The sequence below is a fragment of the Periplaneta americana genome, chromosome 2 (assembly GCF_040183065.1).
Source record: "Periplaneta americana isolate PAMFEO1 chromosome 2, P.americana_PAMFEO1_priV1, whole genome shotgun sequence".
NCBI lineage: Eukaryota > Metazoa > Arthropoda > Insecta > Blattodea > Blattidae > Periplaneta > Periplaneta americana.
The window spans coordinates 22,103,406-22,175,494 of NC_091118.1; the positions used below are offsets into that span (position 1 = coordinate 22,103,406).

The 72,089-nt window shown below is 34.7% G+C and overlaps 3 protein-coding genes and 1 non-coding gene across 8 annotated transcripts in view; 1 reads left to right on the forward strand and 3 right to left on the reverse strand.

The window, feature by feature from the left end:
- Positions 1 to 2,078: 2,078 nt before the first annotated feature.
- LOC138715932 (zinc finger protein 665-like) lies at positions 2,079 to 20,800 on the reverse strand. Of its 2 annotated transcripts, XM_069848941.1 has the most exons (6): positions 20,255 to 20,794; positions 16,119 to 16,238; positions 10,327 to 10,463; positions 8,443 to 8,559; positions 5,242 to 5,318; positions 2,097 to 4,223 (listed from the first exon to the last, which is right to left on the reverse strand). In XM_069848941.1, the coding sequence occupies exons 1-6, from the start codon at positions 20,466 to 20,468 to the stop codon at positions 3,464 to 3,466; spliced, it is 1,425 nt and encodes a 474-aa protein (XP_069705042.1). In that variant the 5' UTR covers positions 20,469 to 20,794; the 3' UTR covers positions 2,097 to 3,463. The 2 variants fall into 2 exon arrangements, with proteins under 2 accessions (XP_069705043.1, XP_069705042.1); XM_069848942.1 differs by lacking the exon at positions 16,119 to 16,238 and having other exon boundaries at positions 2,079 to 4,223; positions 20,255 to 20,800.
- Positions 13,724 to 13,795, reverse strand: TRNAY-GUA (transfer RNA tyrosine (anticodon GUA)). The gene has a single exon. It is a non-coding gene; the product is annotated as a tRNA-Tyr (tRNA).
- Positions 20,801 to 27,222: 6,422 nt separating the features above from the next.
- LOC138715958 (zinc finger protein 45-like) lies at positions 27,223 to 46,958 on the reverse strand. 2 transcript variants are annotated; one of them, XM_069848944.1, is made up of 7 exons: positions 46,914 to 46,958; positions 43,745 to 43,891; positions 43,218 to 43,355; positions 38,853 to 38,999; positions 36,808 to 36,932; positions 31,146 to 31,225; positions 27,223 to 28,299 (listed from the first exon to the last, which is right to left on the reverse strand). In XM_069848944.1, exons 5-7 carry the CDS (start codon positions 36,925 to 36,927, stop codon positions 27,369 to 27,371), a joined length of 1,131 nt encoding a protein of 376 aa, XP_069705045.1. In that variant the 5' UTR covers positions 36,928 to 36,932; positions 38,853 to 38,999; positions 43,218 to 43,355; positions 43,745 to 43,891; positions 46,914 to 46,958; the 3' UTR covers positions 27,223 to 27,368. The 2 variants fall into 2 exon arrangements, with proteins under 2 accessions (XP_069705045.1, XP_069705044.1); XM_069848943.1 differs by having other exon boundaries at positions 46,903 to 46,939.
- Positions 46,959 to 54,677: 7,719 nt separating this feature from the next.
- The window catches only part of LOC138715984 (ankyrin repeat domain-containing protein 1-like), a 19,591-nt gene continuing 2,179 nt past the window's right edge, over positions 54,678 to 72,089 (forward strand). Inside the window, exons 1-3 of one of the 3 annotated variants that reach the window (XM_069848945.1) lie at positions 54,678 to 54,835; positions 61,458 to 62,096; positions 66,126 to 66,176. In XM_069848945.1, coding sequence (XP_069705046.1) covers positions 61,458 to 62,096; positions 66,126 to 66,176 — 690 coding nt within the window. In that variant the 5' untranslated portion in view covers positions 54,678 to 54,835. Of the gene's footprint in view, positions 54,855 to 61,457; positions 62,097 to 66,125; positions 66,177 to 72,089 lie in introns of all 3 variants that reach the window. The other 2 variants (XM_069848946.1, XM_069848947.1) reach the window with 2 other exon arrangements.

Consider the following 72,089-nt stretch of genomic DNA (forward strand, 5'->3'; position numbering starts at 1 on the left):
GTTCTATGATGAGGGATAGAAAGAAGTGCTTGATGTCGGTTTCGAAGAGTTGTAAGAAATTGAAAGCGCGATAAGAGATAATTCGGAGTAGAAGTATGCATGATTCTAAATAGAAGAGACAGTGAATGTATTGTTCTTCGTTCCTTCAGACGCACCCATGAAAGTAACTGGAGGGAAGGTGTTATATGGTCAAATTTACGAGTATTGCAGATGAATCGTACGCACACATTATGAACACGTTGTAGTCTCTCAGCTAAGAGTGAACTTACATTAGTTAGTAAGGAATCGCAATAATCAAAATGGGGCATTACAAGCGTCTGAATAAGATTCTTTTTTAGACTAAGTGGTAGAAATTCTTTCATATGAAACAAAGAGTGAAGTTGAGAAAATATTTTTTTGCAAGTGTGTGTTACTTGGGTGTTCCAATTTAGATCGCTATCCATAAAAATGCCAAGATTTTTAACTGTTTTACTGTATTTAACAATAATCCCATTCAATGTTATATGTGGTATAGTACCACTATCAAGAGTACTTCGTAGACGATTATGTCCCATTACGATTGCTTGCGATTTCTCTGGATTTAACCTTAATCCAAATTTGTGTGACCACAGTGAAATCGAATTTAAGTCTTCGTTTATTTTATTTACTGCGTCACTAGTCTCATCAGGGTGGAAATGCAAATAAATTTGCAAGTCGTCAGCATACATATGGTATTTGCAGTGTTTTATCATTTTAGTCACGTCATTAATATAAATCATGAAGAGTAAAGGTCCGAGAACTGATCCTTGTTGAATTCCAGATTTCACGACACACCATCTTGAAGAATAATCGCATGCAATGACACACTGTTGACGTTCGCGAAGGTAGGATTCAAACCAAGTAACAGAACTTTCAGAAAGATGCAGAAGTCTTAATTTACATAATAGAAGGTCCGTGTCAACTGTATCAAATGCCTTACTGAAGTCAAGTAATGTCAGTAATGTTAATTTACGTTCATCCGTGGCTTCACGTATATCCTCATTCACTTTTAGTAGTGCTGTAGTCGTACTATGTCCATTTCTGAACCCGGATTGGTATTCGTCCAGTAAGGCATGTTCGGTTAGATAGTCCATTAGTTGTTTGTGAACAATACGTTCCAGAGCTTTTGATAGGGCAGGTAGGATACTAATTGGACGGAAATCATTTGCACATAATGGGGTTTTAATTTTAGGGATCGGACGGATAAAGGCTTTCTTCCAGAGGTTCGGGTAGGTAGAAGTTATGAGTGAGGCGTTGAATATATGTGTTAATGTCGGCAGTATTATGTCCAATATTTTCTTCAATAATATTATACTAATATTATCCACACCTTCAGCTTTAGAAGTAATACGTTTTATTGCCGCTCTCACTTCAGTTTCTGTGACATAAGTGAAGAAAAATATTTCTCTATCCGGAATTGGAGTCATTTGTAATTCGTTAACTGTCTGCTGTTTGTCGACCGTATCCAAGGTTATTGACTGTACCGTTGCAAAATGGTCATTTAGTTCGTCAAGAGAAACTGGCACACTGTCTACCTGAGTCCTGGGATTTCCTAAGCCAATTGTCCGTAAGTTTCTCCACAGTTTGGAAGGGTCAGCTCCCCCCTTCAAGATGTTATGAAAATGTCTCAGTTTTGCGTTTCTAATGGCTTGAGTAGTTCTGTTACGTAAGAGTTTATAATAATTATAAGAGATTTCTGTCTTGTCATGTTTAAACGTTTTGTATGCAGTGTTTCTGTCCGTAATCATACTACGTATGTCAGCAGTCATCCATGGTGCTGGTGTTCTTTTTACGCGTTTAGATTTGATAGGAGCATGCTTGTCATATAAATTTATAATATACTCATTTAGTTTAACAAGTTTCTCGTCAACAGTATGTAAGGTCCATATTGAGTCCCAGGGAATCTTTATTGCGTCTTCAAGTAGTTGGGTTTCATCAATACGTTTCAAGTCACGATACTTTATGAGTTTAGGTGTGGGCTTGGGACACTTCAAAGAATATACTAGATAAATAATATCGTGGTACGAAATTCCCGAAGCCGCACATTGTCCATGTTTTTGTACTTTGTCTGCATTCTTCGTAATAATTAAGTCTAATAGGGATTCGGAAGATTGGGTATGGTGGGTTGGTTCAAGGGGAAGGACTGCTAGATCAAGAGCCTGGAACATGGTCAATAGATGTCTAGTGTAGTTCGAATCAGAGGCTAACAAATTTGTGTTAAGATCACCCATTATTAAGACGTGTTCATAATCTGTGATGAATTCCAATAACGATCTCTCGATCTCTGCAATATCGTTAATCTTCGGGGGTTGGTAAATTACACAAATAAGGCATTTCTGAAAGCTTGTCAATACTTCTACAAATAGCATTTCAGGTTTTCCGGCATACTCGCCAGGAGATGTGTGTATTATTCTGGGATTGAGATCTGATCTGACATATGCAGCAACGCCGCCTCCTTGTTTATTTAAACGATCATTTCTTAATAGCGTATAACCATCTATGTGTAATGTCGCTGAGGATAATGTAGGTTTGAGCCAAGATTCAGAGATGAGAAGAGCATGCAAATTCTGATTCGAGAATATGGATTGAATTTCGTCAAAGTGTGCAACCAAACTCTGAGCGTTAATATGGGCTACGTGAAGGGATGAAGAGTTCTTGGAAAATGCTGTTGTTAAAATGTTGAATGCTTCAGGGTGAGAGAGAGGGTTCTGGTCAGCAGGTATAGGGGAATGGTGTGAGTGAAGGTCATTGTACAATGTTCTGTCAGAGACAACCGGATTATTGCTGTCAAAAATCAGGGTATCCAACTTAAAAGAAAAAAAAAAGTTATATAAAAATATGAAGTTGCTACAAGTAAAGATTTCCTATTAATTAATAACTTAGCTAACTTAGCTAAATATAAACCCAGTTGAAAAGCTAGTAGATCTAACCTAGACTAAGAATTAAAAAGTATAATTAAATAATAATAATAATAATAATAATAATAATAATAATAATAATAATAATATAGTCTTGGGAAACTAACACTAAAGAAAATTAAAAAGTAGGAAGAATAAAAGTAACATTGCACAACAGCTCACAGTTCAGAAGTTCAAATCTGCAGCACAAGTTATCCGGTGCTTTACATTACCTACCTACTATAGTAATGAAGAAAAAAAAAATGTTGAATATTTCTAAAAAATTTACTGCTGTTAGCTGTACCTAACCCCTTAAAAGAATTCAAATTTATGTCACCTACAACTTGAATAACTGAAAGAAATTTTGCACAAATATTTCTCACAGACCAAATATTTTTTTTTTTGGAAAAATAGAAAAATAATAAAAACTGAAATGTTCTACCACAATTCAGTAGCAAGAGTTAACAAAAGTAACGATACTTTAACAATGTCAGCCTCCTGTACACACAACGTTATTCCTTAAAATATCTCTATGTACTTCAAAACCTTTATCGTAAACATAATGGCCTTTTGTTTTTATGTGAACGACTATGCATTTTGAGCAGACGATTTTCTGTAAAGCTTTTGTTATGTACATCAGATTTAAAAGGTTTATCCCTAGTGTGAGTGTGGCAATGACCTATAAGAGTACTTCTAAACCTGAAACCCTTGCCACAAACACCACACTGGAAGGGTTTTTGGCCAGTATGCGTAAATATATGAGCAGTTAGATGACTTTTACTTCTGAAGCCTCTACAACACACCTTGCAAGTGAAAGGTTTTTCTGCAGTGTGTGTTCGAAGGTGAAAAGAATAATTACGACTTTGAGTAGAATTTTTTCCACAAATATTGCATTTGTAAGGTTTTAAGCCATTATGTTTGCGATAATGAACTGTAAGATCGTTATTATGTTTCAATATTTCACTACAGACATTACATTTGAGAGAGTTATCCCCATTATCCACACAACTATGAGACACTAGAAAACGCTGTTGAGTAAATTCCTCACCACAATCATCACATTTAAAAGGTTTTCTTCTGGTATGAGTACGAATATGAAGTACAAGATAACATTTTTTGGCAAAGAGTTTACCACATATATCACAAAGAAATCGTTTTTTCGTTGTATGTGAACGACGATGTACTGCTAGTCTATTATTTTGTATAAAGCCTCTTCCACAAATATCACACTTGTATAATTTCTTGCCAAAATCAAGACAATTGCTTTTGGTGTCACTGTTCGGAATGATTCCATCTGGTGAGGGGGATCTGCAACAATGAGAAGATATGGATATGAGTTACAGAGAAAAGTGTGAGAGGAAAACAAGATGAGACAATTTGCTAGTTTCACCAAATTCCATCAGGCTTTGTTTTATGAAATTCAACTTCACAGGCTAACCATCATTTGGTAATAATGAAGAAAAATTGGCTTTTGAATTCATTAAATAAAAATGATATTATTTCCTTTGCATTAATATTTTTGTTATTAAATAAAGAAGATATTATGTCCTATGTGTTGATACTTTTGTTTTTACATGAATTCAAAAGTAAATTTTTCTCCATTATTACCAAATGATCATTAGCCCCTTTTTGTAAGCACCCATTCAATTGTCAATTTTGTAACGAGTTGTTAAAATAATAATGGTTTGAACAAATAAATGATGACATCTGTAAAATAGGTCGTCTACATATTAAACACAATTGGAGATCATTCTTGACATCCTGGGAATGAACATGTTCTAAAGTAATGAAACACAATACAGTCTGATTCGTATGAGAAGATATAAAATAAAATGACTATAAAATCTATGATGAGGGTGCTGTAGAGGCCGAGACGTACATGGGAGGATAATATTAAGATGGATTTGAGGGAGGTGGGATATGATGCTAGGGACTGGATTAATTTTACTCAGGATAGGAACCAATGGCGGGCTTACGTGAGGGTGGCAATGAACCTCTGGGTTCTCTAAAAGCCATAAGTAAATAATAATAATAATAATAATAATAATAATAATAATAATAATAATAATAATTATTATTATTATTATTATTCCAGAAATGCATATAGAGTGTTAGTTGGGAGGCCAAAGGAAAAAAGACCTTTGGGGAGGCCGAGACGTAGATGGGAAGATAATATTAAAATGGATTTGAGGGAGGTGGGATAAGATGATAGAGACTGGATTAATCTTGCTCAGGATAGGGACCGATGGTGGGCTTATGTGAGGGCGCCAATGAACCTCCAGGTTCCTTAAAAGCCAGTAAGTATTATTATAATATGAAAACTCACCTTTCTGGAAATATCTCGTGATCTTCGATTGTTATTTCATCCTCTACTTCTATCTTTACAAAACCGACAGTCTCATCCTGTATGAAACAAGTACCAACTGTTTAATACTTTTTCAGTAAAAGTCTACTGTCCGTCCAAGTGATTATATTGCAGGGTCGTCGAAACAGAGGAAGTCACGTGACAGTTACTTAACGAGGTCATTTTCTTTAAATTATTTTAAATAGTTGTATAATATTACGTAGACTTCCAATTCCATACAGCAAATATTTTCATGAAAGAATCTAACCGCCCAGCCACTAGCCTTTATATAGGGACCAGCAGAAACAGGTAGGGGAAACCGGGATGCGACATAACCACTGGGATGGACAGTACTAATGTATTACTGCTGAGGAGAAAGACACTAATACCTAATTCCACTATTAATATATAATTAATACACACAGTTCAGTAACAATCGAATTATTTATGAGGAGTCAGTTAGCCATGAGGGAATCAAAATATTACTTTTTAGATTTTATATAAAAAAAAATTCTGTGAAATTTCTTTAACAAGACTATATTTTTATAAATATTGAGTAATTTTAAAATATGGGAAAAATATATTTAATACATTCCTGTTACCTGGTTTCACGAAACTCGCGAACATTTATATTATCAAAGATAATTATTTGACATTGTTTCTTCCCTATTTCGTAGCTGAAACTTAATTTCATAATGAATTTAAATACTATTATAGTCACAATCATGCCATGGTATGAAAGAAAAATTTCACAACCTCGAGCGGGAATCGAAGTCGGGTCAGGCGCTCTACCACTGAGCTATCGAGTTCGTCTCACGCCAAAGGCTTTGGAATTATCCTTTCATACTGGCGACTCTGTTATGTCCATAGCGTCTGATCTAGTCAGCACTGCTTATGGGTTGAAAGAAACTACTTTCATACCATGGCATGATTGTGACTATAATAGTATTTAAATTCATTAATATGTCACATCAACGGACGTGTATACGTCACCAAACATCGTAAGATGAAGATTAATTTCCTAAGTTGGCTACATTTTCGTAACAGCAACATGATCTTCAAAATGCAGCTCGTCCCTTTAAGAATGATTACAATAGGAAATTATAAGTTTTATATAACACAATCTTTAAAACCAATGTGTTATATAAGCTTAACTTTAACATCAGCAGTTAGCTAGTGTAATCACAGAAGCTTGCTAAACACGCAACTGCTTCCCGCCAGCGGCCAAGCAAAAATAGAGAATCTCATACACATTACAAATGCAAAGTATAAGACTAGGTTTCATCACAAGAATGAAATATGTCAGAGACTGCGAGTTAGTGAAGATACTATACTCAGATTTTTAATTGTAAAGAATAAATAAATTAAACATCTTCTTGTTGTATGACTTGAGGCTTTCCCGGCGTTTGAAGTAGAATAACTCTTCTCGGGTTCTCAGCCAGGTGAGTTGGAGATTAGCTTCCAAGCTTTCGACAGCTAGCTCTGCCATCTTCTTCAGGGACGAAGTGATGTGGGACCACGTCTAGCCGGTATATATGCAAAAGTAGGGCTTCCCGATGCGGGCCAATCAGGAGCTAGTTCCCAGTCCCGACCGCCAGGCGCATTCTGGTTGGTGGACACGTCAGCCAATCAGGAGCTACTTGCTGGTCCCGACTGCCTGCCGTGTGCTGGTGGTCTAAGCGTATTGATGGCGGGTTTCCATGCTGTACTCAGCTGTAGACCCCCGTCTCTGTTGAAATTATTGCCATCTAGCTGGATTTCGATGGCTTCCTTGATAACTAAGTCCCAGTAACCTGATGTCTTGTCCAAGATGGTGGTGGCGCTGAAATCTATCTTGTGGCCAGTTTCTAGGCTGTTTTGGGCTACTGCAGACTTATCAGGATAATATAGTCTTATGCTGCGTTGGTGTTCCTTGCAGCGTTCCATAATAGATCGTCCCGTCTGCCCGATGTAGCATTTCCCACACTCACAAGGTATTCTGTAGACACCAGGTGTCCTGAGACCAAGGTCGTCCTTAACTGGTCTCAGCAACTTCTACCCTTTTCCATGAAAAAAATGTTAGTGCAAACACTCGTGATGCCCCACTTCGATTACTGTGATATTCTGTTTACTGACCTAAGCGTTACTTCGGCGCAGAGACTACAACGTGTTCATAATATGTGCGTCCATTTCGTCTGCAATATTCGCCGGGCTGATTATGTAACACCATCCCTCGAAATGTTGTCCTGGCTCCGTCTAGAAGATCGTAGGAAAATCCACTGTCTTTCCCTTCTCTTTCACATATTGCATTTCTCCACTCCTGTCTATCTTGCGTCTCGTTTTCAAAATTTATCCACCCATCATAACCTAGACACACGATCACAACACTCCTCAATATTATCTATTCCCTCCCACCGAACATCCTCATATTCATCTTCTTTCACTGTGGCTGTTCCTCGGCTTTGGAATTCCCTACCAAGTAATATCAGGGACTGTCAGACATCAAACCAATTTAAGAATAGGCTAACGAGATATTTTTCTAACAATTATTGTTAACAATAATAGCTGTTTCAGGTTTCTCAATGTTTAATTGTTATATATATCACAGATAAATATCTAAATTATCTCATTATTATTATTATTATTATTATTATTATTATTATTATTACTATTATTATTACTATTACTATTATTATTATTATTACTATTATTATTATTATTATTATTATTATTATTATTATTATTATTATTATTATTATTATAACTATTTCTTACCAATGTTTATTATTGTCACACTAACATTAGTTATTCAATTTTCATTACTTACTTTCATGTTGTTTTATGATCTAGATATTAATGTAATAACTATGTAAGCAAATGTATTTAATTAGAATTAGAGTCTGGCTGGGCGGAAGAGAAGGCCTACTGGCCTTAGCTCTGCCAGATTAAATAAATAAATTATTATTATTATTCTCCTTATGTAGGGGGTCATTTTCGCGAAAGGAGGTTTACCTTGGGTCAATTTCTAATGAAGTTAGGCCAGTCCAAATTTGATTTTCAAGTTTCAATTATATCAATTGCTTAGGTTACACCCAATAATCATGTCACCAAAGTCTGAAAGACATGAAGAGAAAAATGTGAATTTTTGTCCTAAGAGTCTATGAATACCTTAAACAAAGAAATCACACCATAAACTTAACTTACCTCACTAGCATTTATGAACATAAAATCACTTTCATGCTTAACTTCAGTAAACGTTGCTTCGTTATACGTCATGTAAGACTCGTCAGTAGCAGGTTCCTCCTTCACCTTGACTGTGTGCTGCAGCAAAAAAAATGTCACTGTCATTAAGAATCTCTGTCACTTCATACTTTTGAGTCTTACAATAGAAACTAATTACACAGGGAAGCATTTGATGCATGCAGCAGGCACAGGGTTTGCGGCAGACAAAGCGAGTATAGTAGAACCATCTCTGAATTAGCTGATCATCAGATTATCTGATGGTCTTCCGTTTTTCCTACCTAATTAATCACGAAAACTCAGCTAAAATTCGATCTGCACACTTGAACGTAAAGGGTCTAGCAAGATACTCTGTGCGAGGCTACTATGTAACGGTTAGAATGGGATTATCCATGTGTGGGACTTCAAAATCGAAGCGTGTATATAACCTTCCTTTAGCACTCTGTTGCCATTCGCAGCAATTCACACACACCACTTACCATTGACATTCCAATACAAGGGCAATAACTTTGACACAGGAATTTGCAGACGATTTCAAAGGGTCTGCCCAAGAGCAGGTCATTCACTGCAAACCCAGCATTCTAAGTGAATGATATTTCAGAAATATAGAAAAAAAAGAGACAGAGAGAAATAGAGAAGGGGAGGGGGAGAGAGAAAGTGGGTGAGAGGGAGAGAGGGGAGAGGTGAGAGAAAGCAAGAGCAAGAGAGTGGGATGGAAGGGGAGAGGGAGAGTTTTGTGTGTGTGTGTGTGTGTGTGTGTGTGTGTGTGTGTGTGTGTGTGTGTGTGTGTGTGTGTGTGTGTGTGTGCGCGTGCGCGCGTCTAATGCCTACCCACTTCACTTGCGTGATTCGGCAATTCCGTGAAATTTAAGTGTGGGTAAATATAAAACTCAGAAGACATGGCTTTTATAGGACACCTTTTACTCAGTGGCGTAGCATCAATGTAAGCTAAAAAGCTCAGCTTCCTCAGTTAATAATAATTTCATAACAAACCTGCAGTTTATGAACAAAATTATTTATTAATTTTAATACAATTTATATTTGCGCGTTAAATATTGTGATGCGGCAGCTCAGGATGATTTGTGATGCAGCAGTAAACATGAAGCCTGCACACACCAGCTTCCAATCCCCTCATTCTTTTGTATACCCTCCCCGCAGATTTTCCATCTCTTTCTAACTAAACTACTCTGGTCGCAAGGCTTGCAAGAAGCTAGCTTTTACATTGAAAAGAATTTAGTTTCCGAGTTATCCCTTTCGTGAGTTGTGTTTAGTTGAAGTGTTAGTGTGCATTGTGGCTGATATAATAAATAATGAGTGAAATAACTGTTGCTGACACTAATTTACTTGAATTTTTAGGACAATTCCATTATCAAGACTGACTTATGAACAAAAGTGTGATGTAAAAAACAAACGACCGACTCCCTTGCTATCAATGAAGGACACAACCAAGACAGACGCATACTTACGTAATTACGAATACTGTATTTATTGACCGTTAATATTGTGATTTCTCTAAATATGACAGAGAGTGAGCTACTGTGTCTATTTGTCAGAGATATGTGTAAACCATGAAATCATATTTTACTACATACTATTTGAGAAGATGCCTTATTGGTTTTACTTACGAGGTTCCAACCAATCTTCGGACTGCTGACTTGACATTGACTACTATTTACTTTAAGACTATATTTTTCCAATACGTTATCCCATATGTACATGGAAGAGTTAGCTTCCCCTGCTCAAAATTTCATGCTATGCCACTGCTTTTACTTAACTTTGAAATATCTTAAGCAATTTTTTTTTTTACACATTACGATATATAGTTTAAAGGATAACCAGATTACTCACCATTATTTCTTCCTTCAAAAAAGGAATTTGTATTACTTCACTAATAATACTGACAGCTTCCTTGGCACCATGATTGGGGAAACGTTCAGAAGGATCATTATCTGAATCATGTATTACTTTGGTTGAATTTTTGTTTCCTGAAAGAATTAATTATTGCACATTATAATCACAGACAACACACTAACAGACAAAGGAAGGTATACAATGTATAAATTTGTTGTAGCTAGTAACATATTTTTTAACTTAAATAATTTCTGTGTGCTGATATAATAATTAAAGCTGAGTGATATGCATATTACTTTTAGTTTTCTTTAAGCGTAGTGGGCTTTTGAGATTGTTACATCTCACATTGACTACAAACACAGCAACAGTAAATGAAAGCTAAGATATATTGTGGAATAACTCTGCATTCTCTAATGTAAAATGAAAACAACTTCATTTGAATAGAGCTTCCTTTTTTCGTTATAAAGTAACATCACAGTCTAGTATATACAGTCACGAAGCTTGAGTTGTGAGGGTGCTAGGAACTATAGACTGTGCCGATACTATTTCATATTGTCTGTAATGAGGCAATATTAGCAATCCTAGTGGTTAGCAACTATCTATGGATGCATATTTACTACGTATTGAGCTTCGTGACTGTATATACTAGATTGTGGTAACCAGTGGCGGTTCCTCGGGGGAGGGAAGGGAGGAACGTCCTCCTCACGTTTTTCTTCTTTTGAAAGTAAGTACCAAATGAAAGATATGCCTTGAAATTCGAGGAAGATTCGATAATTTTTAAGTTCACAACTATAAGAAAACCTCGGTTGATCGAGTTTTAAACGACACGCACTCATGTGCTGCTAGAAAACTGTGAGAAAGGTGCGAGATTGTTTGTGTGGAGGAAAGTCAATCCATTCCTCCTTTACTGCAGTTAATACACATAGACAACAGCGCACTAGTGGCCAGAGAAAGAAGCAGAGTTTTAAAGCAAGTAAATGAACGGATAGGGAGGTGATCCTCCTCTAAATCAGCGCATGGACAGGAATAGAAACCGCCTGGTAGTGCAGCAAAGCTCGCTACTGCTGCCATCTAACAATGCTGTATTCAACCAGACTATAACACATCTAGGAGGAGGCACAATAAAAACAGTTTTAATGCAAAGCTATGAAAGACACCATATAAACTTTTTTTAAATTATAAATCAAAATATATTATTCATTGCACTTTATATAAGCTACTATTCATGGTTTGAAACTTTCGAGGATATCTGAAAGTTGAAGTTGGATTTATATAGAACAAAGAGGAAGTAGTTCTATGTTACTATCACAGAGCTTTTTGGGCCCTGAAATTCACTTCCATTCATTGTCTACTAGACAGAACAACAGCCAAGTTGTCAGTTTTGTACAAATATATTTGAAATTGAAAGTACTCCAAACTACATTATTTTTAACGTAAGAAAAATTATTCGGCCACCGGCAGCTTTGAACAATAATGGTAGTATGACTTTACAAGAACTGACATTCTTCAAAAGCATGCGATACGGAACTTGTAAAATGTACATGTGGCAACACAGACCACGTGGGTGGGTGTAGTGTTCTCGTTTTCCTAACAGATTATTTCTCATTCCCATTTCAGTCAAACGGTTCCGGTTACATGTTAGTAGCTGGTCTCTAACACGTGTGATGCTGTAGTGTGCGCGAAAAATGCTGTGAGGTTGTGAATTTCCTTGTAATTGTTAATTTGTGTAATTATTCAACAATGAATGGAAGTGAAAACACATTATATTTTGGACAATTTAGGAAATTCAGTTTACAAAAACAGATTATTGCTATAGGCCAACCCTAACACTACCTGGTCTTACATGTATGCATGTAAGCTAATTTTTAGAATGTTTCTCTCAAGAAGGTGTCATTCTGCACTGTTAACTTCTTTCCTCCTTTTAAGAAATATGCAGGAGCCGCCACTGGTGGTAACATACTTTTCAAAATAAGGTAAGTATACCATAGTAGGTTGGTATACACTAAACCCTCGATGAAATGATGATGGAGAATATTTGGAATGCAACAAGGGAACAGGAGCTCCCAGAGAAAAACCCCCCTGTGTTACCTGGACCACAGGCTTCCCAAACACAAGTATAAATCAGGGGTATGCCAAGGATGGAACCTGAGTCCATAGGATTAGAAGTCTAGTGCTCTAGCCAGTGATGATTTTTTTGTTAATGTTCCATCCCATTAGAGAAATAAATATACTGAAGAACAATATACCTAAAAATCTCACTGAAATTATCAAAGATATTTTATACACGAAATGGTACAAACTATCAGAAATGAAAAAGATATAACTGAAGAAATAGCAATCCAACAAGGAATAAGACAAAACGAATCCAAGCTGTTCATATTAATATTACAGAAAATAAATTAAAATCACAGGAAGGGCATTAGTTTAATTCTATTAAATGCAATAAACGTAATTTTCAATTACTTTATTTATCCTATCACGATAATCTTTCTTTTTTTCAGGCACTTTATTTTGTTACTTACGAAAATTTTATCTGTGTTGATTTAAAAATTTAATTTGCTAATATATTTTTATTATTTTATCAGTAATCCAATTTCTATTTAATATAAGAACTAAAACAGATAACGTTGTGCACTATTACAGAGAAATACTCATCATCAGAATGGCTGCTCATCTACAAAAATGGCTCATTAATATATAGAGGAACAAATGCTGGAGCTGGAGTACACATATCTCTTTTTTCACACTATATAGCTATAGGTGAAAACAAATCAAATTTTGATGCAGAAATTGAAGCAATACTTTTTGCCCTAGAACAATTAACTTAATATATTTTTTTTTTTCGTTGTTGGTAACTCTGTAGCATCTATTAGATGCTTTACGGTTGTGCTAACAGATAGAGTTACTTGTCAACAATGTGATGCTGAAACGTGTGTTCAGGTTACTGCCCAGCGACAGTCCTGATGTATTTTTATATTTGTGATGATTGGTTAATTAATATTAACCCGGCACACTCACAATCACACTCACATTCATACAAATTTCCAGACTCTAGACACCCAGGGAATTCCTCTTCTTCAAGAAAACAATTAATATGTAGACTGAAAATGTTTCACAATGCTATCTTAATAGTCGACTCAAAAGCTACAATACAAGCTATAGCATCAAACAAATTGCCCCTTACAAATAAAATTAATGAAATCCGAAAACTAATAAAAATACTAGAAAATTTACAGAAGAAAATACACTTCCAATGGATAGCATCACAAGTTGGCATAAGTGGGAATGAAATTGCTGATGAATTATTTCAATGTACCGAAGTACATATGATATTTCCATGCAGATATTCTGCGTCATCTTACGATGAAAGAGTAATGGAACGGAGAAAAACTCTCTCCGGTGCCGGGACTCGAACCCGGGCTTTCAGCTCTACATGCTGATGCTTTATCCACTAAGCCACACCGGATACAACCCTGGCGCCGAACAGAATTGTCTCTGATTGAGTTCCAACTCTTGGGTTCCCTCTAGTGGCAGCCCTCTGCACTACGTCATAGATGTCTATGAACATAGGACCGAAGTCAACACATGTTCGGCGCCGGGGTTGTATCCGGTGTGGCTTAGTGGATAAAGCATCAGCACGTAGAGCTGAAAGCCCAGGTTCGAGTCCCGGCGCCGGAGAGAGTTTTTCTCCGTTCCATTACTCTTTCATCGCTGATGAATTAGCGCAAAAAAAAAAAAAAGGCACAAAACTGCATAGACAAAACAAAGTTTTGGGTACACACACATTAGGCATCAAAATTAAAACCAAATCAGAAACAGAAATACTCCATAAAAATGATCAACAATCACAAGGGAAAAAATGGGCAAAAAACAATTGGAGATTATCACTTATCACGACACACTCGTTATTGCAAAAACAGAAGATGACATACAACTTCAACATCAGAGGATCATCTTGGTTAACACTGTATTTACTTTAGTACTTTCCTGTAATCTTGTTGTAGCTCATCAAATGTCTGTCATCGCTAAAAACTACTCTAAATAATTTGCATTTTCACTTTTATTATTTAGTATAGACCCAGAAACAAAATTTGAGCTACATGAATTTCCGAAGTTCCAGTTATAACATACTGCACACACGCGGTGCTTATACTGAAAATTCTGTAACTGGGTCTGTATGTGCTCTTTATATAAAAATACTAGTCTGAACACCCATTACACCACAAAAAAATCTGCACTCATTTCTAGGACAACAAGTATAGGTATGCAGTAACATTCAGCATTTTGAATAGTTGACGGATCAAGGTTAGGTCTGTATTAAGAATATTTATGTCCCACATTTCTATTGGTATTAATATTAATTCTGATTTAGAATCCGTGATTACTGTATGTACCAAAAATTCACTGAAGTGTGTGCCAGCAAGTAAGAAATGAGTGCTTTAAGAAACAATGAACCTTTAACAGCTTAAAATTACTTCACTGTGTATATTACGATGTACCAAAGTACATATGATATTACCATGCAGAGGGAACCTAAGAGGTGGAACTGAGAGGATTCTGTCCAGCATCGGAATGGGAATCCGGTGTGGCTTACAAGGAGAGGACACGCTCTGTATATCTCCGAATTAAATAAGATTGTGTGAGATGAAAGTACAAGAAGTACTGTTTAAAGTCATACCTGGTATGGGTGGCCAATGACCCCTCGTTTTGAAAATATTGGCTATTGTTTGTGACTTACTTCCGTTAGGTGCTCAATAGGGAAGCATTAGACTGTGTAACAGCGTAGCCCATATGGTTGGATGCTGAGTTGTTATCCCGGCAACCTGAGTTCGAATCTTAACTGGTCCTATATTTTTTTCTTTTAATAATAATTAATATTGTGATCACAGTTATCTATTTACATACTTATATTATATTTCTCAATGTATTGAATGCTTCATCATGTTTTAAACAAATTACTAATTAACTAACATTGTATTGTAAAGGATAAACAATGAAATACTGCTCACGTAGGAAGGTAAGATGTGTCACTGGTGTTTGTTCTATTTGTGTAGCAGCTATTCCATTTCATTTTGTACCCGATTCATTATGATGTTATAAAAACACACAAAACATACATATTTCCTGCACCATGCACAGCAAATGAAAGAAGGTTGTCCACAGTCACACACATTTTTCCACACTTCTGCTGTGAAACAGATATCCTTCACATTCACAAACACTTCTCGCTCGTTTATCAATTTTTATGCATACCACGCATATTTCAACATGGCTTTGAATATAGGAACTGACAACTGAAAGTGAATTAAAATAATAATAATAATAATAATAATAATAATAATAATAATAATAATAATAATAATAATAATAATAATATCAAGCTTTAAAATATGGGAAGGCATTAGGTTTCGAACTCGAGTTGTCTGGATGACAACTCAGCATCCAACCACATGAGCTACGCCGTTACAAAGTCTAATGCTTCCCTATTAGGCACCTAACGGAAGTATGTCATTAACAATAGCCAATATTTCCAAAACGAGGGGTCATTGGCCACCCATACCAGGTATGACTTTAAACAGTGTGTCTTGTACTTTCATGTCACAAAATCTGATTTAATTCGGTGATATACAAAGCATATCCTCTCCTTGTTAGTGGATAGAGCGTCAGCACATAGAGCTGAAAACCTGGGTTCAAACCCCGGTGCCGGAGAGAATTTTTCTCTGTTCCACTCTTTCTTCTTCACTGTGTATGCTATTTCTGAACCTATTTCACATACTTCTTATTCTCACCTCTTGTATTATCCTTCTTTTTATGTCCCTTAGGGCAAGGGGCTGGCAAGGCAGGAAATACTGAAGGAACTGCATCATCTCGTAGTTTGAGCTTCTTACGGGGCAATACTAACGTAGTACCTAAAAATTCAGTTCGATTATTTTATGCATAGGTATATATTACCTAAAAAGAGAGGGATTGGGAATTGAATGGGTTACAGCAGGTGTTTGTTTATGCAGATAACGTGAATATCTTAGAAGAAAATCCACAAACTACTAGGGAAAACACGGGAATTTTACTTAAAGCAAGTAAGGAGAAAGGTTTGGAAGTAAATCCCGAAAATACAAAGTATATGATTATGTCTCGTGGCCAGAATATTGTACGAAATGGAAACATAAAAATTGGAAATTTATCCTTTCAATACCTTGGAGCAACAGTAACAAATATAAATGACACTCAAGAGGAAATTAAACGCAGAATATGGGAAATTCCTGTTATTATTCGGTTGAGAAGCTTTTGTCATCCAGTCTGCTCTCAAAAAAGCTGAAAGTTAGAATTTATAACAAAAAAAAGGCCTATATTACTGGTTGTTCTGTATGACTGTGAAAATTAGACTCTCACTTTGAGAGAGGAACAGAGGTTAAAGATGTTCGATAATAAGATGATTATAAAAATATTTTGAGTTAGGAGGGATGAAGTTACAGGAGAATGGAGAAAGTTACATAACGCAGAACTGCATGCATTATATTCTTCATCTAGTCCGCCAAGGTAGTTCTTTGGTAGTGTGTCTGCCTCCAGACTAGCAGGCCCAAGTTCGATTCCCGGCAGGGTAAGAAATTTTCATTTAAAATTTCTACCTCAGGACTAGGAGAGATGGCGGTGCACAACTTCTAATCACTAGATTGTGCACCAATATGCCTGGATTAAATCCCAAATCTCTCCACAGTGCATATGGAGGGAAGGCATATGTCACTGTTGATAGTGATTTATCTGTTGGATGGGGACGTTAAGCCTGGTGGCCTCCTTGGTGCTATTCGACATGAGTAGGCTACATGTCGGCACCAGGTTTCCCCTTCTCCCTTCAACTTCATCTTTATCATCACTCATTCCAGACACTATACTTACATGAACACTTACACACACCTCACCCTAGTACACGACATAACTTCCACAGATATACATCATGTACAGTGTGACCAGCCGAAGTGGTGTACAACTACAAAATGGTTCACAGTTCTGCCATCTATCCGCAGTATGCGGAATCCGAATCACGCAAGCGAAGTGAGTGGGCATTGGATACACACACAGATATTCATCTAATATAATTAGGAACATTAATTCCAGAAATTTGAGATGGTTATATGAACTTTAGGCCTACACACTATATTTTATAACAATTGTTGTTTAGTAAACTGTCCAAAGACAGGTCTGAACCGCACAAGTGATACCAAGAAGGCACCACTTATCAGTCAATTAGACCAGGAGATAATGGGATACGATGGCTAGTTCCTTTCCCCCTTACAGAAGAGTACAGGGGAAAAATGGGGGATGTTCACTTTCAGGCAAAATTCAGATTTCCATTCTCTTATATACTTCATATGAAGTGAATTCATTCTACACTTAGAACAGGGGAAGAAAGTTCTTAGTCACAGAATAACTGCTGGTTAAATTCTCAGTATTATATTCGGAATGATAGAGTTTCACATTTTAAAATTGGTTTCCTGAGAATTGTTTAAAAGTGGACATCCCCCCTTTTTCCCCTGTACTTTTCTTATGGAACACATATTTTCAAGAATCAGTCCCCTAACTGCCCATTGTGCAACTCAAACCGAGAAATGGATTCAGAACACCTCAAAATCTGTGCTTCAGTGGCTGGCCATGACAATATCTTTGAAAAATATTGGAGTGCAAGAGGTCAAATGACTTTACTGTCAAACGCCTGGCATTAGAAAACAACAACAACATATTTTCAAGAATGTTTGACCTACAGAGAGAGAGAGAGAGATACACACACACACACACACAAATCTACCTAACATTTTTGTTCGTGTCACAGTCATGGTGTTACGTGTGTCACGTGTTTTTCTTGTAGAATTTGTACATAAATCAAAATGTTGTTCATATAAGAAGTTGGATATTATGTGATGTGTCTCACTTTTCCATTTATGAAACATTAAAAAATGAAATTGTTTTGAAGAAATATAAAAAAATGTCCATTTGAGCGTAACACATGAACTCTCAACCTTTCTTTGTAATAATTGTAATCAAGCATGAAATAATCATTGTATTACGGTTTCTATGCATTGTAATTATTAACAAAGGTCAACACTTCATTATTAAATTGAATTTAACAAACAGAAATAAAGATTTATTTGCCGTAAATAGAAACCAAGAGTCAGGAAGTGATAGGGAAGAAATTAGTGAAAAGATTAAGGGTGCGAGTGTAAGTGGAAATCTAGAAAGTGAAAGCGTGGGGGGGGGGGAATAAAAGCGGAATAGAAGAAGAATAAAGAAATAGAAAGAAAGACAGAGATAGAAATAAAGCAGAGACGAACAGTAAAGAAAGGCCAGAACCTGCGACAGCTGAGGATATAGCAAAGGTATTAGATATGATTAAAAAATGTGGGGATGTGATCAAAAAGTGCTAGTAAAGGGAAATTATAATTGTATATGATAGAGAAGTATAGGGGAGAGAGAAAGTGTATAAGCTGATGTGTAGAGATAAATATATTTATAGGAAGTGAGAGTAGGGTGAAAGGATTAGGTGTAAGTGGAATAGTGAGAAAGTGAAAGTGAGCGCAAATAGGAATGAGTGAAAATAGTGAAAAGGGGTTAAGAAAAATGAACAAGTGGCAGCATAAAATTAGTACTAACATTTGAACGTTGGAACAGTAAATGAATATAAGAGAAAGATAGGAGAAAAGGTCAAAGAACAAAATAGGGCAAATAATTCAATATGAAAATTTATAGAGAATAAGTGAAATTGAAATTTTAGTGAATAGTAGTTAGAGGAAAAAGGGGATTTGAAAGGCGTATATAATTTTAGATATATTACGATTAATGATCAAACAGAGAATAGCAAATGAAATGTAGGCGAAATATTGAAGGGGAGATTGAACAATAAAAATAGGTACATAAGTTAGTGTAATTGGGAGTATTTGTGTAGATGCGTACTGCAAATAATGTGTTACTGTAATATGTTAATGGTGGCACCAGATACAGAAATGTGAGGTACACCATTATATGTAAAGAAGTGCTGTGACCAAATATATCATTATTATATCATATTTGCCGTAAATGTGCATTCTGATGTGATTTTTATTAGGAAATTTCGCGCTCTTACACCAAGATTTCTTTATACTTTTTCTCCCGCATAAATGTTGTCACACAATCAATGTTGTGAGATTCAAAAAAATTCAGATCATAGCGGAAAAAAATGGCATAGGCCTATAACAAGCAGAGACTCGCGAATTTTTTTTTTTTTCGTGAAAATGTCGCATTTTCATAGAACGACGTTTTAAGCAGCCCATACCAGGAAACTAGAAGCAGATTAGATTAATAACAAGGCCATGTTATGTATGTCATTTTAATAAGAAAAAAAAAGGTAAAGGTATCCCCGTAACATGCCATGAAGGCACTTGGGGGGCATGGAGGTAGAGCCCCATGCTTTCCATGACCTCGGCACTAGAATGAGGTGGTGTGGTCGGCACCACGCTCTGACCGCCTTTTACCCCCGGGAAGGACCCGGTACTCAATTTTATAGGAGGCTGAGTGAACCTCGGGGCCGTTCTGAAAGTTTGGCAACGAGAAAAAATCCTGCACACCACCTGGGATCGAACCCCGGACCTTCCAGTTAATATACTAATTGTTACTTCATTTGTGTTGTATTTTCCCTGGACAAAAATATATTTCAAATGGAGTAAAAATTAATATTTTAGCGGTAGCTCACTGGAGCTGTTCCCAATTTTCCATGCACCTATACATTATCGATGTGACTTTACAAAGTGCTACCGGTACGAAATAGCGTTCCTGTGCCTATCATTTATCCCCCATAAAGGTTGCTGAACTGAATTTTCACTCATATTTTGTTATTGGTTACGCCTGCTTGCTTAAGTTAGGTCTGTGCTAATAAAAGTTAAAGTAACACCTTACTCACCATCCAAGCGTGTCGCCCTAAGTTCTCTTTCAATATCACTTTCTCGAAAGTGATCAATGCACACACCAGAGCATTTCGTCACTGTAAAATCCTTTCTTGAAATTGCTTGCAACCACGTACATCTTCTTTCCTCTTCAGAAGGAAATGAAAAAACTGACTTGTATTTGGTTCCATAATTAGTTTTACACCCTGGTACGGAGCAGCTTTTTGGCATTTTAAAGTGCCAAGTCCAAAAATAACTTTAAACTGAAGTATGTAATTATAACGTCAGGACTTTAATAACAGAAATAAGAAAGGTCATCGAAATTAAGACACTCTAATTTCAGTACCGGTATTTTGTTTCATAAATTAAACACACAAATTCCATTTACTGTTGTTAATGTTTCACAAATAACACAAACGCACATTTAACAACAACAAAAGTTATGTATTTTATTACTACTCCTCATAGTTCTCTCCAAAATTCTAGGCCTCAATGAATCAGCTGGTCGTTCTACAATGGAGTTTCAAAATCCAGTTAGCCTAGATTCTAGTACCTTGCATGCGAGTATCATGAAGGCACTGGTTTTCAACTGTCCGGGCGTTTTTTTTTAAAGCAAGACGTAAAGCACTGCAGCAAGACCGTTCTTTTATTACATTTGCTCCTAGATCATATATATATATATATATATATATATATATATTATATATATATATATATATATATATATATATATATGATCTAGGATTTGCTTCACCGTCGCTGCAGCAGCGCTGTAGCAAGCGTGCAGCAAATCAAAACTTCGCTTTACGAATTTGCTGCACGATCCATCATGGCGGAATGTGTGTTTTGGTCTTTTGCAACGTTTATTATTGTCAAAATCGTCTACTAATAATAATTCCATGTCATTATCATGGAAGTCGAAATTATTTAACATGTTCGGTTCTTTTAGGGTTAAATTTATTACGGCAGAAATAGAAGCCAATATTAAATGTCCACCATTTTGCAGTCAGTTGACCTACTTACGTTTTTTTTCTACCCTAATTTTGCTGCAGCAAAGGCATGAAGCGCTTTACTGCAGCGCTTTAAAAAAACCGCAAGGTGTGCCAAATAATGTAAAGTATTTCGCTATACCAGCGAGCTAGAATAATAATAGAGAATAGAGTTGAGACACAGGATCCAAACATCGCCTACCTTATTGCATAATCCAGTAACGCTATGCTTCAAATAAATTTAAGTTAACAGCTTTTCCTTATTTCTCAGTAACAAACTAGTTGTAATAATAATATTTTATATTTGAGATATAATAAATTATATTATAAAATAATATAATACATTATAAAATTAAGTCGAATTCGTTTAATATTTATATATAATATAGGTATGTTATGGTTTTACTTCTCGGAAGAGTTTTGTTTTTCCATTTTCAGCGCCATCAAATCATTACATATTTTAATTGTTGTTGGGGTTAATGTCTCAACTCTCATTATAAAGGAACTCTAGAGTCTAGACATAACAGTTAATGACGGATTTATTATTTTATGGATCCAATTTATTTTATTTGAGTACATAATGTACCTAGATGTATTAATTATATGTGTTATATTTCCGCTGTGTCGACTGCTAGCTGGTGTGATGTCAGCGCCAACTCTAGGGAGAAAGCAGAATCTCACGCTTTAGCTGGCTTGAAGGTCATTGAAATCAGTCCGGCTACATCAAAGGTACCGGCGCAAAGTGTCCATTCTTTATAATCCCTATTCGCTGGGGATAAATTCTATCCCACTCACAAAATATAATTCTTTTAATACGAGAATATGTCCTTTATAAAGTATGCAAAGAAAATAATATTGGTGTATTATCATCACCAACAAGCTGATAACAATAACATATGAATTACACATCTTATCTTAAGCCTGCTCATGGATATAATTATTATTATGACCAAGATGCAAGACAAGCAACTCAGTGCGACCAAGCATTGAGCTGTATCAGATGAGGATAATAATAATTTTATGTATGGTATTCTCTACCTAGGATTCTATCCCACCCTCATCAAAAATCTTAATTCGCACCCTAATTATTATTATTATTATTATTATTATTATTATTATTATTATTATTATTATTAGGCCGCGAAACTTCGTGCAATTACATATTTTTATTGATCTGGCATATTGAAAAAGTAAAAGTGGATCTTTGAGGATCATAATTTTTATGTTCGAATGAAGCAAACTTTATTTTACATAAATGCATATTTGGAGGGTTTTCTCTTTTAAATGCATATATTAATATCTTTCCTGTTTTTTTTATTTGATTATTTTACGACGCTTTATCAACTGTCATGGTTAATGTCTGAGTAAAATGAAGGTGATAATACCTGCGAAGTGAGTCCAGGGTCCACCAACGAAAATTATCAGCATTTGCTCTTAATGAGTTGAGGGAAAACCCCGAAAAAAAACCCTCAAGCAGGATTTGAACCTGGCCCTGCTCATTTCACGGTCAGACATTCTAACCATTTCTCCAAAGTGGTGGATCACCCAATCTTACCCAATTGTTCGGGGGCCGGGTATCGAACCCGGGACCTTTGGTTAAACGTACCAACGCTCTCCCAACTGCAGGGGCGTATTTTGCGGACTACCCGGGCTACCGGCGGTAGCCCAAGGAAATTACAAAAGAAAAAGTTTATAATATAACATAATGTAATAATTTTGTATTATTAGTTTTACCATAGTAATTAAAATTAGAGTAATTGTTAGATATATTTTGTGTAATAATAGGATCAGCGGTAGCCCAAACCCTTTAACCAGTATACGCCACTGCCCAACTGAGCTACCCGGGAACTCTACCCGACTCCGATCCAATTTTTCCCTCTATATTCACAGACCTCAAAGTGGGCTCACAACAATTTTTTTCCCTCGAAATTATTCAAATCAACTTTACAGGGAGTTATACCTGAAAGCTTGATTTGCATAATACACGTCACTGTACGTAACAGAAAACCACAATTTAAGTCACACAGAGTTAGTGTGCACTCAATGTTGGTTGCTTGACGGTTGTCAGCCCACTTTGAGGTCTGTGGATATAGAGGGAAAAATTGGATCGGTGTCGGGTAGAGTTCCCGGGTAGCTCAGTTGGGAGAGCGTTGGTACGTTTAACCAAAGGTCCCGGGTTCGATACCCGGCCCCGGAACAATTTTTCCCTAGAAATTATTCAAATTAACTTTACAGGGAGTTACACCTGAAAGCTTGATTTGCATCACTTGTTCTGGAAGAAAACATTAGAATAAAAACCACATTATAGCTGAACTTCGATATATCAAGGGACATTTGTTCCAGAGATTGCAACTGTACACTGAACATCATAAAAGGCATTTCCAGCAACTTATGAATTCTGTTTTTTTCTTGTCATGGTTACAGCATTGATTTAAAAGGGAACAGTGTCCATGTCAGCTAAGGCAGCATGAGTTTGTTAGATATTGCACACGATCTTATAGACTCACTATATTACACTTATGATTCATGTGTCCACTAGTTGAAAATATGTCTATGTAATTTTAGTCTTAAAATATATGTTTATTTTCACAGTTTTAAAAATTACACCCCATTTGTAAAGATAAAGGTGTATCTCTTATATACTCGTATGTCATGAAAGTACTTGGAGTGCTTAGAGGTAGAGCGCCATGTTTTCAACTCGGCACTAGAATGAGATGGTGACCAGCAGGGGCGGCTCTATAATAAGAACTGCAGAGCTGCAGAACCGCCATTTAAATGGACCTGAAAAAATTAAAAACGTAAAACGTGCTTTTATGTAATCTACTTCATTGTTTCATTTATTTTTCCAATTCATTCTCCTTCGATTCGAGATTTTACTGTCTGTAGGAGCCTTGAACTGCTCGAGATTTTTAGCTGTAGTGTACTTTTCGGATCTGTGATCGGCAGTTCCTGAAGCTCAACGTAGGGTAGTCGGCAGCAGAAAACTGGTTTTCTTCACCATCCCATAAGACTGCATTAGAGCTGCAACCGAAGCAGCTCTCTCCGAATATACAAAAGAACTGTCAACACCCTCATCTCTTTATGACCTGCGTTAGAACACATAGGCTTCTGGACTACTGTATATCATTACAGTTCCAGTGTATTATAGTACTGTGGGTGGTGTGATGTGATTAGTCAGTGTCTCTAAGGAAATATTTTATATTAAAAATGAATGAAATCAAAACCTAATCAACTAACCCTTTTCGAAATTGAAAGAGAAATTGCATGTTAATTTAAGAAATTAGGACGTCCTACACAAAATTTAAATATTGAAATTTCTGAAAAAAACGTCGAGGAAATCATGTAGCCTACTAGTCATTTTTATACTGAAATGTGTAATGGAAACGATTGGTTTTTTGCTGCGCTCATGAAAACGCTTTCTGTATTCTGTTTAGAGGAGAAAATACATGGACAAACACCGGAGTGAAGGATTTAGTTAATTTGACTTAAAAAACTAGAAAAGCATGTGGGGCACATCTCCAATACGTGAGTAGTTGTGGGAGAGGTGCAGCGCACGGATGGTTGGAGTACAATTTCGGGTGCACAGTCAACTTCGAGAAGGGGCTGTAATTACACGCGTTACCCGATTTAGATGCAATAAACAGCATGCGTTTGCTAAATACACTATTTTTCATGCAGAACTGCCAACCTTTGTAACCGCAGGCCGCTACTGGTGACCAGTGAGGGACATAACTGTTGAGCAGGCGAAAATGTTTCAAGATCTGTAGTGCGGTTCATAACATGCTATAGTTTTAATTCCTTCTCAGCATAGATATACTGTATAATATTTAAACAGAAAAGCGAAGTGAATATCTCAACATATGATCGAAAACTGCTTGACCGTGGACATAGCAGGCCCAGATTTAAGTCCTGGTTGGTACAAGTTACTTGACTGAGGATTTTTCTGTGGGTTTTCCTCAACCCATTACGAGCAAATGTTGGGTAACTTTCGGCAATTAACCCTGAACTCATTTTGCTGGCATTATCACCTTCATATTATTCAGATGCTAGATAATCATAGCAGTTCAAAGGTCCACGTAAAGAATAACATGCTAAGTCACTTTTCTTAAGCTAGCTGCACATTGCAGAGTGAAGAGGGAAGTACATCTTAGGAAGGTAAACCAATACTGATGGTACCAATATTCTAGAATGAGTTGAGTCTTGCACAATAACTGAAAGCTAGTGCAAGACAAAACAAATATGTTAATAGGTAAAACGTAGAAATTGTATTTAAATAATAATAATATATCTTTGTGTAAAATTGTTGTATGTAATGTGTCTGTGATCTATTATATATAATAAACCAATCAATCACTTTTCTTAAATTTTTCACGGGAGCATATCTTAATTTTAATACACTCATAAGACGTTATGAAATTACATCTCATTTAGTTTAATTTACCTTATTACAATGCATCCTTTTGCCATTCTGATTTACTAGAAAGATGTTCACGCTATCAGCTAGCAGGTGGGACAAAAAAAATCAACAAAAAGTGACTTAGCATGTTCTTTCCGTGGTTCCTTCAGTTGATAAAGTGTTGTAAAGTAAACCACACAAAAAAAAAGACCGAAAACTTTCGGCTCAGAGCATGCTTTCTTTGACTTGGAAAAATCTCAAGTCACTTAACTATTATGTCCTTCATTGTATATCTTGTTTTTATTAACTAAGATTAATCTCATACTTTTTACTTCCTTAAATCTCAACTTAAAGATATACACTTATTTGCAGCTTTTAAGGAACCCAGAGGTTCATTGCTGCCCTCATATAAGCACGCTATCAGTCCCTATCCTGATTAAGATTAATCCAGTCTGTACCATCATATCCCACTTCCCTCAAATCCACTTTAATATTATCCTCCCATCTATGTCTCGGCCTCCTCACAGGTCTTTTTCCCTCCAACCTCTCAACTAGCACCATTTCTGAATTCGCCCATACGTTTTACATGCCCTGCCTATCTCAAATCTCTGGATTTAGACCCGATTTCATCAACCTTTGTTAAATTATAACAGTGTGTTATTTAATTTTAACTGTAAATTTAACAGTTGAAGCATTTCTTCAACTACTGTTAGTACTAATAGGCTGTTAAAACCCATGTTAATTTAACTCCCCAATTTCATGCGCTTAAATCATTTAACTCTCTGTTGTCATAGAAGTATTCAATATGGCTGGTACGTTAGATGCTGAACTTTTATCTTGATTATTTAGGAAGTTATATGCATGAATACATAAACAGAGCGGATGATTTCAGTGATATGACAGAACAGAAGTTCATACAAAGGTGTAGGCTATTTTCTGCCAAGCCTCACTTTTTGCTTTCAACATAGATCCATTTGTTTATTTTCAAGAATTGTTTTATACTGTGAAATTATTTTCAGGAGAAGGCTTTTCTCGAATGAAGAAAAATTAGTCCCAGCAATACACCAGTCCACACTACTGTGATACAAATGATGGAAAGAAGTATATCAGGTAAATTAAACCTGAGAGGATAGAAAGCCTTCTATTCTCTCTGAATTAAACAACGGAAACAAGCGAGAATCGCAATTGTCAGAGTTCAGAAAACAGAATTGAGCCTATACTTGGCTCATAGATTATAGTTAAACTCTAGAATCTCTGGCCATAACAAAGAGTTAACAAACTGAATTTTAAAATGTGAAATGTAAAGTTGAAGAAACGCAATGTTTTTAACAGCAATTCGTACTTTTAACTTACAGTTAATTAACGCTATGTTAGGTGCATTTTAACAAAGGTTGAAGAAATCGGGCCTTAATGTTCCTAATCATGTCAGGTGAAGAATACAATGCATGCAGTTCTGAGTTGTGTAACTATCTCCATTATCCTGTAACTTCATCCCTCTTAGCCCCAAATATTTTCCTAAGCACTAAAGATACACACTATAAAACAAAAATAATTTTTGCTAATGAATATTCGACACGAAAAACAAATTTACAAAACACTGTTCACAATAATATATCATAAATATATTTAAATAAGAGTATAAATATAATTACACAACATTAATAACATCATAGTAACTGTAAAGTAATGTACAAATTCAACAATCGATGAAAAATAAAAACTTAGACTACTACCAATGATCTTTGGTCAGTTCCAAGTATGAATTAGATGATGCCTCAGAAGATTTCCACGAACCGTAAAACCTTTATCACATACGTCACATTTAAAAAGCTTCTCCTCACAATGTATACGACTATGAAGATTCAGGAGTCGATTTTCAGTGAATTCTTTATCGCAAACATGACATTTAAAAGGTTTTTCGCCAGTGTGAACACGAATATGAGCGATTAGTATACTTCTGCTGGTGAAACCTTTCCCACACGTTTCACACTGAAAAGGTTTTTGGCCACTGTGAATAAAACCATGTGTTATAAGATGGCTTTTATTTTTAAATCCTCTTGCGCATATACCACACGTAAATGGTTTCTCTCCAGTATGTGTACGTAGATGAACAACAAAATTACTGTTCTGTGAAAAACTTTTACTGCACACATCACATTTATACGGTTTCCAACCTGTATGTGTCCGATGATGAACTATAAGATCACTACTGCGTGTAAAGTCCCTGCCACATATATCACATTTGCTATTTCTTTCTCCAGTATGTGTACAGCAATGTAAATTCAACAAACGCTTTTGTGTGAATCCTTTTCCACATACATAACATTTGAATGGTTTTTCTCCAGTATGGGATCGAATATGAGGGATGAGGTAACATTTTTGGGTATACCCTTTCCCACAAGTATCACAAATAAAAGGTTTTTCTCCAGTGTGAGATCGAATATGGATCTCAAGATTACTGTTCTGAACAAACCCTTTACCACAATAATCACATTTGTACGGCTTGAGGTCCGTGTGTCCTGATTTTTCAGGATCAGTAATGTTTGTCAATTCTTTATTAATAACTGAAGCATTGTTGACTGAGCTGAAGTAATTTTGTACGTACTGCTGTCCATGAAGAATTTGATGCTGAAGAGAATTATCTCCAACTACTTGAAGTAGTTCTTCACTGTTGCTGCTGCAATACGAAGTTTTTGAGAAATACATAAATAGCAAACACAATCGAAATTAAATAATTAGTATAATATGTTACCAGTCAGTAATATATGCAATGGAGAGGGAAAGGAACTGACCACCCTAATTCAGTCCTCCTGGCTTAGTTGCCTCATGAGTGATTTCTTATTGGTAGTGCAACCCAAAAGCATAACAGCATTTCATACATATGGTTGCTACCCCAAACACGATTTTGGTTATCAAATTGTTTCGATGAAACAAATGTTAGAAGCACAATGAAGCATAATTTTTAAAAATAAAGCATAAAAGCATAATATTTAAAATACAGCATAAATCTTGGAAAATGAACTGCCTGCTTGGATGCATTATTTATAACAATTTTGACCAACAAGTAATATTAAAAATACTCACATTAACAATGAGAAGCTAGTTTTTCAGCAGTGGAAATTTCAAACTTAAGGATTCAAGTTATATTTTAAATTCTTAACTACAGTTATATTTGTAGTTCTGTGAGGGACAGGACAACAATTAAAATAACATTACAGAGTGCAAGTTTAACGGTTTTATGGCCAGTTATAGAGATGGGAAAAGTTATTTTCTCCTAACGGTTCCAACTGTTCCAGTTCCTTGAAAATACTAGGTTCCAAATAACAGTTCCGAAATAACAGTACTATATGTAACTGTTGTTGTTTTCTAATGCCAGGCGTTTGACAATAAAGTCATTTGACCTCTTGCACTCCAATATTTTTCAAAGATATTATCATGGTCAGCCACTGAAGCACAGATTTTGAGGTGTTTCGAATCCATTTCTTGGTTTGAGTTGCACAATGAGCAACCATATGTAACTTGTGTGTAGCCTATAAGGTGCACAGTGGTATCTTGGAACATTGAAACCGCATGGTTGACTAGTATCTGATGGAACAGTAGTATTTCGGAACAGGTACATCTCACTAGTATGTAATGTAACAGTGATATTTAGGACGCTAAATGATCACATACTTCCCTGTATGCATGTGATGCAGTAAGATGTCATAGTGAGCCGAGATGTGAATTCATGGAAAAGGAATGTTTTCTAAAGACAAATTGAATTCGCAGATCATGTTTGTTCGAAGCAGGAAATGTAATGCAATTTTAAATTATTTATAAATTTTATTGATCACGAAATCGAAGTGGATCCCAATTGTAAATAAAACCTGACCTATTCTTTCTCTTCTGCTCAGCTCAAGTTCACAATAGTGTTCAATTTCTCCAAAAATTAGTAAATAAAAGCTATAATCATTTTGGCCGTGCTAAAATTTATATTAATAGGCCTACCGCCATGAAGAGTAATAATCTCATTGTAATCAAATATGAAAATTTACCGTTGTATTTTTGTAAATAAACTTCAACAATAGTCATGTTTCAACATAATTTAGTTTAATTTGAAGAAGTGGTAATGAAACTGAAATTGTAAAATATTTGTAAATAAAACATAACCTATATATTTTCGTCTCCCTTGATAAAATTCACAATGTAGTTACTATACTCTAATACAGGCATTATGCTAATAATTGTTTGATAGAATCCTATACTCAGTAACATTAATTTCAAGATAACGCGTACATTTTTTAAAGAGGCTCTTCATATCTTTACTATTTATCATTTACTTTAGTTTCCAACATTTCTTTCAGTGCAACGAAAGGATTCCCAATTCTGCTTTCAAACAGTGGCGCCAACTTATATGGCTCGTGGGATCCAACCACACCCAATAATTTATCGTGTTATCATTATACTTACATTTATTTAACTTATACCTCAATAATGTTTGAGCCCAGTGTTTTCTAATGTAGTTACTATACTCTAATACAGGCATTATGCTAATAATTGTTTGATAGAATCCTATACTCAGTAACATTAATTTCAAGATAATGTGTACATTTTTTTAAAGAGGCTCTTCATATCTTTACTATTTATCTTTCACTTTAGTTTCCAACATTTCTTTCAGTGCGACAAAAGGATTCCCAAATCTGCTTTCAACTTATATGACTCGTGGGATCTGAACCCACCTGATAATTTAATGTGTTATCATTATATTTACGATATTTATTTAACTTATACCTCAATAATGTTTAAGCCCAGTGTTTTCTAAAAGTTGGCGCCACTGCTTTCAATAGTGCCAAACATGTTCCGTTCTGTGGAACAGGTGTTGTCATAATGTAGTTCCAAAGTGAAACGTGTATTCTGTAACCGCGAGTATTTCATACTAGCGTTATTTTGGAATGTAGTATTCCAAGGTGCTGTTACGTTTTGGAACAGTTCCAAACAAGGACCATGGACTGTCCAGGGGAACCAGAGTACTCAGAGAAAACCCCTGTGTTGTCTGGACCATGGGCTTGTCCAATACAAGTTATAAATTCAGGGTGTAGCAGGATTTCAATCTAGGCCCCTTGTTTACAAGTCCACAGCTCTGCAGTGACACAGAAGGGGCAGGGGTATTTGTCCTTGTGACATTACAAGTTGTGAGGCCAGCCACATATGGAACATTTTTCGATTTATAAGTGCAACTGGAATGGAAAATCCAGGTTATAACATTAAATTTATGATATTTTTAAGCATTCTCAGTAATCTGGCACCCCTCTATGCAAGGAATGACCAGATTAACAAGAGTCTACTGTAAATAAATAAATATCTGGGAAATGGAAAGGGAAAACACCACAAGAGAAAATTATAAAATAATTCTTTTTTTTAATGTAAATAAGAAATTGCCTGAAAATTTATGAGGTACAAAAACAAATTACATTAAGATGTTAATAAGGAACGTGCACAGATATACAATTCTAAAAATAAATAAAATAATGTATTTTATCTCACCTATCCGGCAAGACAGCGTGGTCTTCAGTTGTTATTTCCTCTTCTAACTCCTCTTTTATAACTGCCAGAGGCTCGGCCTTCTATAATTAAGATATTTATTTCGTTTAATAACCCTTTTAAAATGCAGAGGTTATTTATAGTCATTGTAATGACATAGAAAATTGAAAAATATCGGATAGCAATGGCAAAAGAAATCACAGCATTTGAAGAAAACTTGTCTCGAAACCATATTTTCTAACATGATATATGTATTTATGCACAGAAAAGATTAACTTTAATATCAAGGTACTCCTGTATAAACTTCTAAAATTAAAAATTATCGTAGCAATAATTAACCTAAGTTACAACCTATCCTAAATTATATTGCTGTTTGTGTGGTCGCATCAAGCTTGACCTGAAAAACGTGGGCAGGAGCAAGCCTGTAGAGTGCAAGGTAACACATGGCATTTTAGATCCGAAATCTCTGGCGTATTGCACTCGTATAACTTTCATTTCTTAACGGCATACACACAATCATTTTATTTCACTAACCTGTGTTACAGTAGCTGTTCAGACATTCCCGAAATTCGTTATCATGTGGCCGTAATTCTTGGACCACAGTAACTCTGTAAGGTTTAAATTTTAAAAGTTCAGTAGTCATATGGGCTGAAGTTTTTGGTATGCCTACTTCTTGTGCAACCCGATGTAAAGATTTATTAGGAGAACATTCAAGTGATGCACCAATATTATCAAGTTTTGCTTCTGTTAGAACCCTTCGTTTTGGGCCTATGAATTTTAGAGTTCAGCAATCCCGTTTCTCTTAATCTAATGACAAGGTTTCGATCTGTACCTCTATTTGGAGGTCGAATATCTGGGAATTTGTCTACAAATTACCTACACACCTGTCAGCATGAACCTGTTTTGATGTAAGTTCCGTACATAAATATTCGCTGTTGTAGAGTAAACATTTCAGCCAGTATTTCAATTATCTAAACAACTAATTTAATGCATAGCACACACACTTCAAACGTATTTAAAAGAAGTACACAAGCACACACGTCTTCTATCAGTAACATCTCAGACTGTACTAAGCTATGGCAACGACCGGTAACATACAGGCCCGCGCAGCCTTGAAGCATGAAGCAATCAAAGCGGTTGGGATCTTTTCGTGTTCTTCGGATCAAGCGTGATGCAATCATACTGTACAGGAATGAATATACCAGTATATCTGTGCATGTGTGTGCAATACATACCGTTACTGCGAAAAAGACAGAAAAGTACAGCATAACTTTAGAATCAGTGGGCACTAGTTTAATCATATCCTAAGTGACTATATAAGGCCGGGAATATGGATCCTGAATACTATACAATACAGTTGAACACTGCCAGTAGAGTCCCATGTACTCATTCAGTTTTAGGTCCTTAATATTGGATGGATCACACAGCCTAGCCAGCAAAATGGATACCATACTTGATTTTCTCAATGAACTAGCCTATGTATCATAAAAGATGGAGGTTAAACGATTAGCTTCCCACTTCGCTTCCACACCTTCAGCTGTCTCATTTGCAATACCAACATAACTTTGGTGACATTACGAAAGTTTCACATTGCATATACGAATCTGTGACATGTTAGGTTAGTTTAGGCTTTCATTATGTCTTTTATATACGAATATGTGACAGATTAGGTTAAGTTAGTTTAGGCTTTCATTATGCCTTGCATTTACTAATCTCTGCAGGATTTTCAAAGACCAATGGTTTTTGTTTAGTGACGTTGTCAGCATAATGATTGACGAGGAAACGAAGTTACAATTATCTATTTCAATATTACTTGTTATGCTTCACTGTATCCCAGTGGTTATTGAATTAATACAAGCTTTGCGTTCTTCACATTACATCGTATCGTGTGTTTTATGTCCCTACGTGCCTTTCCTTCACTAGAAACCACAACGTTTGCACGTCCATTACCACGTACCTCTCATATCAAACGTAATTTACTACATTTCCGAACAATTTCCTTTCCTTGAAATATTTCCTTATAAAATCTTTAACTTTTGAAATCCATCTCCGCAAGAAATCCCTTAAAAATTCGCCCATTTTCACTTCCAAATCACCAGAACTACCTCAATGCTCGTTTCTTCAAGATGGGCACAGTGTTTGGTCTACCTTAGTCATACCATACTTGCCATTGATTCTATCCTATTTATATGCATACAAAGTTTCAATCTTAAAGTAAGACTTTCATTGACTTTACACATAGTGTAGACCAGGGTAATTGTAAACACTTTTCACTGATTTCAAATATATTTCAACATTACACAACCCTCAGTAACGGTAAGCGTGACAAAGAAACATTGTGTTATTTTTAGATTTTTCTTTTCCCTGAAAATGGGTTTAAAATAATAATGTTGACTTTTTTCATCTTTTAATTGCTAGTTTACATTTACACCTTTTAGCAGGAAAGAAATGGGGATGCTCTAAGAATACTTTGAACACTACATACAAAATGTTTATACAGCCAGTACTGACATACTGCAGAGAAATATTAATTACTTCACCTTTCATAAACGACATACAATATGTTCAAAACCAAGCTCTCAGACTCATTACTGGTGGAATCAAAACAACTCCAATAGATTCTATGAGATTCCTCACTAATATTAACAGCATCAAAATGACAATAGAAGAAAAAGCACTGATTCAATATGAAAAACTTATCAGATTACCAGGAAACAATTGGCATTCATACAGTCCTCTCTGTAGATTGAAAACTCAAAAAAGTTTCATATCCATTGTTCAAGAATTAAAACAGAAAATCAATATCCCGAATTTAAAAGAAAACTTACAAATTAAACCAAACCCTTTAACTCTATTAAATATAGAATATAATCTAAATTTAACAGAAGAAATACTGAAATCAGAAGTAAACACTGAAATACTGAAACAATTGTCTTTAGAGACAATTAATATTAGGTACCCTCCACAAAACTGGCTTCATTTATACACTGACGGATCCTTGATCTCCAGAGAACAAGGTGCCGGTGCAGGTGTTACGTGCTGTCTCTTCTCACTTTATAGATCTCTTGGGTATGGAACAACAAGTTTTGATGGTGAAATCATTGCAATAAGGGAAAGTCTCAGGAATCTTCTATGCCACATCAATAAATTTAGGAATGCAATTATATTGTGAGACTCCAAAGCAGCTATTCTATCAATAGTCTCTAAACACACACCTTCATCTCAAACAGCAGAAATAACTAAAATGCTCTCTCAATTAATATCACTCAATAAAAGAATTGTATTCCAATGGATACCATCCCATTGTGGAATCCTGGGAAACGAGAATGCGGATGCTTTAGCAAAGAAGGGCAGCACTGCTATTTACAGACCTGTTACTAAATCTACGTATTACTCTGTGAAAAGATTTATTAAATCTACATACTTAGACTTCAACAAACAAAATTTGATAACACAATCCCAAGGGAAAAAATGGAACTCTCTGCATCAAAATCCACAGTTAATTCCCGATTTGCCACGAAAATCGTCTGTAGCTGCATTTAGATTGGCAACAGGCCATGATTGTTTGGCCAAACACCTGCATAGAATTGGAATATATCAGTCCCCTAACTGCCCATTGTGCAACTCAAACCAAGAAATGGATTCGGAACACCTCAAAATCTGTGCTTCATTGGCTGGTCATGATAATATCTTTGAAAAATATTGGAGTGCAAGAGGTCAAATGACTTTATTGTCAAACGCCTGGCATTAGAAAACAACAACAACATTTACACCTTTGAGACAGGGGTAATTGTAAGCACCAATTTTCGCACGGGCTATAAGACACTGAACATTTTTTGTTCTGTTTCAGAAGAAAGAGTTGTACACCTTCCAACTCCAATTTTGGTCACTGGTACATTTCGTCCCTTTAACCTATGATATATGACGGATATAGGAATTCAGTACCTCTCCTGAGTTTCACGATAACTGCAGTTACCATTTTTCACATCTGTGACAGAGCTCTAAATCCTCCACAGTGTAGTTGGGTGGGGGTCTCTTTGATTACTGAAAAGTACGAAATGTAACCATAGTGAAACATGTTTACAATTATCCCAAAGCAATTAAAACTATGGGACAAATATAAACACGTCATAATTTAATGAACTGAGGTTATGGGAGATCTTAAAACCATTGTAATAAATGTTAACTTCTATACGTTACTCATAAAAACAACATATTCTTAAAAAATAGCACTGTACGTTTACTTACAATGCCAAAAATGAAGATAAAGCAAAATTCTTTCTCAACTTTTTTTGTAGACTCTTACAAAACATTCGTTCACAACTAAGTAGTTACTCCTATTTGGCATCAAACTGCTTTGTAGATTAGCCAACATGTTAATTTAAATATTCCCCGAATTAAAATGTTTATATTGACAATTTTGTATTTCTCACAGCATTTGTTTACAATTAGCCCGTTTACAATTACCCTGGTCTACCCTACTGTACATTTCTGTACACCTATTACTTTCCCTATCGTTGTAAATAATTCAGATTATGATGGTGTATGAGTACAAGATGAATATGTTACATATTCCATTACCAGACAGTTATTTTATTATTTTACATACCAGTATATAGTTTGAATACAAATACTTCACCTATGACTGCAACTTGATATATGACTTGATTTAGCATTTCATCATGATGTTTTTCTACCACACTCTATTAAAAAGGTAAAGACCATAGAGGACCACAGGGTAGCAGGAGATCAAAACTCCACCTTTGCATATAACCGGCATTAATAACAGTAGAGACGTCAGTCCTACATGCTTGTTGTCCCTATCCCTAAGGAAATACCCCTGGTACCTACTTCTGTTATAGGGTGAGAAAACTCCAGGCCCACAGTGCGAGCAGAAGGATTAGAGTAGACCGTATTGGAAATCGAACCCACGACCATGCAGCTTGCAGAACAATGCCTTAACTATAGACTCAATTGCACTATGCACTAACATACTGGAATCAAGATTAGACTTCACTCAAACAATATAAATGATAGGCTATCGTGATATTATTGCTATATGCATACATAATAGCAATGACTTTTACTATAAATTTCAGTGACTGCAAAAGAATGAAGGCTAACCAACCGGCAATTTTTAGAAATCCACAAAACCTAGCTCTAAGTGAAATTCATAAATATGCCTATATTACGAATTATTTTGGAGTCTTGTTTCAAGGCAAATGTATCACATTCAGACTGCATGTCACTTTCCTCCATGATAATGCCTTCTGCATGATAATGCTACCACAGCCAATGGGGTGACAGAAGACTTTGGTGTCAAGTAATAAAAGGCAACATGTGACAAAGGGAGAAACCTTTAAAAGTAAGAATAAGTACTTTACATGTTTCAATGCAACATATAAAATTAATCTAAGCTATTTCTCGCTAGACTCTTGTATAAACCTCATTGATAGTGACTGTGCCGTTCCAATGTGGTCATAATGCTAAAATAAGCGATTGGTAATTAACAGTATTTGTTTTGCTCCAAAATTACTTCATGGCGTTTTTTACGGAGACAATATTTTTACGAGTGTTTTCGTAAAAGAAGAGTATTTTCTCTGGACAAAAAATACAATACCACGATGCTACAGATTGTTTGCATGATCCTTCACACCAAACTCACCACAGTCTCATATTTCACCACCGAAGAAGTCTCCTCTTCTACTAGATTTATGTCGATGATAGTTTCATTCCCGGGTAAAGCCAGTGGATCACCAACAGGTTCAACTTTGATGAGGTCCATGGTAACTGCAACAATAAATTGTCACGATATGCAGGTGTGTATTTCGACTTCATCTTAATAACGTTAAAATTATATGATTTATATAATTGCAAATATGAGATGATAATGTGGCATAACACCTAATTACGGTACTCGTAAAAGCATACAATGTTATTACGTCTAATAAAGTTTATGGACCACCATCACATAGTGAATTTAGCACGTAATGAATTAAGTATTTTATGAACTTGCAACAAAATTTCAATCAAATCTTCTACAATCTAACACTACTAAAGGCACAGGAGCAGGAATGTCAAATTCCTTTAATTTTGCCGTTTCTCATCTGTTTCGTTGCAACTAGAGATGGCTGATATTTCACAAACCGATATTTTGTCACAGGTATTTTTTTGTCACAGATAAACCTGTGACTGATGACGCGAAATATCTGTGACAAAATATCGCTATCGAAATCTGCTCCGTATTCAGTACTCTGTGACTGATATTTTCTCCGCTACGTCGTGAGTTTGCACATGATACAATAACAGCAATTGGGCGGTACAATTTAAATAATAATAATAATAATACCATTGGTTACCAGTACTTTATCTTGTGTAAAATCCTGCCTGTTCAACTGTTTTGTTTTGTAATTATTTTCCAATATTTTTCCGAATACTTACAGTATGTTTCGTTAATTTTTTTTTCTATGACTCAATATTATAATGTTAATGCACGACTTAAAATAATTTATCCATTTTATATATACAATAAGAAGGATCAATTTTTAAAACGATTAGAATAATCACATAACCTCAATTTCTCCATACCCAACTACATTTAAAAATTATCAAATGATTCACTATCTACAATACAACCTCTTGGTACATGAGGTTCACTTTCGACATGTTACTGTTTAGTTAGGTAGGTATTTATTTGTTAATGGCACATGTACATAATTTATTTGTTGGATTTTCCCATATAAATCACTGATGTGTGGTGTGTATAGAGAAATCGTATTCACATTTCATTGCTCTTTAATATTTCCTGTTAATTTTTATCGGTGTCACAAAATATCTGTGTAATCAATGCATATTGTGCTTACTTATCGATATAAAATATTGGTGTGAAAAAATCACCAATAAAAGTCACAGATATTTAATTGTCACAGTCACAGTGTTGCCAACTCGATTCTTAAAAAATCCGCTGTGAAGCCGTGCAGAAACCGCTAAATTGCTATATTGCCAATGTAAAATTATATTATTTTGCCGCTGTGTGCTAAAAATACTCGCTAAATCCCTAAATCAGCAATACAAATTTCATAAATTTTACCTGCTAAACTAATGCCGAAAAACACTAGATATAGCGGGAAAACCGCTGAATTGGCAACACTGCAGTCAGTGTTGCGAATGGAGCAATTTTGTCACTAGATCCGGTTAGTTTTCATCATTTTTCAGCGATTAAATTTGTTAGATTTTTGTATTGTTTAAATATAATTTAACAACTTATTAAAGTGCCGTTAATTACTGGAATAAAATTCTATAAATTGATAATACAATAATTTAGGGATGTCCACTACTGCGTAACGACAAAGAGGGCTTTGTCCTCTTGTTCGTTCACTATTTTTCACAATGCGGTTGGCAACGCTGCCAACAATATATGATGAATAATGGATGCTGTGACGAGGTACATTTGAATAACAACTTTATTCTATAGAATGCACAGATGCAGTTTCTCATTCTGTCTATTCTTGGAGTACTAGGTACCATACTCGAAATGGAGTTTATGCACACCACAGATATAAACTTTGTCGATTTCTTCAATCTTCAGAGCTAAGTTCCATGATAGTTTCTTTGTTTTTTTTTTTCCTTGCATGAAAGGGCGTGGTATTTAGGGCATTTTTCGCAGTAAAAGAAACAACTGTAACTGTAATGATAATAATCTATGCTTACCAGCTTATGCATGTTATGCTGTACTTATGAGTTGTCTTGCATTTGCTGTCAGAGTACCATTCAGTTGCCAACACGAATCATCATTTTGTCTTCTGTGCGAGTTGCTCCAGTTAATGTAACGCCTATTCCATAGTTGTCCCAAAATGCCTGAAAAAAGATAGATGACAATCAGGTTTCTTGACAAATGGTTTAAGTTTTCAGCAAGCTATTCAATAATGATAATGATAATGATAATGATGATGATGATAATAATAATAATAATAATAATAATAATGATAATGATCATGATCATAATGATAATGATAATAATAATGATAATAATAATGATGATAATAATAATAATAATGATAATAATAATAATGATAATAATAATTTATTATTTATTTATTTATTATTAATATTTGTGTGCTGAACAACAGCCAGAGGCCAATTATAGTTCAGCACAATACACAAACAGAAGATACAAAGGTGCAAAACAAAAATAAATAATATCTTAAATAACAAAAACATACATAAATAAAATTGAGTACAAACTAATAAATAATATCTTAAATAACAAAAACATACATAAATAAAATTGAGTAAAAACTAATAATCAAAACGAAACTAAACCTTAAAAGAAATAATAATAATAATAATAATAATAATAATAATAATAATAATAATAATAATAATGATAATAATAATAATAGTAACAAATGATAATAATAATAATGATAATAATAATAATAATAATAATAATAATAATGATAATAATAATAATAAATGATAATAATAATGATAATTATAATAATAATAATGATAATAATAATAATGATAATATTGATAATAATAATAAATAATAATAATAATAATATTTCTCTTTGTAATATGTTAGTATTCTGTTCTGTAACTTTTTTGTTAAATTTTAACTGCTTGAATACTTTGTGACCTGGTAGAGTGTAAGAGAAGGCCCTATCGCCTTAACTCTGACAGTATAAATAAATTATTATTATTATTATTATCATCATCATTATTATTACAACAACAATAATAATAATAATAATAATAATGATAATAATGATGATGATGATAATAATGATGATAATGATAATAATAATGATAATAATAATAATAATAATAATTTATTTATACTGGCAGAGTTAAGGCCATAGGGCCTTCTCTTACACTCTATCAGGTCACAAAGTATTCAAGCAGTTAAAATTTAACAAAAAAGTTACAGAACAGAATACTAACATATTACAAAGAGAAATAATAATAATAGCATAATAAAATCGACACTAAACAACATGAAAATAATACCATAACAGAAAAAAAAAGAAAGTAAAATACATTGGAATATAGTGAAAGCAATTCATTTAGCACAAATGGTTAATATGGAAAACGTAAGGAAGAATATAACAAAATAGAATATAATAAAATAATAAAAAAGAAAAAAAAAAAGAAAGAAAATTAAATAAAATTCACAATAGAAGGCTATGATAATAAATTCGTCAGCTGTTAAAGGGAACAAAAGGGGGAAAGGAAGGAAAAGAAATATATAGCCTATATTTTTACAAAACTATCGCAGAGAAAAGGGCTTATAACTGAAAGGAATCTGAGTTGAAAAAGTGCAATTTTAATTTATTTTTGAAACTAGACAATGTCCGACAGTCTCTGACATGTTGTGGTAGAGAGTTCCAGAGATGAGCTGCAGAGACGGTGAAAGATGAAGAGTAGAAGGATGTTCTGTGTTTAGGAATGGAGAGTGTGATATGGTGTTGTGAGCGAGTATCTATTTCGTGATATGAGACAAATGTTGAAATGTTCAATAGCAAGATACGAAAGCTGTATTGGTGGTAGCAGATGTACTGGATATTCAAAAGTATAAATCTACAATGTTTAAAGTACTGTATTGAAATATCATTATAATTTTAAACTGTATTGTTGTTACATTATTACTGTAAATAGCGAATACTCCGCGCATATTTTTTGCAGAATTTAGCAAAGAAAAACTGGGGTGTGTGCTTTATTTGAAATAAGGTTGGTACCACTTTGCTTCAAATACTGGATCCTGTTATACCATAGCGTTGTCTGGCCTTGTGCCTCGGTCTGTGTGGCATAGAATTGGGCAAAACAATTATTTTTCAGAAGCCGATTCCAATGATTCAATCATATATTACAAATCAATTTTAATCATTCATTCACGATTCTTCAGAGTCCGTGATTCCAACTATTCTTTTGAATCGTCAACAAACAACTCACAGAATTCTTCCCTTTGCAAAACAGGGGTAGAACAAAAACATTCTACATCTCTCGCATAGATGACATTAGAGGTGAGACATTGGACGGTCTCTTTCTGATTGGCTGCAGCCATTCATCATGCCCGCCATTACTTACTTACTTACTTACTGGCTTTTAAGGAACCCAGAGGTTCATTGCCGCCCTCACATAAGCCCGCCAACAGTCCCTATCCTGAGCAAGATTAATCCAGTCTCTATCATCATATCTCACCTCCCTCAAATCCATTTTAATATTATCTCCCCATCTACGTCTCAGCCTCCCTAAAGGTCTTTTTCCCTCCGGCCTCCCAACTAACATTCTATATGCATTTCTGGATTCGCCCATACGTGCTACATGCCCTGCCCATCTCAAACGTCTGGATTTAATGTTCCTAATTATGTCAGGTGAAGAATACAATGCATACAGTTCTGTGTTGTGTAACTTTCTCCATTCTCCTGTAACTTCATCCCTCATAGCCCCAAATATTTTCCTAAGAACCTTATTCTCAATCACCCTTAACCTATGTTCCTCTCTCAAAGTGAGAGTCCAAGTTTCACAACCATATAGAACAACCGGTAATATGACTGTTTTATAAATTCTAACTTTCAGATTTTTTGACAGTAGACTGGATGATAAAAGTTTCTCAACCGAATAATAACAGGCATTTCCCATATTTATTCTGTGTTTAATTTCTTCCCGAGTATCATTTATATTTGTTACTGTTGCTCCCAGATATTTGAATTTCTCCACCTCTTCAAAAGTTAAATTTCCAATTTTTATATTTCCATTTCGTACAATATTCTCGTCACAAGACATAATCATATACTTTGTCTTTTCGGGATTTACTTCCAAACCTATCTCTTTACTTGCTTCCAGTAAAATTTCCGTGTTTTCCCTAATCGTATGTGGATTTTCTCCTAACATATTCACGTCATCTGCATAGACAAGCAGCTGATGTAACCTGTTCAATTCCAAACCCTCTCTGTTATCTTGAACTTTCCTAATGGCATACTCTAGAGCAAAGTTAAAAAGGTGATAGTGCATCTCCTTGCTTCAGCCCACAGTGAATTGGAAACACATCTGACAGAAACTGACCTATACGAACTCTGCTGTACGTTTCACTGAGACACATTTTAATTAATCGAACTAGTTTCTTGGGAATACCAAATTCAATAAGAATATCATATAAAACTTCTCTCTTAACCGAGTCATATACCTTTTTGAAATCTATGAATAACTGATGCACTGTACCCTTATACTCCCATTGTTTCTCCATTATCTGTCAAATACAAAATATCTGGTCAATAGTTCATCTATTACGCCTAAAACCACACTGATGATCCCCGATAATTTCATCTACATATGGAGTTAACCTTCTCAAAAGAATATTGGACAAAATTTTGTACGACGTCAACAAAAGTGATATTCCTCGAAAGTTACCATAGTTAGTCTTGTCCCCCTTCTTAAAAATAGGTACGATTATGGACTCCTTCTATTGATCTGGTACAATTTCCTTTTCCCAAATAGCAAGTACAAGCTTATAAATTTCGTTAGATAATGCGCTTCCACCCTCTTCTATTAATTCTGCTGGAATTTGATCGATACCTGGAGACTTATAATTTTTCAGATTTTCTATCGCAATTTCGACTTCAGAAAGTGTGGGTTCGGGTATAAATGGCTCAGCAGTTTGTATTTCAATTTCGTCCCGATCATTTCTATTTGGCCTATGTATCATGCCCTCCATTAGTCCACAAAATTATCCAAGATAGTGTTTTCTAATTTGCTATTGTAGATTAAGTCCCAGATGCTTCTACAACAGCATGTGAAGATTATGACGTGTTTCTTAAACTAAATTGATATTTTATTTAGCTTTGGAGGACATCATTATGTGGGATTAATTTCTTGTAAGTAAAACACAAATTACAGCCAATTTTTTTTCTCTCCTAAAATTAGGGTGCACGGATTATTCAGTGGCACCGAGTATTCACGTATATACAGTATTTTTATTATTATTATTATTATTATTATCATTATTATTATTATTATTATTATTACTGATTTACTATATTTATCTATCCAGATTATTTAGTAGTTCATGCTTACCAGTTTATGCATGTTTGCTGACAATAGCCTCATGTTTCCTATTGGAGTCCCACTTCATTATCATCAACATTCACCATCCTATCTTCTCTGTGAGTTGTTGCAGAGAATTTAACAGCTACTCCACATGCCACAAAATGTCTGAAACTAGACAGACGACAACCAGGTCTCTTTGAAAGTGGTTTAAATTTTCGGCAAGCTATGCAATAAGATATGGAAACTGGATTGATAATAAGAAATGTAGGCCTACTTCTTTAAAAATGTAAATCCACAATGTTTAAAGAGTTTCTTTTATTTGTTATTGTGGTTAAACAGAACACCTCAAAATCTGTGCGTCAATGGCTGACCATGACAATATCTTTGGAAAATATTGGAGTGCAAGAGGTCAAATGACTTTATTGTCAAACGCCTGGCATTAGAAAACAACATTTGTTATTGTAATTTTAAACCATATTCTGTTACTACAATATTATTATTATTGCTAATTTACTATGTTTAACTACCGAGATTATTTAGTAATCCTTGCTTACCAGTTTATATTATGTATGTTTGCTGACAAGGAATTTGCTCCAGAGTGCCTCGCCTTTCCTGTCAGTAGACCACTTGACTATCAACATCTTTTCTGTGTGGGTTGCTCCAGAGAATTTTAACTTCTACTTCGTAGTTGTCCCAAAATGCTTGAAATAAACAAATAACAATGAGGTTTCTTTGCTAGTGGTTTAAATTTTTGGCAACTGCAGTGTAGATCTACTGTATCATTGTAAATAACATAATTTTTCTTTGACTGCCTCCGTGGTCTGTTGGTCAGCATGCTGGCTTCCAGATCAGGAGGTCCCGGGTTCGATTCCCGGTGAATTTTTCTTGAAGAAGAGGAATTCCCTGGGTGTCTAGAGTCTGGAAATTTGTATGAATGTGAGTGTGATTGTGAGTGTGCCGGGTTAATATTAATTAACCAATCATCACAAATATAAAAAATACATCAGGACTGTCGCTGGGCAGTAACCTGAACACACGTTTCAGCCTCACATTGTTGACAAGTAACTCCATCTGTTAGCACAACCATAAAGCATCTAATAGATGCTATAGAGTTACCAACAACGAAAAAAAATAAATAAATAAATAATTTTTCTTTCTAATAATAACAAATGTTAGCATGTAGGCTTTCACGGCCGGTGTCTATGTAATACAAGTCTTCCAGGCTAGGATGAAGAGATGATTCTAATCATCAGCATCTCGTTAAAGCACTGTTTATAAACTATTGTTCATTTTAGTAAAAATGAATGACTTGGCTAAGTGAAATATAACTTAATAATAACAAATACATTACTCAGTTAGATATGGTCCATCACTTAGCCGCGGAGCTATTTTAAGCGTTTTTTCCTTACTTACTTACAAATGGCTTTTAAGGAACCCGAAAGTTCATTGCCGCCCTCACATAAGCCCGCCAACAGTCCCTATCCTGTGCAAGATTAATCCAGTCTCTATCATCATACCCCACCTCCCTCAAATCCATTTTAATACTATCCTCCCATCTACGTCTCGGCCTCCCCAAAGGTCTTTTTCCTTCCGGTCTCCCAACTAACACTCTATATGCATTTCTGGATTCGCCCATACGTGCTACATGCCCTGCCCATCGCAAACGTCTGGATTTAATGTTCCTAATTATGTCAGGTGAAGAATACAATGCATGCAGTTCTGCGTTGTGTAACTTTCTCCATTCTCCTGTAACTTCATCCCTCTTAGCCCCAAATATTTTCCTAAGCACCTTATTCTCAAACACCCTTAACCTATGTTCCTCTCTCAGAGTGAGAGTCCAAGTTTCACAACCATACAGAACAACTGGTAATATAACTGTTTTATAAATTCTAACTTTCAGATTTTTTGACAGCAGACTAGATGACAAAAGCTTCTCAACCGAATAATAACACGCATTTCCCATATTTATTCTGCGTTTAATTTCCTTACGAGCGTAACTTATATTTGTTACTGTTGCTCCAAGATATTTGAATTTTTCCACCCCTTCGAGGGATAAATCTCCCATTTTTATATTTCCATTTCGTACAATATTCTGGTCACGAGACATAATCATATACTTTGTCTTTTCGGGATTTACTTCCAAATTGATCGCTTTACTTGCTTCAAGTAAAATTTCCGTGTTTTCCCTAATCGTTTGTGGATTTTCTCCTAACATATTCACGTCATCCGCATAGACAAGAAGCTGATGTAACAAAGCGTTTTTTTCCTAGTAACCTAAAATTTCTCTATGTGAAACGGTGTCAATGATGTGTTTTTAAATTATGTAACTGGACTTAGGTTTGGCTAGTTTTGCGATTAGCTGGGTTGGCAAACCAACCTTATTTCGTGATATTTACCGTATATATGTAATTTTGGGGCAGAGTGATTACTTTTACTGTGTAAGATGTGCCTTATTTGTTTTTATTTCAAGTTAAATTGTTATTCTCTATACTAGAATACTAGCATCATGTTTCTTTCCTTATTACGCTGCCAGCCCGGCAAGACCTCAGACAGCATTTGATAGCACTGGTCCAGGCTGGGTTTTCAGCTTCACAGACAAGCTGAATAGTTGAGAGGAACTCTGACTACGGCCAAGAGGTGGAATAACGGTTTCGTAAATCTTGGAGAGGTCCAGAATCGCCATTAATGACAATTTTAAAAAATCAAAAGATACTTTTTTTTTTTTAGTTACAGCATGTTTGTTATTTTAAGTATCCAAGTTCTTCCCAATATGGTAAAAATATTATTTAAAACCGATACATTATTTCAGAGTATTATTTTTGTAGTTTTCAGTTCAGTAAAATATCAACTCCAGCAATAATAAACGCAGCCATATACAACAAATGATGGCAGTGCTGTGTCTAACCCCAACAAATGTCTGATCTGTCTTAAAGATACAATAGACCTCTTCACATATCACTTAAAATAAGATATAAAAATTAAGACGGTGAACTTAACACACAGACATAAGAATTAATATCTAAGGAAATATGGGTAGTCTATTTTTAAATCAAATAACGCTTGTGGCGAGTACAAAAGTTTATTCATCAGCAAATTATGAATTTTAGAGCAAAATGAATTATGAGGAGTCTCTCAATAGATATATACTGTAGAACTCACTTGTACAAGCCTACGAAATTACGCTTTCACTTTTTAAGACTTCAAATTACTAAGTTCGAGTAGTAGTCTTTTAAAAGAATAGCGGTGAATGTAGAGTATCCAATGCCCACTGAATGAATATTTCACTTTTATCACTGCCAATGCTGCGCTATAATCGTATATGCAAGGTAGGCTATAACAAAAACCTAAACTAACCAAACCTCACCTGTCAAAGAAGCAACACGTTATACTAAATATGTGTAAAATTGGCCTATGTCTCTATAGTGGACGGGACATAAGTAACATTGCCCTTTTATTTATCTGCAACTTCGCCATCCTAATGCTAACAGTATTTTTTTCGAAATACCAGTACTTGAAATATGCAAAATCTCAAGCTAAAAACGACACACGTGAAATTTATTGGTTTCTATCATGTTTCGTTACCTAGTTTTCATTCTTGCAAACTATATACTGATTACTCTCCATAAAACATTACTTATTAACTCGATTAATTATTGGCAATGAAATTTATTACAAACTAAGCAAAAGACGAAAATTATATACAAAAACGTACAACACACCCACCATTCCCGGCCAGAAACGTCAAAACACACAGATTGTAGGGACCAGTGATGCCAGGTTCGCAGATTAGAAAATCCCTTTGATAGGTAATAAAATCCCTCTATGTTCAGAAAAAGTACCTCTGTTGAACTCGTGATCAGGGATTCAACTGAAAATTTCATTCATGGCGGGTTGTTTGAAATTCGACAGTCAATACGGGAAAGAATTTTACAAATTACATATATAATAAGTGTATTGTATGGTGTTAATTGTTTTTAAATAATTGACTTCAGTGGTTTTGCGCTATACTTCAGAATACTGCGTAAGTACTTATATAAAGACTGTGCAAATTAAAAATAATTAAAAACATGTTTTTTTTTTTTATTTATGGTACAAGGTGGAACAAGGATAGATAAATAGGGTAATTGAAAGAACAGTGGCATTAACTGTTTTATCACAAATGAATTTTAGTGATCCTATCCCGATTTCTTCATCGCTCAGTCATTTCCCTTCGACTCCATCTTCTAATAATATGATGTAATTATGATGGCGAGTTCGGTTAAACGAGCGTTGAGCGGATTCCCCCGATTTTGGAATAGATACCGACGCACTTTGGTTAGGTTAGGTTAGTTTAGGCTTTTATTATCCCGTCAATATGAAGGTGAAAGCGATTGAGTGTGGTTTTTTGGCAGTTCAAGCACGTCGGTGTCTATTCCAAAATCAGCAGAATCCGCTCAACGCTCGTTTCACCCCAACAGGCGCATAAAAAGATAGGTTGCTTAAAATATAATCCTAAAAGACCCATCTTGAGTCTTGAGTACACTACTTCTGCAATCCTAAAAGAGTTGCAGTAGAAATTTGTAATTTTTTTATATGGCACTTAATATTCCAGCTAGCAATAGAACAGTCTAGTATGGAGGAGCAAGTATGTCCTGTATGGTATATTTTTACTGACTTATTACGAGAAGATTTAATAAATATGTTGAATGAACATTGCAAAGGAGATTTTCTTATAAATTATATGATTAAAATCAAACACTGGAAAGTTATGCTTAGTACTTCTGAAGATTATAGAAAATTCACAGAACTTCTTACTTCAAATAAAATTTGAATGCCACATCTATGGGGATTTCCGTCGTCTGTTCTTTATCAGTTATAATATGGAATTTGCACACATCTATATCTGAATATCAAATGAAAGGAGCTCTGAAGGAGAAACAATTTCTGGCTGAAAAAGTGTCCTGGCTTCACAGGCAGAAGAGCCCCCTTCTCTTGGTGGCAAGTGAGCTACAAGACATTGCTGAAGCAAGAGAAATTTTCGCATTGACTACACTACTTCATTAAGTCATCTCTGTGGAACCAAGGAAATCCTCTAATTGTTTAGTAGATATTGCTGTACACGACACACTAGTAATACTGTACAATAAATTATTATAAAGTACCGGTATTTAATGTGCTGTCACAGCATTCCCTGATAAATTGACTCATAGATACTGAATATCAACAAAATCTGTTCAATAATTAATTAGGAAAAGTATCTGTACAAAGACAACAGACAAATGTCATGCCCAGAACTTGGCCTACTTCTTTGGTGTATCCCTAATGCTGAAAACGCGATTTAATTTCTTTTTTTTTTTTCCCAAGGCCACAATTATCTCTCTACTAAGAAATTAAAGAGGAAAATATGTTTCTTATTTCACTGCCCAGTTTTCAGTTTTTTTTTTTACGTAACGGGAAATAACTGCTTTAAATAACAAAGAACAAACAGACTCCTGATTAGTATAAAATACAGTCCATACCGGGAGTCGAATACTGTTATGGCTTGATTTATAGGTAGAAATTACACCATAACACAGAACAAAATACATCAGTTTATTACTGATATGCTGCCAGGAATATAAACATCCACAGCCTCTTATCTCCAAATGCAAATCTCTCAGATGTTGCACTTTCGCCCTCAGCAATCAATCTTTTTTTTTTCTTCTTTTGTGCAGCTTATGAGTTATAGATATGCGTCAATATATACATGTACATTGTGTATCACATAGAGTAAACATCTTAAAATATATTTTATTTTTGACTGAACTACTGTATGTGGAATACAAGAATGAGGTTTGTTGTATAAGAATCAGTACCGGTACTTAATACTTTTATTATTTTTTTTTTTTTTTTTTTTGCGGGCAAGACTTTTAGTACGCACATATACTGTGAACAAACCTTTGAATATCTAGATTTGGAATTGCCTTACATTAATGAAGTAGATATGAATAAAAAATTCTCAAAATACATAAAAAATTTTAGCAGAAATTCTGAGAAACATATTAAGACCCAACCTTCTACAAAAATTCTCAAGGTTAAAAACATAGCCTACCATATTTTGGCTTTGAAAACTCCATTATAAGTATGGTAACCTAGTGAAATCTGGACGATGAAACAAAAATATATATAACAAAATATTGCAGTGAGCTGAGATAAGGTTTTTCCGTAAAACAGAGATTATACACTTTTCGGCCATAAGATAAGATTACCAGATTTTTTTCATAATTTTCAGGGACAGTTATCGGTTTATATGAAGAAACTACTTTTAACATTTCTTTAAGTTTGTCATTGATTTGTATTGTTTCTACATACCTTAAAGAATTAAAATAACTTACTCATTCTATTTACACACAAGTATTACTTGCAGGAAGACATGGAGATATTTCAATCAACTTCTGGAGTTTTGCGTAGAAAATCATTTTCTGAGACAATTTAATAATAATAATAATAATAATAATAATAATAATAATAATAATATTTATTTATCAGAAACCAGTGTACAAGGCCTGGATATGACATCGTCAGGTTTGATAACATACACATGCACAAACAAATAAACTTAGCACAAATAAAATTTAATTTAATTTAATTTCTTCCTGTAACCACTACAGGTTGCCATCGACAAAGAGTACCATGATACAATAGAGTAAAAGCCTTGAGGCTTAGTGATAAATTGTTGTTAGAGTGAAAAATAAACAATTTGAATTATATTGAAACACATGATGTTAAACGAAGTAACGTCAAGGAGATGCGAATTAGTCATGGTCCATATGTATGATGCCTGAAAATAGCTATTGAGCCTTTGAGTGCTGCAATTGTTAGATCTCTTAAAATACTTTTATGCAGGCCAAAAGATTTACAGAAGTCGACTAGGAACCGGGGTATGGTCCCACGGGCTCCTATCATTAGTCCCGTAATGACGATGGATTCCAGATGGTATTTGTCCTTATAAAAACTGATGGAAGGTTCATATATATTCCTTTTTTCCTCGTGTACTTCTTCTGGCTGGTGTTCGTGCGATTTGAATCTCACAGTGGGATCTATGATGTAACCTTCTAGAGAGGGAGGTTTAAATGCAATTATGTCAATTCTTCGATTACTGCCCTCACTGGATATGCCGTGTACTTCTTCATATACTGAATAACCTTTGTTCCTTAAGGCAGTTGCTATTATAGATCTTACTGTATGATGCCGCGTATTTCGTAGAAGTTCACCATGTGGACAGGCCCTCAGGACATGGGCAAGGGTTTCAACCTCCCTGTCGCAACGTCGACCCTTGTGATTCCTGATCCACTTATTGGCCGGGGTATATTGTTGGTTGGGAGTGGGCGTTAAAGTCACCAATTATAATAGTTTTAGGTTGTATATCAAACAAAGTTAGATCAAGGGGATTATTAGGTGGGTTATAGGCACTGTAGATTTTGAAATGTTGTTGATTTTTCCATACTTCAATTTTTATTAGTTCTAGATTGTCTTGATTATCCATTTCTTTTATGATTTGAAAATTTGTAATTAATTTCTTTGATGTACCTGCGAGAATTCCACTACTGATCTGTCTACCTTTGGGTAACAATTTCATATTAAAACCTTTAAAATTAAATTCCACAGTTAATTCCCGATTTACCACGAAAATCGTCTGTAGCTGCATTTAGATTGGCAACAGGCCATGATTGTTTGGCCAAACACCTGCATAGAATTGGAATATATCAGTCCCCTAACTGTCCATTGTGCAACTCAAACCAAGAAATGGATTCGGAACACCTCAAAATCTGTGCTTCAGTGGCTAGTCATGATAATATCTTTGAAAAATATTGGAGTGCAAGAGGTCAAATGACTTCATTGTCAAATGCCTGGCAACATATTGTTGGTTTAATAGCACGCCTTTGCTTTATGTTTCTTCCAGTTCTCAAACGCTTTTTCTCTTAATACTTGCCGTACCTTTCGCGTATCTACAGTGCCGTACTTGTCCAAAATATTTGCTGATTCGGTGATATTGAGTGCTGTGAGACTGGATGCAATTTCTTGGGATAATTTCCTTGTAGCATGTAGGAAGGAATTATTGGACAAATAAACAAATAATTTCATTATAAGCAAATAAACATACATAGGCGAATAAACAAATGCTGAGGAATAAACAAAACAAACACTGAGATATAAACAGTATGCTGTAGGTTAACACATTTATATAAGGACAAACGGTATAATTAAAATACAAAGAGAAAAATTAAAATATAAAGAAAGGGTTACATTTCTAAACTACAATATTTACATCACACTCCATGAATTCATTCACTGAATAGAAAGGTCTATTCAGCAACCACCTATGTATGCAGGACTTAAACCTATTTATTGGTATCTTTCTCGCCTCCAATGGTACCTTATTAAATATATTTATGCCATTAAAAAAGTCACTCCATTTTGAGCAAAGATCAGCATTTTCTTCATTTCACTTTGTTATTTTCTCTAAAGTAACATATTTCTTCAAGCAACAAATTTCATATGATAAATTATTTCATCCAGGTCAAGTCCATCTACACTGAAAGAAAATTAAGGGACTGTCTCTTCAAATTTTTCTAGTTGTGGCAGACATCTTAGCAATATACATCGCACAGAGGAGGACAATTTCAGGTTAAATAAAATCATGTTAACAAACAAAGCTGTATTTCATGTACCAGTACCTACAAGTCAATACCTGGTTGAGCTTTTTCCGAGGTTTTTCTGCAACCAATTAAAGCAGAATTGCTGGGTAGCTTTCGGTGTTGGACCTCAGACTCATTTCGCCATCATTAATTCACATATCATCATCATCATCTATACAATAGCATGGGTTAAATTCACGGTGCTGTGCACTGTACTTGTACAAGAGCGCGGCAGTTCCGCTACCTAGTCAGTCACAGAATAAGAGTGGTAAGCACAATAAGCCTCAGGCTGCAGTGCAAGCCTTCGGGTGGTCCGTCCTTCGTACAAGAGGAAAAAAGGAAAAAAAAACTTACGTTAGTAATATGGGGATACCAAACATCAACGAGACAGTCCTAAATGCACTGCGTTTTGTACTGTTAGCCGAACACAAGTTTATGGGTCGTGTTTCCTTGTCGAATTTTCTGTCACTATCGTTGTCCATCTCATCATGTTGACGAACTTATTCCCCAGCTAGATGACAACAGTATGATTTTACAATTAGATGAAATTACATTCCCTATTACAGGCATGTCATGAATTTTCTGGACGAAACTTTCCCACAATGATGGATTAGTCGTGGTGGATGCCATTGAAATTATGCATTTAGAACTTTGTAAAAGATGAAGTCTATGTCTCATCCCCCCACTGCTTAAAACATTACAATACCACTGGCGTAGCTCAGTTGGTTAAGGCGCTTGCATTCCGGTCTGAAGTTGCGCTCGGGCGCGGGTTCGATCCCTGCTTGGACTGATTACCTGGTTGGGTTTTGCCCGGGTTTTCCCCAACCGTAATGTGAATGCCAGGTAATCTATGGCGAATCCTTACTCTCATCTCGCCAAATACCATCTCGCTATCACCAATCTCATGCTAAATAACCTCGTAGTTGATAAAGTGTCATTAAATAGCCAATTAAAAAAAAAACATTACGCTCCCTTTAGCTCCCCCCTCCACTTAGCCCTCAGGTTATCATATCACTTCATTGTTAAGAAACTTACACTTTTTTAATGTAGAGGGTTGTATTATTTTATTTTAAACGTAAGTATTGTTTTATTACAAGAAATTAAATGTGTAATGCATCTATAAATAGTACAACATATTTCATAATTTTTTACAAAAGAAAAAGAAATGCTTAAAAAAATGTATTGATTTTTACGAAAGATACAAAAGCTTCTTCACTCGATATTTTGATACTGCAAATGAATCGATAATCAGATTAAAATCTGTCTCCCGAGTTGTGTCGTTTTCAATGCTCAAAATAGAAAATCCATTGAGTCGCTCCTGTGACATTGTACTCCTAGGGTAGCTCTTAATTAGCTTCAGTTTTGAAAATGATCTCTCAGCCATCGCACTCGTCATGGGCAATGTGGTAAATAAAATGTAAGCAGTACAAAAGTCGGGGAAGCTGGCAAACAAAGTTGAATTTTGATATATAATGACTTTAGCCAGTGGTCTGATATTTATGGCGTTTTTTTATTTCCTTTCTCAGAATTGAACGGAAGCTAACCATTTGTTGAAGGAAAGAATCCTTCAGATCCCTATTATATTGGTCATTTAAGGTGTTAGGTACAGCTTACAGCAGTAAAATGTTTGGAAATATTTAACATTTTTTCCTCCATGACTGTATCTTGTACAAAAATGAAAATTGGTATTTGTAAAACACTGTCCTTCTGCTATATGAAAAAAATATTTTTACGATTTAAAAAAAATTATTTATATATATTTTTTTTCAAAATTCAAAATGGTGGCAGCTTACTGTGCAGTGATGGAGCATTTCCCTCATATCTCATAAACTTGTTAACTTTTTGATGTTCTCTCTATTATTATATTGCTGAAACTCATGTTTACAATATCATGCACTTTCAACTACATTCCTTAATAAATATATTTTATTTTATTTTGTGTTAGAAGAAAATACTGATATTTGACCATTTTTAAAAATGAATTTATTTTTTATCGGACAATCTATCAAAGATAGAGAGATGATCTTGCATCGTATTGTAGATATGACATGCATAAATACATACAAAAAATTTAATCACAGAATGTTGGATAGTTTTCGAATTATGTGGGAAATGCTTCATCACTGTACAGTGAACTGAATTTTGAAAAAAAAAAAATGTAAATAATTTTTTTTAATTGCAAAAATATTTTTTTCATGTAGCAGAAGGACAATGTTTTATACACGCTAATTTTCATTATCATACAAGATACAGTAATGGAGAAAAAAATGTTGAATATTTCCAAACATTTTACTGCTGTAAGCTGTACCTAACCCCTTAAATATTTTGATAAGTGGTAAAGCACAACGTCAGTAACTCTCTAAAACTTTGAATAACTTAAATAGGCAGTTTGGAATTTAAAATTTAATAATATTCACGTTTTATGTTCTGAAAATATTTTTATTGCGCCCACGAACCTCCTTCGCCCCCCCCCCCACGCAGTCACGGAGGTCCTGGTATCTGATATCTTTCCTTAATCTGACATTAGATAAATAATGTTGGCATCTTGCAACAATGGATGAAACATGATTTCAGACCTTCAGCACAATGACAATGGAGCTGCATCCATTTTGCAAGAGGTGTTCAAATTCAGTACTGCAGCTTACAAGCCATATCAAAATCGTGACATGACTGTGGTGTACCATCACGTTTTGCAGTCATAACTAATGAGGAAAACTATTGATTAAAATATGCTTTTAAATGTCCTATCCTTGAGAGATAAGGTCATGCAAGAACTGATAGTCTTTGACACTAGATGTTGCTATATACGTCCCTTATACAAGAATATTATAGCATTAAGTACTGGCACTACCATCCAGTCGTCTGGAGAGTGCCATTGTTATTCCGCAAAATAATGTACTTCGTACAGCGAATCTGTTTGTGAAACTGCACAATTCTACGTACCGGTAATTAAACTTCTCAATTTCTTGAAGATTTCAACGTGCAATAGTAAGTAGGCCTAATAAAGGTAGGCCTATCATAATTTCTCAAAAAGACCATATTCACCATGTTCCATGTTATTATTATTACTGTATATTATTATTATTATTATTATTATTATTATTATTATTATTATTACTATTATTATTATTATTATATTACGGAATACCTACAGAAAAACAGACAAAACTGGAGATCACATGTCATCAGAATGCCTCGTTCTAGAATTCCACGCCAAATTTTAAATTCCATCCTGTGGGCACGAGATCCTTGGGCAGACCGTTCAAGCATTGGCAAGAGACTGTAACGGGCCACTAGGCCCAATACATGCAAGGATGATGATGATGATGATGATGACTATTATTATTATTATTATTATTATTATTACGAGTATTATTATTATTATTATTATTATTATTATTATTATTATTATTATTATTATTATTATTATCCCTCCAGTAGGCTACTTGTGCGGCATACATTTGAAGGGCCCAGGGGAAAAACACGTTTAGACACATTTTGCAAATTTCTCAGGACAGCGTTTACAGACTTACAGAATTCACAGTTTCTTCCCGTGTAAGTCTTTTCTTAATATGCTTATGATGTGGATCCAAGCGAGTTATTCTCCTGTGTGATTAGGGGATCTTAAAGATCTCAACTTTAACTGCCAGATTCAATTAACTGCTGTTTATTACGTCATCACATCTCTGTTTTCAATGCTGATAGTGTGAAATTTTCAATACCTTCCTGTTACAGTTTGCCATGATATCTGGAGTGTTTGCATATAATTATGACTTTTTGCTGTGTATCAATATACTGGTACCAATATAATGTTTCAGGGTGGATTACAATTGGACAGAGTTACGAAATAAGAGACTAAGCGCCAAAAACCTGTTTCGAGATATTGGTCATTGAAAGAAATCTGTTTTCTTTTTATAAAACATTTTATAATAATAACGTTCATACTATTAAAAAAATAGCACAAATAATACCAAAAAAAAGGCTAACCGATTTTTAATAAGAGACCAGCAGTTTAATTAATATTTCGAAGCAAAATAAATAATAATAAATAATAAATAAATAAATAAAATAATAAATGAGTAGGCTCTGAAGATGGTGTGATGATGCACCGAAACAGCTGTAAGCCGCACAGACTTACATAATTAACACGAGTATTTTTTTTTTAATTCTGTTATTTTACGACGCTGTATCAACATCTAGGTTATTTAGCATCTGAATGATATGAAGGTGATAATGCCGGTGAAATGAGTCCGGGGTCCAGCACCAAAAGTTACTCAGCATTTGCTCGTATTGGGTTGAGGGAAAACCCCGAAAAAAACCTCAACCAGGTAACTTGCCCCAACCGGGATTCCAACCCAGGCCACCTGGTTTCGCAGCCAGACGCGCTGACCGTTAACACGAGTAAGTCCACTAGTTAATCAATTACTTATATTCAAGTGTTAAAAGTAGTGTACGCAAGATTCAAAATGGAAAAGAAATAAATTAATTTTATGCAATAAATGAATTTTTGCTTATAAATAGCAGCAAAATTCAGATATCGCATTCTTGATTTGTTTTCAGAGTTAAATTAGCCTGCCATCAACAGATTTATGCAAATATCTCATTTTCTTCAAATTGTCGGTTAGTCTGTTATTGCGTAACTCCGTCCAACTGTACTGCACGCAAGTGCTAATGCCAGTGTTTTTAACAGGAGAGAATACAAGAGCATATTTTAAATTTCATTATTTTTCATTCATTCATAGTGTTCTGCCCAAGTGCAGGTGTTTCACTGCAAACCCACCATTCTCCAGTCTTTCCTTATTTTCTTCCTTCCTCTTGGTCTCCGCATACGATCCATATATATTAATGTCGTCTATCATCTGATATCTTCTTCTGTCCCGAACTCTTCTCCTGTTCACCATTCCTTCCAGTGCATCCTTCAAAAGGCAGTTTCTTCTCAATCAGTGACCCAGTCAATTTTCCTTATTTGTAATTTGATTTATTCCTATAAGTCGTTCATAAGCTATATTTACACGTATTTTCTATTGTTGCAGTGGTTATTTTATTTTATAAAGCAAATGATTACGTGTACATATTTGATAATAAAGAACAATGACTTCTTCTCATATGAAATAGATATGTACCGTAGCCTACTTGAAACTAATAGTGACATAAATTTTAGGAGTAAGAAATACTAACTCTAGAGTGTACCGGTACCTGCAGTTTATAATAACAATTAAGTCTATGTAATAATAACAATAGGGTTCTTAATTTCATTCTTTGCATCATAATACCACTCATATTATATTTTTTTATATTAAAGTTGTGTTTAGGTCAAAGATGTAAATCTCAGTACCTGTCATTGGAAAATAAATAAATAAACAAACAAACAAACAAAGAAATAAATAAATAAGTAAATAAATAAATAAATAAATAAATAATAAATAAATAAATAAATAAAAGTTTTATTTAACTATGCTCACAACTGCAGAAGTTATATCAGCATCGCCGGATGTGCCGGAATTTTGTCCTGAAGGAGTTTTTACATGCCAGTAAATATACTGACATGAGTCTGTCGCATTTAAGCACACTTAAATGCCATCGACCTGGCCCGGGATCGAACCCGCAACCTTGGGCATAGAAGGCCAGTGCTATACCAACTCGCCACTAGGTCGACTAAATAAATAAATAAATATTATATTGACGTCACTCATTTACATTACATTTCAAATAGAAATACACTGTTATATCACAAATAGTTTAATAGAATCAGTAAAGTAATGTTGTAAAATTATATATTCATATGTGCGAAAGAATTGATTACCGGTACCTATTAAAAAAAAAGATATGGCACCTTACAAATGTAATCTGTGTCACAAATTATGGCGCGAGTACTGAAGGGTTATTATTATTATTATTATTATTATTATTATTATTATTATTATTATTATTATTATTATTATTATTATTATTATTATTTTATTTAGGCATATCCATTTGTATGAGTAATACCAAACTTGTCTAGTAGAGGAGGTAAGACCTGTCCTATGACCTTATCATGTGCCATGGCTGTATCACCAATGAGTATATAGGGGGAAAGTAAGTTTTAGTCTGAGATGAATTTCCGTGCCAGTAGATTCGTACCGTATAATATTAGCCATCATGAAACAAACTCTCTTTCTGATAACTCATTCTTTCCCCTCTCGAACAGCTCACATGCCAGGTCTCACCTCCTCATGTATATTAACTTAACTATTTTCATGTGCTTATATGAAGTATACCAGTTAATTATTATTTGTCTATGGCTCAAAACAGCTCTTTACTTGTCCACTTAATAGTACATTCGCTTTTAATTCGTTACATGATACCTGAAGAATCCATACATGAAAAGTAAGTAGGTATACACAGTGCCATTAAAAAAAAACAGATTCGTTACCACAGTTTTATAAATGAAAAACATGTTAAAAATACTCCTTTTTTCATCCCATATAACTTTTGTAAAGTATGATGAAGGATGAGTGGAACAGAGAAAAATTCTCTCCGGCATCGGGATTTGAGCCCAGGTTTTCAGCTCTACGTGCTGACGCTCTATCCCCTAAGCCACACCAGATTCCATATTGAATCTTTCGTACACTACCTTTAACACTTGAATATAAATAATTGTTGTTTTGTTTTGTTGACTAGGTCTATAGTGTTTTTTTATTGTTGTTCGTTTTCTGAATTTTATGTTGTTTCTGATGATTTTATCCATGTGTGTGGCTAGTTTGTGTGCTGGTGCCTGTTTGTTGTTGATTAGAGGTCTGATTGGCTCTGAGGATGGTGTCAAGTAGCACCGAAACAGCTGTAAGCCGCACATGCTTACATAATTAACACGAGTAAGATCGCCATTTAATCAATTATTCACACCAGATTCCCATCTGATGTCGGATTGAATCCTCTCAGTTTAAGTTCCACTTCTTGGGTACCCTCTAGTGGCCTACCCTCATGCATAGATGTATGTATAATAATATATGATATGCAAAAAATAATCATTTAGTGATTTAAGACGGCACTTACTCCGTCGGATCCCAGCCGCTTAGTCACTCATAACAAGTGAACCTCTGCACATGTATGGACATTGTGTCACTGTCATACATCTGTATACTATTTATTTTAAGACTATATTTTTGTAATACGTGTTTTCATATGTACATCAAAGACAACTTGAGTTAGCTCCCCTTGCTCAAAATTTCATGCTATGCCACTGATTACCACAATTAATTTTGAGGTACTCTGAATATTTTTGTATAACTTTTGACTTATTCCACATCTCAAAGCTGCAATTCTGCAATGTAAGATCAATGAAATGCAATAAATGATATTTAAAAAAAAAAAACAATATGGTTGTGATTATCGTGATTCGTGGTATTTCAGATCAGTGGCGGTTCCTCGGGGGAGGGGAGGGAGGAACGTCCTCCTCACATTTTTCTTCATTTGAAAGTAAATACCAAATAAAATATTCAAGGAAGATTCGATAATTTTTAAGTTCACAGCTATAAGAAAACCTTGGTTGATCGAGTTTTAAACGATGCGTGCTCATGTGCTGTAGAAAATTGTGAGAAAGATGCGAGATTGTTTGTGTGGAGGAAAGTCAATCCATTCCTACTTTACTGCAGTTAGTACACATAGACAACAGCGCACTAGCGGCCAGAGAAAGAAGCAGAGTTTTAAAGCGAGTAAATGAACGGATAGGGAAGAGATCCTCCCCTGAATCAGTCATGGGCGGGAAATAGAAACCGACTGGTCGTGCAGCAAGCTCGGTACCGCTGCCATCTAACGATGCTGAATTCAACCAGACTATAACACATCTAGGAGGAGACACAACAAAACAGTTTTAACGTAACGCTATGAAAGACACCATATAAACTTTTTTTAAAATTATACATCAAAAATATTATTCATTGCGCTTTATATAGGCTACTATTCATGGTTTGAAACTTTCAAGGATATTTGAAAGTTAAAGTTGGGTTTATATAAAACAAAGAGGAAATAGTTCTACGTTAGTATCACAGATCTTTTTGGTTCCTGAAATTCACTTCCATTCATTGTGTACTAAACAGGGCAATAGCCAAGTTGTCAGTTTTGTACAAATATATTTGAAATTGAAAGTAGGTACTCCAAACTACATTATTTTTAAATAAAAAATTGGCCACCGGCAACTTTGAACAATAATGGTAGTATGACTTTACAAGAATTGATATTCTTCAAAATCATGTGATACTGAACTTGTAAAATGTACAGACCACGTGGGTGGGTGCAGTGTTCTCGCTTTCCTCAGATTATTTTCAATTTCCGCGGTTCCGATTACGTGTTAGTAGCTAGTCTCTTCCAACAAGTGTGATGCTGTAGTGTGCTCGAAAAATGCTGCGAGGTGAATTTCCTTGTAATTGTTAATTTGTGCAATTATTCAACAATGAATGGAAGTGAAAACATTATATATTTTGGAAAATTTAGGAAACTCAGTTTACAAGAACAGCTTATTGCTATACAGAAGGGAAGGCCAACCCCAACACTACCTGGTCTTACATGTGTGCATGTTGGCTAATTTGTACTTACTTACTTACAAATGGCTTTTAAGGAACCCGAAGGTTCATTGCCGCCCTCACATAAGCCCGCCATTGGTCCCTATCCTGTGCAAGATTAATCCAGTCTCTATCATCATACCTCACCTCCCTCAAATCCATTTTAATATTATCCTCCCATCTACATCTCGGCCTCCCTAAAGGTCTTTTTCCTCCGGTCTCCCAACTAACACTCTATATGCATTTCTGGATTCGTCCATACGTGCTACATGCCCTGCCCATCTCAAACATCTGGATTTAATGTTCCTAATTGAAGGGTACATGGGAAAAACGATCAAGGTCCATCAAAAATCCAATTTGAGTTAATAATGCTATCTTATAGTGGAAATGAAGTACTATCATGTGGTCTAGCTAGTAATAAGAAATCATCGTTCTTGACAGTCCATTACGTCAATTTCTATTAAATACACACATAACAAAGTATTAAGTGCTTAAACTTTAAAATTCGTTTTTCTCGAAACTTTCTAAAATGGACCTTGATCGTTATTCCCGTGTACCTTTTAATTATGTCAGGTGAAGAATACAATGCGTGCAGTTCTGTGTTGTGTAACTTTCTCCATTCTCCTGTAACTTCATCCCGCTTAGCCCCAAATATTTTCCTAAGCACCTTATTCTCAAACACCCTTAACCTATGTTCCTCTCTCAGAGTGAGAGTCCAAATTTCACAACCATACAGAAGAACCGGTAATATAACTGTTTTATAAATTCTAACTTTCAGATTTTTGGACAGCAGACTAGATGATAAAAGCTTCTCAACTGAATAATAACACGCATTTCCCATATTTATTCTGAGTTTAATTTCCTCCCGAGTGTCATTTATATTTGTTACTGTTGCTCCAAGATATTTGAATTTTTCCACCTCTTCGAAGGATAAATCTCCAATTTTTATATTTCCATTTCGTACAATATTCTGGCTAATTTGTATCATGTTTTATTCAAGAAGGTGTCATTTCGTCCTGTTACCTTCTTTCCTCCTCGTAAGGAATACGCAGAAGCCGCCACTGTTTCAGATGCTGCCAACCATGGAAGTACAACACCAAGGTGGAGTGCCTGCAGCTTTCCAATTGTTAGTGCTGCAGTTTCTGAACTTCATTTTCCACAACGTACAAAATACGACAATGAGCACTAAAGAAATGCCAAATTTTGGCCAAATCATGCAACAACACTGTGGTGAAAAAGACATGTTCTGGAGGATCCTGAATGAGACGTATGTAACACATGCTGGGATTGAGAACCTGGCCGTTGTTGCTAACGATATCCAGAAAATGAATATTGAGAATACTCAGCTACAACAAAAACTGGACACTTTCTTTAGAGACAAAATTAAGGAACACGAAGCTGTCCTACAGAAAAATGTCAACGAAATCAATGCAAAAATAGAGCAATCTGTAAGTAAACAAGAGCGTCATCTCCAAAATAGCTTTCTGGAACATGAAGACGCTCTAAAAGACAAGATAAGTGAGTTAGAAGGGAAGATAGATCTCCTGGAGGACAAACACAATGCTATGTTGAAAGAATATTTTCTGGAACAGGAAAAAGCATTACAAAAAAGTTTTGATTCGCTCATTCAATCCAAGTTACAAGAATTAGAACAAAAGATGCTTGACAGTATCAAAGACTTGAATAAGACTCTCACTGGGAACAATCAGGTTAGATATCATATGTGGCTAATGGTTACCAAATAGTTAAATGGTCCTGTGCAAATGGTACTTTTCATTATAAGAAAGGAATTAGTCACTAAGATTATATTGTACATATAGCACTGGTACTAGATTAGACGGCATTTCCGAAGGCAGTTAGCTTCTATATGCGCCGTAGCATTTCTGGTATGTGACGTCACAAGCTTGTACAGTAGAACCAATCAGAATCAGTCTATAACAGGCACTTCCTGAGTTCGTTTGTTCACGTGCGAGTGTTTCAATACATTGAATAAGTAAAACTAACATTTACTGTGTGTATGTAAGGTAAATAAATGGAAGAAGAGACTGTAAAAAGACAAGTATTACACAAGCAGGCTCAGAAAATAGTGTTTAAGGTGTATAATTATTTTAAAAACGTTAACGAGCAAAACGCTGCCGGCCATCTTGATGCTGGCAGCAACGTTGCCAACGCGCAAGAAATGACTGCAGAAGCATGTGGTGTGGGATTGAGAACCGTGCAAAGAATATTGTTAGTGAAGGAAAGAGGGTTTGTTTGGTGTCATGCTTACAGTAATCAACGGCTAAGGTCATTATTGTCTTCTGATAATTTAAATTCTCTCCTGCGCTATTTGTATTGCACGTGCTCGTGAAGTACGATGTGGCAATGTTGTACGCTGCCTTGCTCTCTCTATCTGTCTCTCTCGACGCAAACGCTAGCAGACAACCACCTTCCGAATTGCCGTCGACTCTAGTATTGTTTCATTAAGGGGTTAGTTACAGCTTACAGCAGTAAAATTTTGAAAATATTCAACATTTTCTTCCTCCATTATTGTATCTTGTACAATAATGAAAATTAGTATGTGTAAAACACTGTCCTTCTGCTATGTGAAAAAAAATATTTTTATGATTTAAAAAAATTATTTACATCTTTTTTTTGTTTCAAATTTCAGTTCACTGTGCAGTGATGAAGTGTTTCCCACATAACTAAAAAACTATCCAACATTCTGTGATGAAATTTTTTGTGTGTATTTATGCATGCCATATCTACAATATGATGCAAGATCACTTCTATACCTTTGATAAATTGTCTGATAAAAAATAAATTCATTTAAAAAATGGTCAAATATCAGTATTTTCTTCTAACACAAAATAAAAAAAATATTATTTATTAAGGGATGTAGTTAAAAGAGCATGATATTGTAAACATGAGTTTCAGCAATAAAATACAAGAGAGAGAACATGAAAAAGTTAACAAGTTTATGAATTATGAGGGAAACGCTTCATCACTGCACAGTGAATTACCACCATTATGAATTTAAAAAATATATATAAATAACTTTTTTAAATCGTAAAAATATTGTTTTCGTATAGTAGACAGTGTTTTACACATACCAATTTTCATTATTGTACAAGATACAGTAATGGAGGAAAAAAATGTTGAATACTTCCAAAAATGTTACTGCTGCAAGCTGTACCTAACCACTTAAACTTGTGACACATTTACCAACAATTCAGTTTCTTTACCTTATTGCATATGATCTTACTACTATATTTATAATTAATTTCTTTCAGCTGTAGTTTAAGGATACCGTGTGAGTACACAGAGGTGAAATTTTGTCAGTTTTGTTGTAAAAATAGATTTTTCGCTTTTGACATGAATTGTATACCAGTACCTATGATTCGGAGAACCTTTCCACAAATTTTCATATAAATAGGCCCTACAATCAGTTGTTTTAGTAGCCATTTTTAAGAGAAAGGCTCTAGGTGGCTCTTTAAACTTTTAAACTCAATTTCCTACTTTTGAATTTTTTTTTATATACCAGTATTGCTTTACTAAAAATGCTACTTCTCCAAATTTTGTATTATGTGCATGTATTATGTATTATTCTTTTGTAGATGTTCTTAAGGGAACATCATGATGAAATAATGCTGAAAAATAAAAAAAAATAAAAAAAACCGATCCACTTTTTGTTTTTTGTTTTTATGATCGTAATTAGGCCTATATTTGAGGCTTTTTTTTTTAATGATCTAGCCATATAATCAAATGTGAGCCAAACATACGATGCTAGAGTGAGTTGAGAGAAATGTTTGTTTGTTTGTTTGTTTTCTTTTTTTTTTTAATGCTACTTTCTCGACTTCAAAATTTCAAGCAGTTTCTTTAAAAAAAGCTCCTTGCACAACAGTTATTATCAGATTGGTCTGAAACTTCTCACAGAGGTCAATTAAATGTTGATAAATAAAATTTAATTAGCATTTGTATGAAATATTAATTTCCTTTGGAGCATATTCATATTGCACTTAGATTAAAATATGCTGTAATGGCAAATTCATTAAATTTAAAAATTCAATGTAAAACTCTATTTAAACTGAGCTTAAAAAAAAAAACTAATTAATTTTTATTCCCAAGAATCTTTTCTAACTTTTGAGTAAATATGAACTAAAAATTTTGAAAATTTTGACGCAAGGAGCCTTTTTAGTGGTGTCAATATAAAATATATTTCAAACAATATAATTTCAAAACTATTAGTTCTAATGGCACCAAATTTTATGCAGATGATAGTATTGCAGGCCTGTATGTGTAGTTTTGGAATGAAAATTGTGGAAGTATTAAAAATCATATAAGTGTCCTCTTAAAGGTGTGCTTAACAAAACTTGCTATCAGGAATTTCCTTAAACGTTAAGAATTTTGAAGAATATATCTTTTTTCCTGCTAGACATTACAATTTTTATCTATTTTTATATTTGACTATATAAAATATTTGTTTTTAAATCCTGAGGAATAATCTGAAAAAAGTAACTAGAGAGTTATCTTTGAAGGAGTTTGAAAGGAATGTGGAACAAATTTCAGGCAAAAATTTTTTTTAATTTGTGGGAGAAAACGTGATTTTTCAAAATACAATTTAAATGTAGAAAAATGTTAATGATTTATAAAATTTTTTATCAAATGAGATGAAACTTAGTACCGAGGCTATTTATGTGTATGGCTCGAGCCAAGATGTCCACTCACTACCAGTGCCACGTGCCCTCTGCATGCTGTTCAGCCCGGACACTTCTTGTAGTTCATTTTCATTTATGTGATGCACTACACGAGTTTTGTACGGTTTTAACTTCAACAATTTAGTGGCGTGTTCAACTGAGGTTTTTGACACTCCTACTTCCTGGGTTAATCTGCGCAAAAATTTCTGAGGACTTCGTTCTAATCGAAAACCTATTTCATCTAATGTTTTCTCAATTAAGACATGTTTATTCAATTGATGATTCTTATTTTCAACCGAGCCTATCTCGTTAAATTTCTCTACGAGTCTGTAGATTGTTTTCTTATTTGACACAGGACCATCGGGGGAATGCTTTCAGAATGTTCTCCACATATATTTCACGAAAGTCTTGCATGTAAAACTGCATTGTTCTAGACTGTACATCATAACACAAACGTGCACAACAGAGACGCATTGAACACAGGTTTGAGAGCCATGGGAATCTGCCATACTAGCGAGAGGCATAATGCCAGGACCTGCATCATACCCACCCGCCAATCAGTTTACATGGTAGTAGGGGATATCTTGGCTCGAACGTTCTGTAGTTCGAACAATTTACAAAATTCAAATTTCACATCGAAGCATTTTTATAGACGAGTGGTTCTGTTAGGACCTGTTATCATTATCATCATCATCGTCATTATAACCATCACCACCATAGCTTTGTTGTTGTATTACTATTATTATTATTGTTGTTGTTGTTGGTGTTGTTGTTGTTGTATTTACCATTCCTCTATTGTCAGTTTCCTGGAATTAATTCTGAAAGCACCTGACCATTTAGTAGGCATAAAATATGCTAGATTTCTAGATTTGACATGGCATTTATTTTAATTTTAAAATGTCAAATTGTTGAAAGAATTCAAACAACTAACCCACTGACTGAAATTATTGGCTGTTGGATATGTACGACATGTATTTCACACATTTGCTTGATTTTTTCTCCCAATTTTAAATATGTCTTCATGTATTAGGCCTATTGTTATTCCTATTATTCTTATTTCAGAACAACACTGAGAAACCAGTTTACAACGAGAATGAATTAAGAATCTACCAAGTGAGTACCTTTAAGATGTAACTTACTTACTTACTTACAAACGGCTTTTAAGGAACCCACATGTTCATTGCTGCCCTCACATAAGCCCGCCATCGGTCCCTATCCTGAGCAAGATTAATCCAGTATCTACCATCATATACCACCTCCCTCAAATATATTTTAATATTATCCTCCCATCTACGTCTCGGCCTACCCAAAAGTCTTTTTCCCTCCGGTCTCCCAACTAACACTCTATATGCATTTCTGGATTCGCCCATACGTGCTACATGCCCTGCCCATCCCAAACATCTGGACTTAATGTTCCTAATTATGTCAGATGACGAATATAATGCGTGCAGTTCTGTATTGTGTAACTCCCTTCATTCTCCTGTAACTTCATCTCTCTTAGCCCCAAATATTTTCCTAAGAACCTTATTCTCAAACATTCTTAATCTCTGTTCCTCTCTCAAAATGAGAGTCCAAGTTTCACAACCATACAGAACAACCGGTAATATAACTGTTTTATAAATTCTACTTTCAGATTTTTTGACAGCAGACTAGATGACAAAAGTTTCTCAACCGAATAATAACACGCATTTCCCATATTTATTCTGCGTTTAATTTCCTCCCGAGTGTCATAGATCAGAAAATCTGAACGAAGGGATATCATTATACAACTCAGTTTCGAGTGGCGCATTTGAAGCACTGCTTAATACACTAAATTTTTGTAGAGAATTTTTCAGTTTTCCACTGAACTTAGCGTTCGTAAAGCAGTTCATTAGCGTTACCCAGAAGACACCACGAGGAGGTTGACTGCATGGACTCCCAAAAATTTGTTTTCTTTTTTTTATGCATGTAGCCACTAGAAATAGTTCTGTTTAGTTTCCAGGAATTTATTTGTATGTATGTATTGCGAGTAATTTTACGGCTGTCGCCGTCTCCCGCTTCTCAACTTCCAGGTACTCCGGTTTTGCCAATCGCAGACCATATCCTCCTGAACCTCCTTGCTCCATTTTTTCATTGGCCTTCCTCTTCTCTTTTTTTCCGGGGGAGTCCAGTTGAAGACCTTATTAGGCCAGCGGTCGGCTGACATTCTCTGGAGATGCCCATACCATATCAGGCGTTTAGTTTCCACTGATTGTAAGATATCTCCTGATACCTGCATTATTATATTACGGATATCCTGATTCCTAATGTGGTCCATCCTCGAAATTTGACAACTACGGCGCCAGTAATCCATTTCTAAAGCCAACAATTTCTTCTTCATCCTGTCTCTCATTTCCCAAGTTTCAGATCCATAGGTACATATACTTTCTATTATAGTTTTATATATACTTGTCTTAGTTTTTCTTGTTACCTTGTCATTCCACAGGAGTGTATTTAATTGTCTTATGGCCCGCTTTCCTTGACCTATCTTATTATTCATATCTTCATCACTTTTGGCCTGACTGTTGAGGGTAACACCCAAATATTTAAATGACTCAGAGTTTTCTATTTGTGTATCCCCAGTATCTAAATTTACCTTGCTGCGACTACCCACAACCATGTATTTTGTTTTCTTGAAATTAATTGATAGCCCCCCTTCCTTATAAGCCTCACTCAATTTACGAAACATATAGCTGGAATCTTCTTCATCTGTCGCTATCAGCACTTGATCATCAGCGAAATGTAGGCTATATAAAGTATCTTCCCCGACTGGTACACCCATCTGACCACATTTCTTCCTCCACTGTTCCAAAATTGCTTGGAGATAAATCTTGAAAAGAGTTGGAGCAAGTGAGCATTCTTGGCGTAGGCCTTTTGTAACTGCGAAGTCTTCTGATAAGTGGCTTCCTACCTTTACAACACTACTACATTCACAATATAATTTATTTTAATTTGGCAAAAACTTATATATTATAGCGATTTTACAAAATCAAATCGAGATATGGAGTTATTAATTTTGCTATTTTTTCTCTCAGAAATATTTCTTTCTAAATTACAATTGTTATTGTTTTCTTTCTTCCTTCTGTACTTCTTTTTTATGTATACATCACACTGTCGATAAAATTGTAGATGGTTGGATGTGATATGTAGAAAGACCCATTTAATTTGGCGTGAAAAGATTCCAGTTGTTTGTTGTGCGATTTGTCATCGTATTGAACACTGCTCAAATAACCAGCGGAAACAAGGCTTTGTCTGAAGTATAATTCTGTGGCCGGGAGGAAAAAGATCTTAAGTCAATTTTTTCTGAAAATGAGATTTTTATATATTCTGAAAGCACAATTCTCTACAATCTGGTAAAACAGCTAAAGTCAAATAAGACTCCTGACTGGATTTATAGAGCGTTACAAAATGTCCTAAGTACTTTTTGAATCGAGCACACACAGAATAAAGGACTTAAGAATATTTAATACTTAATTCCTTAAAAAACATTATGTTTACTTTCCATGCTTTCCTATTAAAAAGTTCTAACTTGTATTTTAGCTATTTTATCACATACTGATGCCCTTTCCTTTTAAAACTTTAAGCACCAGGTAAACAGTCCTATATTGTTTAAGACCCATTTTGCATTCCTAATGATTTACATTTCTCATTTATTTTGACATGGGAAATGTCTTATATTAAAATAGTCACTACTACTCAGTTTGGGTTCTAGTCTTAAAAGGGCTTAAGTGCAGTATTTTTGGAAATAACCAAGAAAATTGTTAAATGAGCAACATTACCTTTTTTAGAAAAATTATAAACAAATAATATCCAGGAAAAATCTCTTAATTAAAAAACTCTATAATTGACACCAATTGAATGGGTTATTTATGAAAGGGCCTAAGTCTTGAATGCTAAATTGTTAGCAATTTAAGAAAAACTGCTTATAGGCCGAAATTTTGAAATTAAGGCTGAAATAAAAATTGTATCATAAATTCTACTAACCATTAGAGTCTGAAACTTAGTCCTCTTCATATCTAAATCGATGTATCTACACCCAAAGAGCAGTATTACATTACAAACTCGTTTTCACAAAATTAGCGACTTAGGCCCTTTCGAAAATAACCCATTCAGTTTCAATCTTTCTATTGCTCTCCTGAAATGTATACAATTTTTACTTAACACCTTTTTCCTCCCGGCCACAGAATTATAGAAAATGTAAACAGTAAACATTGCAATTCTTTTACCTCCATGCCAGTGACGTCCCTGGGATCAGAGCAAGGGGGGTGCGGATGGGGTGCGAACTGTAAAAATGTGGTACATAAAAAATCCAAAATGTTCTTTCACGTACTTGCGCGCATACTATACATCTGTTTATTATTATTATTATTATTATTATTATTATTATTATTATTATTATTATGGCTCTACCTCCATGCCCCCCAAATGCCTTCATGGCATGTTACAGGGATACCTTTACCTTTTTATCATTATTATTATTATTATTATTATTATTATTATTATTATTATTATTATTATTATCATCATTATTATCATTATCATTATTATTATTATTATTATTATTATTATTATTATTATTATTATTATTGTTATTATTATCATGGCTCTACCTCCATGCCCCCCCAAATGCCTTCATGGCATGTTACAGGGATACCGTTACCTTTTTATTATTATTATTATTATTATTATTATTATTATTATTATTATTATTATTATTATCATTATTATCATTATCATCATCATCATTATTATTATTATTATTATTATTATTATTATTATTATTATTATTATTATGGCCCTACCTCCATGGCCCCCAAATGCCTTCATGGCATGTTACGGGGATACCTTTACCTTTTTTTTATTATTATTTTTATTATTATTATTATTATTATTATTATCATTATTATCATTATCATTATTATTATTATTATTATTATCATTATTATTATTATTATTATTATTATTATTATTATTATTATTATTATTATTATTATTATTATTATATTGTTATTATTATCATGGCTCTACCTCCATGCCCCCCAAATGCCTTCATGGCATGTTACAGGGATACCGTTACTTTTTTATTATTATTATTATTATTATTATTATTATTATTATCATTATTATTATCATTATTATCATTATTATCATTATCATCATTATTATTATTATTATTATTATTATTATTATTATTATTATTATTATTATTATTATTATGGCTCTACCTCCATGGCCCCCAAATGCCTTCATGGCATGTTACGGGGATACCTTTACCTTTTTTTTATTATTATTTTTATTATTATTATTATTATTATTATTATTATTATTATTATTGCTCATCACATCCAATACGATACACTATGGGACGTAGTTTTTTCACATCCAAGAAATTGTTTGTTTGTTTTTGTTCTTCAAAATAATTTATGCCTAGTATTTTGTTAATAAATTGCCCTTTGGGGTGCGGAAAGGGGTGCTCCGATTTTTTTATGGGGTGCTTGCGCACCCTTTCGCAACCCCCTAGTGACGTCCCTGCTCCATGCTGTATGACCATAATATATTCAGTAGAATAGTCATTGATATCTTCTGGGTTTGAAAAGGGTAAGCCAAGAAAGTACTTCAGGAACTTACCTTTTTCTGAGCTTGCTTTAAATTCTGCTGCCAAACCTAAATTTATTGTAGCACTACGGTCTCAAAGCAAGGCCTGCAACAAACAAACAAACAGTGGCGTAGCGTCAATGTAAGCTAAAAAGCTCAGCTTCCCCAGTTAATGATAATTTCATAATAAACCTGCAGTTTATGAACAAAATTATTTATTAATTTTAATAGAGTTTATATTTATGCGTTAAATATTGTGATGCGGCAGCTCAGGATGATTTGTGATGCAGCAGTAAACAAGAAGCCTGCACACACCAGCTTCCAAGCAGACTGGTTTCTTTCACTCATTCTTCTGTGTAACCCACCCCACAGATTTTCCATCCCTTTCTAACTGAACTACCTTGGTCGCAAGGCACGGAAGAAGCTAGCTTTTACATTGAAAGTTCCCGAGTTATCCCTTTCGTGAGTTGTATTCAGTTGAAGGTTAGTGTGCATTGCGGCTGATATAATAAATAATGTGTGAAATAACAGTTCCTGACACCAATTTACTTGAATTTTTAGGACAATTCTATTATCAAGACTGACTTATGAACATAAGTGTGATTTAAAAAACAAATGACCGTGTCTATTTGTTAGAGATAGGTGTAAACCATGAAATCATATTTTACTACGTACCATTTGAGGTCATGCCTTATTGGTGTTACTTACGAGGTTCCAACCAATCTTCGGTCTGGTGACTTGACATTGACTACTATTTATTTTAAAACTGTATTTTTGTAATACGTTTTCTCATATGTACATGAAAGACAACTTGAGTTAGCTTCCCCTGCTCAAAATTTCATGCTACGCCACTGCAAACAAATGGCAGAAACCAGCTCAGTGACCTTGCTGAGCAGGTAGAAGGGACGCAATTAACCATCCTCTAGTGGCTCAATTAGGACGCAACTAACCACCATTCATTGCTGTTGAGGGAATTGGGTAGTGATGCCTGTGTGATTAAAAAATTTCAATACAAAAGTTTAGTGCAATGTTTCTAGGCTTCTAGTGCTCAGAATGGAATAAATATTTCCAGGCTTATATAATCAATCATTCTCAATTCAGTGGTATAAAAGACAACTAATTTGTTTCATATCCAAGTGCAAAAGAAAGGCCCTAACTAATAACATGTTTTCCCACTTTGCTAAGTGTACCTCATTTTTCAGGTGCACATTACTTACTAAAATCTTAACTCTTATACCTTTTATTTTTTTAAGTTATCTAGTAATGTGTATTGTAAATTCTAAAGCAAAATTTAGTTAAATATTTCATCCCTAGTGAAACTGAAAAAATATTGAACTTCGTTTAATTTTTTTTTTTTTTACAATGCATATATATTTTTTCTCATGTTACGTGTGTAATATTCTTAAACCCGTA

Bases quoted from the DNA above. Each gene is read 5' to 3' on its own strand.
- LOC138715932 (XM_069848941.1), bottom strand. From the start codon at position 20,468: ATGCCAAAAAGCTGCTCCGTACCAGGGTGTAAAACTAATTATGGAACC. The intron at 16,239-20,254 runs GTGAGTAAGGTG...CTGAATTTTTAG, and splicing joins TAGGGCGACACGCTTGGATG to GTACTACGTTAGTATTGCCC. The intron at 4,224-5,241 runs GTGAGTTTTCAT...TCATTGTTGCAG, and splicing joins CACGAGATATTTCCAGAAAG to ATCCCCCTCACCAGATGGAA.
- LOC138715958 (XM_069848944.1), bottom strand. From the start codon at position 36,927: ATGGACCTCATCAAAGTTGAACCTGTTGGTGATCCACTGGCTTTACCC. The intron at 31,226-36,807 runs GTGAGTTTGGTG...TCTTAATTATAG, and splicing joins TGGTGAAATATGAGACTGTG to AAGGCCGAGCCTCTGGCAGT. The intron at 28,300-31,145 runs GTGAGATAAAAT...TTCGTATTGCAG, and splicing joins CACGCTGTCTTGCCGGATAG to CAGCAACAGTGAAGAACTAC.